The sequence below is a fragment of the Triticum aestivum genome, chromosome 3B (assembly GCF_018294505.1).
Source record: "Triticum aestivum cultivar Chinese Spring chromosome 3B, IWGSC CS RefSeq v2.1, whole genome shotgun sequence".
Classification (NCBI taxonomy): Eukaryota; Viridiplantae; Streptophyta; class Magnoliopsida; order Poales; family Poaceae; genus Triticum; species Triticum aestivum.
Window position 1 is genome coordinate 95,555,856 of NC_057801.1, and position 71,509 is coordinate 95,627,364.

The 71,509-nt window shown below is 45.5% G+C and overlaps 3 protein-coding genes and 5 non-coding genes across 10 annotated transcripts in view; 2 read left to right on the forward strand and 6 right to left on the reverse strand.

Annotated features, from left to right (window-relative positions):
- The first annotated feature begins 16,340 nt into the window (after nt 1-16,340).
- LOC123064937 (probable protein phosphatase 2C 1) lies at nt 16,341-19,173 on the forward strand. 2 transcript variants are annotated; one of them, XM_044488326.1, is made up of 12 exons: nt 16,341-16,596; nt 17,017-17,068; nt 17,178-17,257; nt 17,450-17,531; nt 17,621-17,691; nt 17,786-17,865; nt 17,956-18,053; nt 18,222-18,345; nt 18,438-18,520; nt 18,633-18,681; nt 18,774-18,841; nt 18,927-19,173. In XM_044488326.1, exons 1-12 carry the CDS (start codon nt 16,496-16,498, stop codon nt 19,005-19,007), a joined length of 969 nt encoding a protein of 322 aa, XP_044344261.1. In that variant the 5' UTR covers nt 16,341-16,495; the 3' UTR covers nt 19,008-19,173. The 2 variants fall into 2 exon arrangements, with proteins under 2 accessions (XP_044344261.1, XP_044344262.1); XM_044488327.1 differs by having other exon boundaries at nt 16,436-16,596; nt 17,424-17,531; nt 18,927-19,112.
- A 566-nt stretch (nt 19,174-19,739) lies between these two features.
- TRNAI-GAU (transfer RNA isoleucine (anticodon GAU)) lies at nt 19,740-19,813 on the reverse strand. The gene has a single exon. It is a non-coding gene; the product is annotated as a tRNA-Ile (tRNA).
- A 195-nt stretch (nt 19,814-20,008) lies between these two features.
- TRNAI-GAU (transfer RNA isoleucine (anticodon GAU)) lies at nt 20,009-20,082 on the reverse strand. The gene has a single exon. It is a non-coding gene; the product is annotated as a tRNA-Ile (tRNA).
- Nucleotides 20,083-20,278: 196 nt separating this feature from the next.
- TRNAI-GAU (transfer RNA isoleucine (anticodon GAU)) lies at nt 20,279-20,358 on the reverse strand. The gene has a single exon. It is a non-coding gene; the product is annotated as a tRNA-Ile (tRNA).
- A 107-nt stretch (nt 20,359-20,465) lies between these two features.
- On the reverse strand, nt 20,466-20,539 carry TRNAI-GAU (transfer RNA isoleucine (anticodon GAU)). The gene has a single exon. It is a non-coding gene; the product is annotated as a tRNA-Ile (tRNA).
- A 107-nt stretch (nt 20,540-20,646) lies between these two features.
- On the reverse strand, nt 20,647-20,720 carry TRNAI-GAU (transfer RNA isoleucine (anticodon GAU)). The gene has a single exon. It is a non-coding gene; the product is annotated as a tRNA-Ile (tRNA).
- A 2,093-nt stretch (nt 20,721-22,813) lies between these two features.
- On the reverse strand, nt 22,814-24,383 carry LOC123064938 (uncharacterized). Its single transcript, XM_044488328.1, has 2 exons — nt 24,037-24,383; nt 22,814-23,938 (listed from the first exon to the last, which is right to left on the reverse strand). The coding sequence occupies exons 1-2, from the start codon at nt 24,298-24,300 to the stop codon at nt 23,210-23,212; spliced, it is 993 nt and encodes a 330-aa protein (XP_044344263.1). The 5' UTR covers nt 24,301-24,383; the 3' UTR covers nt 22,814-23,209.
- A 45,546-nt stretch (nt 24,384-69,929) lies between these two features.
- The window catches only part of LOC123068847 (DEAD-box ATP-dependent RNA helicase 18), a 3,364-nt gene continuing 1,784 nt past the window's right edge, over nt 69,930-71,509 (forward strand). Inside the window, exons 1-5 of one of the 2 annotated variants that reach the window (XR_006432063.1) lie at nt 69,930-70,276; nt 70,386-70,622; nt 70,726-70,974; nt 71,127-71,206; nt 71,304-71,409. Coding sequence is in view for 1 of the 2 variants with exons in the window: in XM_044491530.1 (XP_044347465.1) it covers nt 69,986-70,276; nt 70,386-70,622; nt 70,726-70,974; nt 71,127-71,206; nt 71,304-71,409 (963 nt within the window). In the remaining variant the exon portion in view is untranslated. The remainder of the gene's footprint in view (nt 70,277-70,385; nt 70,623-70,725; nt 70,975-71,126; nt 71,207-71,303; nt 71,410-71,509) is intronic. The other variant, XM_044491530.1, reaches the window with a different exon arrangement.

The window sequence follows — 71,509 nt, forward strand, 5'->3', positions numbered from 1 at the left end:
AATGCTGCCACAGGTACATGTCTTCGAGAGAATCCCTTGGTTCTCATAGTCCGCATTCATTTGCAGAATTGTTACAGAGTCACATAAATTCTCGTGAAGCCAGTTCTTGTCTGACCAGCCGTCGGAAGCCTTTGGAAGTTCTGAAGCCATTCAGTTTAAGCTTCATGGCAACTGAAAAGTCAGCTAGAAAGGGTGGCAGATAGCGTCGTGGGAATACATCCAAAGATTTGCCACCAGATCTGCATGAACTGTACAAGACACACCCTGAAGAAACCTATGGTGAATGCAAAACTCAAATCTAATGGATTCGAAGATATTGGGCTGAGGAGTGGTACAAGTGCAGATTTGTCACGGCTGAGTATGCTGAGAAGAATGCCATCAAGCAGCCCTGGAGAGATATATTATACAAAAATCTTCAACCCCAGTCCCAGTCTGAAGCTATTGATCGAGGCTTCTACCCGTGCATGGTTCGCGGACCAAGGCCAGAGAATGCTGACCCATCTTCTCTGCTATGGTGTTGCGAAGACAATCTGTTCAAGCACAACTTCAAGTTTGCCAAAGACTCTGTTGTGAAGAACAAGAAGGCATTTGGACTTGACTTCAACCCCGGTCCATCTTCTCCTTGGGATGATGGCACCCGTGAAGCCAATGAAAACAAAATCGGCCCCTTCTACAATCTCGAAGGCCTCATCAGTCACATAGCAGTTCAAGGGGCTAATGTGGATCACTCAGTTGATGATGCAGATTCTGATGAAGCGCCAGCTCCTCCTAAGCCGCAGAAGTAGAAGAAAACTAAGGCTTCAAAACCTTCTGCTGCACCAAAAGCTTCACATGTGAAGCCATTGGCAACTGCTCCTCCTGCACCAAGTATTAATTCTGAAGATCTATCTCGAGTCTCCAAGAAGAAAGAGAAGCCCCAGAAGAAAATTGTCAAGAGCTCTGGTCAACCACTGACCCCAGCTGCCGTTCTGAGGAACGAGAATGAAGACATTGATATGTCAACAAATGATGAGTGTGGTGATGATACCCTTCAGCAGATGATTAAGAGCAAGCAAGAGGCGGAGATCTTCAACGATCTGCCCCTCTTCGATGTGAATATTCTGAACAATTTCATTGATGAGTGGTTTGACAAACCAAACCTCAGTTTTGATGATCTTCAGCTTCCAATTGGCATCAGTGTCGCCTTCCAAGGCGCCATTGCTCCTGAGCTGGCTCTGGCTCAGAAAATTGTTGAACTGAAGAACAAAATTGACTATGAGAAAGCCTAGTTCAAGAAGCACGTGGCCAAGCTCAGTGTGGCTGATGTTCAAAACTTCAAGCTAATGTTGCATGACCTCGAGGAGGCATTTCGCAAGAAACGTGAAGAAGCCAAAGGTTCGTGTGAGCGAATGAAAAACCTCACTGCCGAATGTGTTCAAGCTTACAATGAAGATGAGAAGCGCAAAGCACTTGGGCGTCCTGGCATAGACCCAAGCTAGTTGCCAAGAAGAAGAAGCATGTTGTGGCACAAGCTGAAGCATCAGGGCGGGAAGCCCCTCGCATTGTCCTCCCTGCCAGCATGACAGGCTCGAAGCCTAAGGTCCCCACAGTGGCTTCGGAACTGAAGAAAACAAGGGCAGCTGAAGCCGAAGCCAGAAAGCGCAAGTCCAAGAACACCACTGACGATGCTCCACCGACCAAGAAGAGAAAGACTAAGAAGAAAGATTGGGCTGCTCCCACAGAGCCCCTCGTTGTCGAGCCCATCTCTTTTGCTCGTCCTGCATCCGAACACCAAGAGCGTCAGTTAATAGTTCACGAGCCTGCTTCCACAGAGGCTCCTGAAGCTGAAGAAGTTCCAGCTGTTGACCACATCACAGCTGAAGACATTGGTCCCCAAGACAATGTAGATGATGATGAAGTCCTTCCTCAGATCGAGCGCCAAATGGTATCATCGCATGTTCTAACAAACAACAAACTCATCAACATTGGTCATCCTTTGACGCCAATCACTCAAGATGCTTCATGGGCTGATCACCCACAACAAGAAACTCCAAGTCGATGCTCACCAAGTACTCCCCCACCTCAAGTCACCAATCTGGTACTTGATGATGACGACTATGTGGTCCAGCCAACTCTCTCTCCAAAAGCGTCGCCCGCATTTCGCAGGCTTCGCAAAGGACCAAGGCCACAAGTCGCTTCGTCGAGCGTTCCAGAAGGAGAAAGTGCAAGACAACTCAGTTGCACAACAAGTGTTTCCTGAAGCCACTCCCACTGTGAACGTCTCTGAATCTGAAGCCAAAGTTGCTGAAGATACACCGGCTGCATCAGCCGCAGAACAACAAGAAACCCGTGAAGAAGAAGAAGAATGTGTTGCCACACCCCCTACCAACCAAGAAGATGTTCTCGAGGAGAACGTGTTTGTGCCCGACCCTCCAGCTACTCAAGTCGAGGTTGAAAATATTGAGGCGGACACCAACAACACTACTGAAGCCAATGATGTTGTCATGGGTGAAGCTAATGTGGCGCCCGCAGTAAACACGGTGTCTGAAGCCAATGATGCACTTGCAACCAATGTGCAGTCGGAAGCCCTTGTCAATGCCACTGCTCATGTACCGCCACCAAGGCCACACACCATTGAGCAAGCATTTTATCAAGGCGGGCTTGTCACTATCAGATGGCCCATTCTGGTTCCTCCGCCTGCTCCCGGACCTCAATTTGATTATCATGTGGAGCACAAGCCTCAGGTTCAGAAGCCAAAACCAAGGCTGCCAAGGTTTCCAGGTACTGCATCTGCGCCAGGATCATTCAACGCTAATGGTTTCATAGCACACAACACTTTCTTTGATAGAGCCAAGAACCCATATTCCAAGCCAAGAATATCATCTGATCGGTTCTGGAGTTATCAGTAGCGCAGTTACTATTCGTGCATACTATACAATCAGGGGCACATCTTTCTCCATATGCGTCTGGACTGCAAAGCCATTGCGGGCCTGCCTTGCTTAGAAGAAGCCCTTGACTATTTCAGAGATGCAGGTCTTCTCCAGTTTGTGACTGATAAAGAAAATTGGAATGAAGAACTTCTGCCGCAATTCTATGCAACTCTTCACATTAGCGGCTACAACAGGGATCCGAAGACATGGGTAATTGAGTGGATGACAGGCAATGTGCACCATGAAGCCAAAGCTCGATCTCATTGAGCTTACTGGCCTGCCCACTCCAGGTGAACTATATGAACCTGGTTGTCAGCTTCACCGCAATGCCTTGGAAAGCATCTTCCAGAAGCCTGAGCCCAACATAAGCCAAATGCTGAGTATGATGAAGCCACTGCCGCAAGATGTTGAATATCCCAGGGAATTCTTTGTTGAAGACCTAGAGTATCTTCCCCGCACCATCTATCACATTATCAGGCGAACTCTATGGCCCATCAAAGGACATTCTTCCTCAGCAAAGCATGAAGGCTCAATGAAGACATTGGTCTTCTATATTCCCAATGGCATCAGCTTCAATGCTCAGGATTTCTTCATTCGCCAATTTGCTGCATCTGGCTCAGATATATTTGGTATGAAATTCTATGCTCCATGGGTAATGCGTCTGATCAAGCTTCACTCTGTTGTTAACTATCAGCCCTCTGCACGCAACCATCTCATATTCTTGCCAGAGGTTGATATGTCTGTCGAAGCCATATACCCAGAGCCTGCCAAGGAGGCAATTTATCTTCACAATGTCGATCGTCAAAGTTTCTCTCAACATGTTGAAGGAGTTCATGCTGCCACTCATGTTTATCCTTTGGCTGGAAATACTCGTGCACCTCGTCGTGCCCATACTGAAGCCACTGAAAGCACTATTGCTCCAAGGCCTCGAAAGAGATCTCGTGTGCTCAATGACTGAGAGCTTCTTGTGGCCTTGCATCAGAAACATGATAAGCATCATTACTGGCTAAAGCATCAGATGCAAAGCCTCTTGGTGGATGTTAATCGCATTCAAAATCTTGCCACCAAGAATGCGTTTGTCACTCATGAAACCTGTCGGAGGTCATGGAAGAGTCTTTGCTCAGTGTTGAAGCTGATCTTCATGACAATGGATTCACATAGAGATTCAAGTTTGATATCACTCCTCCCAGGAACGTTGTCTAGCATCGAACTCCATCACTCGAAGATTCTGAGTACTCCTCCTCCGCGGCAATTGTTAATGTCAGAGTCATTGATGACGAGATGATGCTACTTCACCACCTCCAGCTTCGGCGCATATCGACACTGCACCAAGTTCGTCTGCACCACCGAACCTCATTGTCGACCCTGCTGCCTCACCTACTCCTCATGGGAACGAGTAGAGGCTCTATGTCTTCAAACCTTTTTGGTCCTTACTGACAAAAGGGGGAGAAGCATATGAGTTGATAGTCTTTAAGCGGGTCCATATGGGTGGTTGCTATACTTTTGCCAAGTGCTTACAACTCTCGCTTTTGAAACATTTGGCTCTTTGAGTAGTAACACTTAAACTTGATGGTCGTCTGCTACTTTTCTGCTATGCTGTGATGCGACGATAAATTCCACATGTGCGATGATAAATCCCGCATGAAGTCATCTTGCAAACGTCCATTTTTCATATGCATGTCATTATCCTAGTTATATTTTTTCATGCATGATGTATTGTCTTCGTAAGTTGAAGAGGATCTCCACAAGTACAACCAGCCATGTGCATTTGCATTCCAAAGCAAACCATTTATATGCACATCTTCAGGGGGAGCCTTTTGCCACCTATGATGACAATATCTTTACAATTTCACATATTTTTATCCCCGTTGAAAACTTCAACCAGTTTGTCATCAATCACCAAAAAGGGGGAGATTGTAAGTGCATCTAGTGCCACCCCTAGTTGGTTTTGGAGTATTGACAACAAACCTGGTTGAGGGACTAATGTGTTTGTGAGAATTGCAGGATAACACAGGTAGTAGTCCCTCATTGATTCGGTTTACCTACCGGAGATGACCCCTAAAAATGTGTGAAGACATTGAAGACAATGGTGGTCTGTGAAGCTATTCACAGTGAAGTCTATGACATGAGAAGACATCGCATGAAGACTATGGAGCGCGAATACTTAGTTGTTTCGTTGTTTCCTTTTCTTCTTTGTTGAGTCATAGGAACCACCGCACTGTTAAGTGGGGTCCAAGTGAACAAAGTCAGAGTGACTAAAGTGATGCTCAACCAAATCCTATGTCTTCAAGCAAAGACAATGAGCGCAAATCTTATCCAGAGTCCGATGAGTCAGCTTTACTTGTAGCCCAAGTCAAGCTGCCGCGTGTGTTTGAAATCTGACCGTTGGAACACGTGTCAGTTCCTTAGTGACCCAGGGTCATTTCGGACAAATCAGGTCGGGTTGCCTTGTGGCTATAAATAGCCCACCCCCTACACCATAAATTGGTGGCTGCTCAGAGTTAGTGCATGGCTTTTGTTGTTTGAGAGCAACCCACCTCCGAAGCATTTGAGAGAGAATCCTTGCAAGGACAAAGCCCAAACCACCCAGAGCCCAAAGAGTGTTTGGCATCACTGAAGTCTTTATGTCCGCGTGATATGAAGATTTGTTACACTTGAGCACTGTGAATCCTCTAGCCGGTTAGGCATCGCGTTCTGAGCATCCAAGAGTCATTGTGGATTACCGGTGAACAAAGTCTGTGAAGGTTTGGAAGTCTACCTTGAAGACTTACCAGAGTGATTGGGCGAGGACTAAGTGTCCTTAGCTCAAGGGGAATAAGGTGAAGACGCGGTCTTCTGAGTTAAATCTCAGCCTCCCTAACCAGACGTATAGTTGTCACAGCAACTGGAACTGTTCGAACAAATCACTGTCCTCTCCGAGCTACTGGTTCTATCTCTCACTTCCCTTTACTTACGGTTTGTCTTCGTGAAGTCATTGCCTGCTTGCATTATCTGTTTGACTTCACTGAGTGACTACTTGTTCTGATTGGCTTCATACTATCTTCCATCCTGATCCTTACTACCTAGCTGCTAATAGTCTTCGTGCTTTCACTTCATTGAATACTTGACTATGGCTTGCCTAGTATAGTCTACCTTCCGCTGCATATGAATAGGGTCATTTCTATTGTTTGTCTTCTAAACTCCCATGTTTTGAAGACTTTCATAAAAATCGCCTATTCACCCCCCACCCCACCCCCCTCTAGTCGATATCCATCTCTTTCAGTATCAAGCATCCCCAATCTTAATTCCTGCTCGTCCTCGAGTAGGTAAATGATAAAAACAGAATTTTTGATGTGGAATGCTACCTAGCATATTTCTCAATGTAATTTTTCTTTATTGTGGCATGAATGTTCAGATCCAAATGATTTAAGATAAAAGTTCATATTGGCATGAAAAAAATAATACTTCAAGCATACTAACAAAGCAATCATGTCTTCTCAAAATAACATGGCTAAAGAAAGCTATCCCTACAAAATCATATAGTCTGGCTATGCTCTATCTTTATCACACAAAGTATTTAAATCATGCACAACCCCGATGACAAGCCAAGCAATTGTTTCATACTTTGATGTTCTCAAACTTTTTCAACTTTCATGCAATACATGAGCGTGAGCCATGGACATAGCACTATATGTGGAATAGAATGGTGGTTGTGGAGAAGACAAGAAAGGACAAGATAGTCTCACATCAACTAGGCATATCAATGGGCTAAGGAGATGCCCATTAATAGATATCAATGTGAGTGAGTAGGGATTGCCATGCAACGGATGCACTAGAGCTATAAGTGTATGAAAGCTCAACAAAAGAAACTAAGTGGGTGTGCATCCAACTTGCTTGCTCACGAAGACCTAGGGAATTTTGAGGAAGGCCATCATTGGAATATACAAGCCAAGTTCTATAATGTAAAATTCCCACTAGTATATGAAAGTGACAACATAGGAGACTCTCTATCATGAAGATCATGGTGCTACTTTGAAGCACAAGTGTGAAAAAAGGATAGTAACATTGTCCCTTCTCTCTTTTTTCTCTCGTTTTTTGGCGGGCTTCTTTGGCCTCTTTTTTTTATTTGGGCTTCTTTGGCCTCTTTTATTTTTTATAAAGTCCGGAGTCTCATCCCGACTTGTGGGGGAATCATAGTCTCCATCATCCTTTCCTCACTTGGGATAATGCTCTAATAATGAAGATCATCACACTTTTATTTACTTACAACTCAAGAATTACAACTCAATACTTAGAACAAAATATGAATCTATGTGGATGCCTCCGGCGGTGTACTGGGATATGCAATGAAGCAAGAGCGACATGTATGAAAGAATTATCAAGGTGGCTTTGCCACAAATACGATGTCAACTACATGATCATGCAAAAGCAATATGACAATGGTGGAGCATGTCATAATAGACGGACAGTGGAAAGTTGCATGGCAATATATCTCGGAATGGCTTTGGAAATGCCATAATAGGTAGGTATGGTGGCTATTTTTAGGAAGGTATATGGTGGGTGTATGGTACCGGCAAAAGTTGTGCGGCACAAGAGAGGCTAGCAATGGTGGAAGGGTGAGAGTGCGTATAATCCATGGACTCAGCATTAGTCATAAAAAACTCATATACTTATTGCAAAAATCTAAAAGTTATCAAAACAAAGTACTACACGTATGCTCCTAGGGGGATAGATTGGTAGGAAAAGACCATCGCTCGTCCCCGACCGCCACTCATATGGAAGACAACCAAAAAGTAAATCATGCTCTGACTTCATCACATAACGGTTCACCATACGTGCATGCTACGGGAATCACAAACTTCAACACAAGTATTCCTCAAATTCACAACTACCCAGCTAGCATGACTCTAATATTACCATCCTCATATCTCAAAACAATCATCGAGCATCAAACTTCTCATAGTATTCAATGCACTCTATATGATAGTTTTATTATACCCAACTTGGATGCCCATCATATTAGGACTAATTTTAAAACCATATCAAATACCATGTTGTTCTAAAAGACTCTCAAAATAATATAAGTTAAGCATGAGAGATCAATAATTTCTACAGAATAAAACCACCACCGTGCTCTAAAAAGGTATAAGTGAAGCACAAGAGCAAAATTGTCTAGCTCAAAAGATATAAGTGAAGCACATAGAGTATTCTAATAAATTCCGATTCATGTGTGTCTCTCCCAAAAGGTGTGTACATCAAGGATGATTGTGGTAAACCAAAAATCAAAGACTCATATCATACAAGACGCTCCAAGCAAAATACATATCATGTGGTGAATAAAAATATAGCCTCAAGTAAAGTTATCGATGAACGAAGACGAAAGAGGGGATGCCATCCGGGGCATACCCAAGCTTAGGCTCTTGGTTGTCCTTGAATATTACCTTGGGGTGCCCTGGGCATCCCCAAGCTTAGGTTCTTGCCACTCCTTATTCCATAGTCCATCGTATCTTTACCCAAAACTTGAAAACTTCACAACACAAAACTTAACAGAAAACTCGTAAGCTCCGTTAGTATAAGAAAATAAATCACCACTTAGGTACTGTTATGAACTCATTATAAACTCATATTGGTGTAATATCTACTGTATTCCAACTTCTCTATGGTTCATGCCCTCCGATACTACTCATAGATTCATCAAAATAAGCAAACAACACATAGAAAACAGAATCTGTCAAAAACAGAACAGTCTGTAGTAATCTGTATCATTCGAATACTTCTGTAACTCCAAAAATACTACCAAATTAGGAAAACCTGAGAAATTTGTGTACCAATCCAGGTAAAAACGAATTAGATCAAAATCACGTTTATGTGAATTAGCAAAACTAATTTACTGGGCGAAAAAGTTTCTGATTTTCAGCAGGATCAACACAACTATCACTGTAAGCTATCCTAAAGGTCTTACTTGGCACTTTATGGAAAAAAAAGCTATAAAACATGATTACTACAGTAGCATAATCATGTGGACACACAAAAACAGTAAGGTTAAATATTGGGTTGTCTCCCAACAAGCGCTAAAGTTTAACGCCCCTAGCTAGGCATGATGATTTCAAATGATGCTCACATAAAAGATAAGAATTGAAACATAAAGAGAGCATCATGAAGCATATGAATAACACATTTAAGTCTAACCCACTTTCTATGCATAGGGATTTTGTGAGCAAACAACTTATGGCAACAAGAATCAACTAGCATATGAAAGCAAAACAAGCATAGCTTCAAAACTTTCAACACATAGAGAGGAAACTTGATATTATTGCAACTCCTACAAGCATATATTCCTCCCTCATAATAATTTTCAGTAGCATCATGAATTAATTCAACAATATAACTATCACATAAAGCATTATTTTCATGATCTACAAGCATAGAAAATTTGCTACTCTCCACATAAGCAAATTTCTTCTCATGAATAATAGTGGGAGCAAACTCAACGAAATAACTATCATGTGATATTTTATTCACATAATCAATCTGAGCATTAAAACCATGGCGACAAGTTTCCTGGATATCATTAATCTTTATAGCATAAATGTCACCACAATAATCATTATAGATAGGAGGCATGCTATCATCATAATATATTTTCTCATCAAAACTTGGGGGACTAAAAATATCATCTTCATCAAACATAGCATCCCCAAGCTTGTGGCTTTGCATATCATTAGCATCATGGGTATTCAAAGAATTCATACTAACAACATTGCAATCATGCTCATCATTCACATATTTTATGCCAAGCATTCTATGTAATTCTTCTTCTAGTACTTGAGCACAATTTTCCTTCCCATCATTTTCACGAAAGATATTAAAAAGATGAAGCATATGAGGCACCCTCAATTCCATTTTTTTGTAGTTTTCTTTTGTGGACTAAACTAGTGATAAAACAAGAAACTAAAAGATTCGATCGAAGATCTAAAGATATACCTTCAAGCACTCACCTCCCCGGCAACGGCGCCAGAAAAGATCTTGATGTCTACTACACAACCTTCTTCTTGTAGACGTTGTTGGGCCTCCAAGTGCAGAGGTTTGTAGGGCAGTAGCAAATTTCCCTCAAGTGGATGACCTAAGGTTTATCAATCCATGTGAGGCGTAGGATGAAGATGGTCTCTCTCAAACAACCCTGCAACCAAATAACAAAGAGTCTCTTGTGTCCCCCAACACACCCAATACAATGGTAAATTGTATAGGTGCACTAGTTCGGCAAAGGGATGGTGATACAACTGCAATAAGGATGGTAGATATGAGTATTTTTAATCTGAAAATATAAAAACAGCAAGGTAACAAGTGGTAAAAGTGAGTGTAAACGGTATTGCAATGCTAGGAAACAAGGCCTAGGGTTCATACTTTCACTAGTGCAAGTTCTCTCAACAATAATAACATAATTGGATCATATAACTATCCCTCAACATGCAACAAAGAGTCACTCTAAAGTCACTAATAGCGGAGAACAAACGAAGAGATTATTGTAGGGTATGAAACCACCTCAAAGTTATCATTTCTGATCATCTATTCAAGAGTCCGTAGTAAAATAACACGAAGCTATTCTTTCCGTTCGATCTATCATAGAGTTCATACTAGAATAACACCTTAAGACACAAATCAACCAAAACCCTAATGTCACCTAGATACTCCAATGTCACCTCAAGTATCCACGGATATGATTATACGATATGCATCACACAATCTCAGATTCATCTATTCAACCAACACAAAGTACTTCAAAGAGTGCCCAAAAGTTTCTACCGGAGAGTCAAGACAAAAACGTGTGCCAACCCCTATGCATAAGTTCACAAGGTCACTGAACCCGCAAGTTGATCACCAAAACATACATCAAGTAGATCACGTGATATCCCATTGTCACCATAGATAAGCACATGCAAGACATACATCAAGTGTTCTCAAATCCTTAAAGACTCAATCCGATAAGATTACTTCAAAGGGGAAACTCAATCCATTACAAGAGAGTAGAGGGGGAGAAACATCATAAGATCCAACTATAATAGCAAAGCTCGCGATACATCAAGATCGTGCCGAATTAAGAACGCGAGAGAGAGAGAGATCAAACACATAGCTACTGGTACATACCCTCAGCCCCGAGGGTGAACTACTCCCTCCTCACCATGGAGAGCGCCGAGATGATGAAGATGGCCACCGGTGAGGGATCCCCCCTCCGGCAGGGTGCCGGAACAGGGTCCCGATTGGTTTTTGGTGGCTACAGAGGTTTGCGGCAGCGGAACTCCCGATCTATGGTACTCCTAGATGTTTTTGCGGTATATGGATATATATAGGCGAAAGAAGTCAGTCAGGGGAGCCATGAGGGGCCCACGAGGGTGGGGGCGCGCCCAGGGGGTAGGGCGCACCCTGGACCCTCGTGGCTTCCTCGAAGCTTCCCTAACGTCTACTCCAAGTCTCCTGGATTGCGTTCGTTCCAAAAATAACTCTCCTGAAGGTTTCATTCCGTTTGGACTCCGTTTGATATTCCTTTTTTGTGAAACACTGAAATAGGCAAGAAAACAACAATTTGGGCTGGGCCTCCGGTTAATAGGTTAGTCCCAAAAATAATATAGAAGTGTATAGTAAAGCCCATTAAACATCCAAAACAGATAATATAATAGCATGGAACAATCAAAAACTGTATATACGTTGGAGACGTATCATCGACCGCGGTCTCGGGGACTACACCCAATGGGTTCACTCAGCGTGCCCGCATTGGTCTGGATCCCACTCGGCACGATCTGTCCCGACCGAGTGGAAGAACTGTAAAGAGACATTTGATAAAGACCCCCGCCGAATCAAACATTCGACGGCGGTCTCGGGAACTACACCCAGTGGGTGCACTCTGCGTGCCCCCACCGATTCAAAGATACACTCGACTCGACCTAGTCAACTCAAGCAGAAGAACTATTTAGCAAAAGTTAAAGCACCCAGTGGGTGAACAGATATAAAGTGCAAACTCATGATAGATGCACATTAAAGGTTTCAAAACACTCATCCATGGACATCTTGCGGATAATAAAGCAGCTGTTTCCAAGTACCATATCCTAACAGAGCAAAGATCAAACTGAAAGATCAGTCGGAAATCATCTCACCTTGACATTGATCTGAAGAGAAAGCTGGCATCATAGGAAGCCTTGCTAGCCTCGTGCACCACCTTCATTTGCTCCAACATAAAGCCTACTTGGAGTATAGCTTCCTTAGCAGCGCCCGCCAGGTCCTCTGGGACATGATGAGAAACAAAGAGCGGAGTTGGTGGAACAGTCGAAGCAGTCAGAGGATCTGAGGCATGGAGTTGCATGGACGGAGCAAGGACTTGAGCGGTCGACGCCGGAGGACGATCAGTCGACACAGGTTCAGCAAAAGAAACAGAAGCCCGAATTGGATCTCCGGTTTGTTGGATCACTGTTTCTGGCGCTGATGTCGACTGAGGTACCTTGCTGGCAGGCACCCTCCTGCTCAAAGTCCTACCCTTTCTTCCCGTGGCCTTCTGGGGCACGTCTTCGTCGTCATCTGGAAGTTCAATGACATCTTGTGGTGATGCACAAGACTCGACCATAAGAATTCAGTCGACCGATAGTTCAACCAAAAAAATGAGCATAAAGATTGTAGAATTATACCCGCTTTGGAAGTGGTCACGTCTTCAGTTTCCTCATTGTCTTGATCCTTGTAAATGTCCATGGAGGTCCCAGAAGTCGCAGCACTAAAAGATTCAGAGCCCACTCGATCAAACAGGAGAATGAGTCGACGACAACATAGAGGTTCCCAAACAATGCAAAAACAAAGGGAAAAAAACAAAACAGTTACGTAGAAGCGATGGGAACGTCCACCTTGATCCTGGGCAAGGCCTTCCGAGGCTTTGAGGGGGCGACCTTGGGCTGCTTGGTGGCCTTTTCAGATGGTTCCGGAGACGATGCCGAGTGCGTTTTTTGCACTTGTGTGCTTGGAGGAGCTGCCTTGCTGCGCCCACCTGCAGGGTCTTGAGACTGTTTGGATCGGCCTGAGCCAGTCGCCACTCTCATCTGTGCTCTCCGTTCCCTCCTGGACTTGATCCCCGTTTGGCATTGAGTACATCTCAGTATAAATCTGCAAGGTAGGGAGTTAAACAAGCATCAATCAGATTCAAGGATAGTTGCAAATCAGAATGAAAAGACACTCGGTAACAAAGGTCAGACCTTGTCCGTCTTGTTTTCGGCGTCGAATGGTACAACTCTTCTAGACCCCCTGGGGTTGTCTTTGTTTCCAGTGATGCCCCGCAGCCACTGTGCCACCGTCTCCTCGGCGACCTCCTCTGGGTGGACCCGGGCGGTGTCATTGGTGCCCGAGTACATCCACATTGGATGATCGCGAGCTTGGAGGGGCTGGATGCGTCGACTGAGAAACACGTCCAACAAATCCATGCCAGTAACACTGTCATGGACCAATTGAACTACCCGGTCGACTAGCATGGACACTTCTACTTTCTCTCCTGAAGTCACGGTCAATGAAGAGGGTTGGCGGACTCGATCCATGGTGAAGGGGGGAAGACCAGTCGACTGACCAGGGGTCGGAACATCTTGGCAATAGAACCAGGTCGACTGCCACCCCCTAACCGACTCGGGAAGGGTCATAGGAGGAAAAGTACTCCTGACCCTCATCTGAATCCCTAAACCCCCACACATTTGGATCACATGCGTCCTTTCGTCAGTCGGATTTGCCTTCTTCATAGTTTGGGAACGGCGGGTAAAGATGTGTTTCAATAAACCCCAATGTGGTCGACAACCCAAGAAGTTTTCACGCAGAGAGACATACGCAGCGAGATATGTGATAGTGTTGGGAGAGAAATGATGAAGTTGGGCACCAAAAAGTTCAGGAAACCCTGGAAAAAAGGATGCGGAGGCACAGTGAAACCACGGTCGACATGAGTTGCGAGGAGGACGCACTCACCCTCTTGCGGCTGAGGCTCGGTCTCGTTCCCCGGCAACCTCCAAGATCCGTCAGCAATCAAGCCCGCGGCGGCCAGATCCTCCAAATCTTCTTTCTGGATCATGGACCGAATCCAGCTCCCCTGGATCCAACCAGGCGGCAATCTAGACCTCGACGATGACCCCCGACTCGTCTTCTTGCCCTTCATCATTGCCATCGCCTTCTTCATGCGCTCCAGGGCCGCCGTCCTGTCCTTTCCCATTGCGGCGAACTACGCACGGGCAAGCGGCGGCATCAAAAGTGGAGGAGGACGTGGTGGGGAAGCAGAGGAAGAAGAAGGGGAATAAGGTGCATTGTGCAAACGCATCGGCCTCGACGCCTTTTATGGGCCCGCTTCCGAGTGGCTGACTCGTGGGCCCAAGCAGTCTTGTCAAATCCCGTAACAGTCGCACGCCTGATACGTGGCAAAAAATGTGGCGCGATAATTGAGGCGCCCCTGTCTATCCACCCCGTTTACTGCGGCGCGCTCCGTCTCGCACGCTTCCCCAAAGTTCTGAATCCCGTGAGATCTGGGAACCGCAGAGTAACCAGTCGCGCTGAAGATTTCGTACCATATCAACACTCGAAGATTGTCAGTATAGTTCACTCGACGACCTCTCAATCGATCAAGGTGACTGAAATAAAGTTGAAGTTTCAGCATGATTCCCAAACTCGGGAAAAATGCCTACGAAGCATAAGAATCAGGTCGGGATCAACTTCAACTCTCTTTTCATTCAGACCTCAATCCATTCGAGGGCTAATGACGATGCCATGGACCTAGGGTAGGGTCCTAGGCTTGACCTAGATGCCCTACCCAAGGTCACTACCCTAAATCAAGAACATTCAAAGTATAACAAAAGATACCGACTGAAGTAACCTTGGAGTGCAATCCACTCGACCAATTATCTCATTCGGATACCCCAATTCCATTCGACCAGGATGAAGTTACTCGACCATACAAGAAACCAATCGGAGTGCAGAAGACCTAGAGTCACCCAGGATGGCAACGGTCAGGCGTTCACTCCGTAGTCTTAAAGATCATTGAAGCTCTTTATAGCTGGCGTTACCAATAACGCCCTGTCTTAATGTACATTGAACCCTATAACGTGGGATGGCTGGGGTCCTGGCACACTTTATATAAGCCACCCCCTCCTCTAGCACAAGGGTTCGCACCCCCTGTAACACACACACACACACACTCATATTCCAGTCGACCGCCTCAGGGCACCGAGACATAGGGCTTTTACCTCCTCCGAGAGGGGCCTGAACTCGTAAACTCGTGTGTACAACCTCGCCGTAGCTAGGGCCTTGCCTCCTCATACGTACCCCCTACTATTACCGTCAGACTTAGTACCACGACACCCGATGTCGCCGACGCCAACCAGGCTTTGCCCGGCGGCGGCGGCGGGAGAGGTGGCAGAGGGAGTCAAGGACTTGGTGGCGCTAGGGATCCCCCCTGGTCGCCGCGCGGGGGCGACCCAGGGGAGTCGAGGAGCGACCCTAAGGCTAGGTGGATGTGATTATGATCGGATCCTTTTACAGGCTAAACCCCATGGCTTATATATAGGCCAGAGGGGTACATATGGTTACATGGTCGGTTGCAGATCTAAGGATGCGTATGGCGGTGGCCGAAGATGTCCTTGGAGTACACGTCCAGTCTTCGGCTGAGGCTGTCTTGATCACGTCGAGTGTGAGGCTTCCGGAGTCCTTCCTTATGAGAATGAGGGCCCATAAGCCCAGCCCGAGAACTATGGGCTAGCTAGGTTGGTACCCCCTAGTCCAGGACACCGTCAGTGGTAATCGGGCTTAGGAAGATAGAGGAGTTGAGTGGCTCGAGTGGATTGTTTGAGGATCTCTGGCTTGTGGTCTTTCCTTGAAGTTCAAATCAAAGTACATTTTCATGTGCCCCTTTCGGTACCAAGGTTGTCCTACGTCCAATGTGAATGTTGGATTCACCAAAAACCTATAAAGTACTCACTCTGTCCCATAAGGGGATATTTATAAGAGCTTAATGTAGATGCCATCTTGAAATGAAGGTAAGGTGGCCATTTATAAAGGACTGAGTTCAAGAGATAGACTTGATAAAATGTTGGTTCTCTCAATTGGTTTGCCTTCAATCACTAAAACCCCAATAGAGGCATCTAAGAGATTCACTTTCAACCATGTTCGGCACCCATTTTCCGCGTGTAATTCACATTTGGATTTGATTTTTTCGTCGATTGCAGACACGTGTCTTGTGGATATCTATAAAGAAAATAAAATAACTTCATCGATATTAGTGGGCCTAAGTAACAAATATAGTGTGAAAGAAATTCTTAACAAAAAACATTATATACAATTCAATACAACAAATCATACAATCCACACAGAAAAAAAACTAAGGATTTCAAACCTCAAAAATTTCTACGATCAAATACTAAGCCCTTAAATGACGCAGCCAGCCAGGGACCAAACTGAAAGAAAAGGAGTTTATTACTGGGAGCCTGCAAAACAACAGGCGACAGCCATGTTGATGTGGCCTGCTTGCCTCCACTACCACTAGCGCCTCCCCCATTTGCCGCGGGCGACGGAGGATAGCAGCGCAGCGGCACAGCAGCCAGAAGACGGCCATGGCGGCTTCCACCGCGTCCCGCCTCTCGCCCCCTTGCCTCCACGCTGCTCCCCACCACCCGCTCCGCCGCTCGCGTTTCTCCCCTCTACGCGCCGCCAAGTATATACGCCCCCCTTTGCTCCATCCTTCCTTTTTCACGAAATATTGCATTCCCAAATGTTAGGCTCCGTCCGGTTCATGGAGCCTGCAATAAGATAATTTTAGGGGCTTTCTGGTAGTACATAGGCTAGTGACTAGCGAGTAATGATTATACTGGTCCTTTTTGTCCATTCTAATTAATAAAGGAAATTCTGTTTTACTTTTTTGTGGTTTTTTTTCCTGTTTAACTTGAAGTTAGGATCATGTATTCTGTTAATTGTCGTTATTAACTCGTATTGGCAGCAAGGTGCAAAATTAAGTTGCTTGCTCTAGCTTAATGGTGGACCAATAGTTGGATCTGCTTCTAAAGTGCTAATTATGGTTCTCAAGTTACTTATCGTGCATCTGTTGGCATTTGGTCATGTGAATCTATGATTGTAGGTTGGAAGCTGTGTTATCTATTGGAACTCATGTAATCCCACACCCGAGAAAGGTTAGCCATTTATGTCAATTCAGTTGTTTGCAAATCATATACTGGGTGGTGCTTTTGCCTTTTTCCATATGTAGACCTGAAGTTCCCTACTTTTGCTCACATTATCAAGGTTGAGACCGGAGGAGAAGATGCTTTCTTTGTGGGCGGTGATGGTGGTGGAGTATTTGCCATTGCAGACGGCGTTTCAGGGTATGCCATCTTTGCTGCAATAAACTCTATTTATTTCGAGAATCGCTCCATTGAACTGCGATCAGTGCCCTTAGTCTCATCTCTTGTAGTTTGGATTGCTTTCAGCACTTTACAAGAGATATATGTTGCTTTCAGCAATTTGCATTGACACATGGCTTTTATCCAGCTAGTCATTCTCTTATCTACTGACAGATGGGCAGAAAAGAATGTCAACCCAGCTCTGTTTTCTCGAGAGCTTATGGCAAACAGCTCTACTTTTATCAAGGATGAGGAGGTATTTCTATGTTAGTACTACTGAGTAAACTATGTTCCAGTACCATGTCATGTACTACTATTGCGACAAACTAAATATCATGTCTTCAGGTCAGTCAGGATCCTCAAATTCTTCTGATGAAGGCTCATGCTGCAACTTCTTCCATCGGATCTGCTACAGTGTAAGCATGTTCTTACAGTGTTTGGAGCCTTCCAGATCACTCATTTTCCTAGTAGATGTGTCAAAATTTATACAATTATGTGTGATGGTAACAGAATCGTCGCGATGCTTGAGAAGACTGGAACCCTGAAAATTGCGAGTGTGGGCGACTGTGGTTTGAAAGTTATTCGAAAAGGTGATTATGAATGAAATTTATATTTATCTTAAGGTTATTAGAATACTTACTTCATTCCAATTTTAATATTTCTTCTTCTTCAACATATAGGGCAAGTGATGTTCTCTACATGCCCGCAAGAACATTACTTTGATTGTCCATACCAGCTAAGCTCCGAGGCAATTGGTCAAACATCTCAAGATGCATTGGTACTTAGTTGCTTTTTTTATTTCTGTTGAAGCACCCAGCAATATGACACGAGTATTGTAGTGTTGGTCATTTATTACTTCACTGCAGTGATCTATAAAGTTGAACAATATTTAAGTGTTTTTGAAGACTGGGCTTACTGATCTTGATCCCTTTTGGTTTTATGCTAGGTTTGCACTGTAAATCTTATGGAGGGTGATATGATAGTCAGTGGCTCAGATGGATTCTTCGACAATATCTTTGATCAAGAGATCCTTGCTGTCATTAAAGAGTCTCCAGGGATAAACGAAGCTGGTAAATCTCACTCTTTCAACTCGGCAACTGGAGACGTAAAACAACATGGTGCATCCTTCCAATTCCTCTGAAAACTTTCATGTTTTCCGCAGCAAAAGCTTTGGCGGAGCTTGCAAGAAAACATTCAGTGGATGTAACATTCGATTCACCCTACTCGATGGAGGCCCGGAGTAGGGTGCGAAAGAAATACATCATCCCTGTTATCCTGTCACTCTTCACAAGTTTCTTCAATTCTTTTGCTAAAAAATGTATGATATCACACATTTCATTCCGTTGCTTACATGCAGGGTTTCGATGTTCCTTGGTGGAAGAAGCTACTTGGAGCTAAGCTCGTAGGTACGTGACCATGATACCATCACACGCTGTGTCATGCTCTGTTCCATCCAGCAGAACCAGAAAGCCCATGATACCATTTTTTGTCGATGCAGGCGGTAAGATGGATGACATTACGGTCATTGTCGCGCAAGTGAAGACGGTGGTGATCCCAGATGATGAGGTAGACCTGTAGATTCATCCAGTTTCAATACGAAGTTATTTACATTTTTCACATTGGGATTGTTTATGTGGTGTGATATTTGCAGGGTAGTGGAGTTGAACTGGAGAAAGTGGGTGGTGAGCAACTCGCTGCTGCCGGAGTTGCATCCACCGAACAGAATGAATGAAAAGGAGTTGTATATATTGAATAGAAATTCATTTTCTTTTCCATTTTGGTCATGTTGTACTATACCGCAGTCCAAAGAAATTGAAGTGAAATGTACTTGTGAATACCCATGCGTGTATAATTTCTGCAGATTGGGTTTATTAATATGAGTAAAATTACACTTTGAATCTCGACTTATTGCAGGGGTGGATTAACAAGCAGCTCAGCTCGTTAAGACTCATGATCATTTAAGCCTCAGATCGTCAAGCTCATTTTCATTAACGTCCAGAATCTAACATTGACCGGTTCATTAAAGTTCACGAGCACGTTAGGGCTCCACCCCCCACCATCACAACGCCCAGTGGTAGTGGTAGGGCCTCGACGTTATGATGGCCCCGTCGGCCGCCGGCGATGTAGCCATACCGAAGGTGGAGGTGAAGGAGGAGGTGTTTGAGGAGCCCCCTATTGCGGACCTGAACCGGCCTTGGGCCGCAAAAAATTTGAGTTGCTAGGCTTCCTTGCAAACTGGTTGGGTGCCTCGATAACCCGACCCGTGGTGTGTGCTATTTTTTCTTCCGATGCAACGCACGGGCATATTTGCTAGTTGCTATGAATTTAATTTAAAAGATCCGTTAATGAGATACAAGACCTAGTAATAATTTATTTTTTATTCTCACTTAAATTACTAGAGAAAACAATGAGCGGTTAGGGAATATATGCAAAAAGAAAAGTAATCGCAATTAAAAAAACGAATTGGTCCCGATGGGGCTTGAACCCATGACCTTTGGTACATCAGACCAACACTCTAACCAACTAAGCTACAGGACCTAATTATATTTTTCTTCCGATGCAACACATGGGCATATTTGCTAGTTGCTATGAATTTAATTTAAAAGATCCGTTAATGAGATACAAGACCTAGTAATAATTTATTTTTTATTCTCACTTAAATTACTAGAGAAAACAATGAGCGGTTAGGGAATATATGCAAAAAGAAAAGTAATCGCAATTAAAAAAACGAATTGGTCCCGATGGAGCTTGAACCCATGACCTTTGGTATATCAGACCGACACTCTAACCAACTAAGCTACAGGACCTAATTATATTTTTCTTCCGATGCAACGCATGAGCATATTTGCTAGTTGCTATGAATTTAATTTAAAAGATCCGTTAATGAGATACAAGACCTAGTAATAATTTATTTTTTATTCTCACTTAAATTACTAGAGAAAACAATGAGCGGTTAGGGAATATATGCAAAAAGAAAAGTAATCGCAATTAAAAAAAACGAATTGGTCCCGATGGGGCTTGAACCCATGACCATGACCTTTGGTATATCAGACCAACACTCTAACCAACTGAGCTACAGGACCTAATTATATTTTTAATATTTGTTTTATGTTAAAATAATTGGTTATTAAAAAGCAATGACCAGTTATTGGAAATAACAAAAAAATAGCAATCGCAATTAAAAACGAATTGGTCCTGATGGGGCTTGAACCCATGACCTTTGGTATATCAGACCAACACTCTAACCAACTGAGCTACAGGACCTAATTATATTTTTAATATTTGTTTTATGTTAAAATAATTGGTTATTAAAAAGCAATGACCAGTTATTGGAAATAACAAAAAAATAGCAATCGCAATTAAAAACGAATTGGTCCTGATGGGGCTTGAACCCATGACCTTTGGTATATCAGACCAACACTCTAACCAACTGAGCTACAGGACCTTATTACTTAATTAATATATTTTGTATTTTAAAATAATTAAAATTGTAGTTACGCTTTTTGCTTACACTGCGGCCGGGTTGAATAACTGAATAACTGGGAGAGGTGCTTTGAATTCATTCAAGAAACGATTGGAGTCAACCCTGCGACAAATTCGAGGGTCCAGTGGTTCGCATTTTATTCCGAGAGTCGTGTCTCGGACACATACATCAGCGATACATAGGGACTTCTCCCTGAAAAAAATAATTATCACACAAAGATAATTACACAGTAATATATAGCCCTAATTTTGTCTTCAGCGTTCAGTGGTTTGAGAAAGTCATGATAATTTCCTGCTGCAACATACGGTAATTCATCGCTGCGGTAATCCTGTGGAGTAGGCTCATCTATCTTCAGACCCAGAGTTTATTACTACACTCATCAGTTTAATACAAATTCGGAAATCCAATTTGGTTCCCGAGAGCGTCCCTGCGTGCGAGAATAATCTTTGAAATGTCAAAAGAATACGAAGAAAAAAATTTATGTATTCATGGTCCAAATGCTACTTGGGAATTTTTAGGCAAAAAGGTTAAACTTTTTGGACTGTGCAAGAAAACAAATTGAACACTCAATGTTACCCCAAAATGTCACGTCAAATTTTTTTCACGGACGAAACACTAACTCGAACATGCTTGCGACTCTAACTCAAACATCCACACAAAAAATCAGAATTTTTTTAAAACAATTTACTAGTTTTCTGAGTTACTGTTCATACTGGAGCAAATGCTCCGGGGAGCCAAAACGCTTTCCTATACAAATTACTTGACAACTCTTTTTGTGCCACACGTCATCTGCCAACATTTCGCAAGATGGTGGTAACCCACTCACCCCCGCATTGCCCTCCTGCTTGGGCGACTCGGCGGCAACCAAGCCCAACCGCCAGGCCCGCTGCCGCAGCTCTCTCCATCCCCTCTGTCGCCGCTGGAGGAGGCCGCTGGGCTAGGCGCCTAGGCCCAGGCGGCTGACGGCGGTGGCAGAGGAGATCCTTCCACTGGCGGGGCAGGGTGGTGAGGGGCATCTTGACGAGCTAGAGTGCGTGCCTCGGATTCGGGCCTCCACGGCACGTCTAGCTTCCTCTGTGGGCCATCAATCTGATCTCGGATCATCGGCAGTGGCGTGGAGGGCCTGGTGGATAGGTCGGCGGCATGCGTGGTCTGGCCTCTAGTCAGATCTGATCTGGCCGGTGCGGCCTGCTTGCTGCACATTGGCAGAGATTTATGGCGGCACGTGCACACGATGCTTAATGGATGTTCAGCGAGTAGATCCAGGTGAAAACTTTGCTCTCGGCTAGTTGCCAACTGCCAAGGCCGGCAATGGTGGCGCTCTTCTGTGTCGTCTCCTTCTTAAAGGCATCTCTGTGGAGAAGCTCCACACCTCTATCCACTACCTCCGGGGAAAACAGTAGATCAGTCAACCGGATGACAGCGGCGCTCTAGTGTCGTTCCCCCCTTGGGGCGTCTTTTTTGGAGGTGTGCATTGGCGAGAGGGACCAGTGCATGGTTTCAGCGGTTGAGCGGCGTTTCATGTGACCATCAACAACATGGAGTCTCGTCAGCATGACGCTGCAGGGTCTCGACGATGGATGCGTGATGATGGATGCGCGCGGGGAGGTGGCGTTATCTAGCACCATGGTGGCATCGACGGCAGGCCTGGCAAGGCCGATGCATCAGTACCTGCTGTGAAGATGGATCATTGAGAGATGGTGGTGGGGACCTCTATAATGTGCGCATGTGGTGCCCACTTAGAGTGCGCCGGACCGATGTGTGCCCCGGCCCGGAGATTGCGGCTTGGTTGAGGTCTCAGGTTTTAGATGTTGGGCTTCAGTGTGAGGTCTGGGCAGGCGGCCCCAACAATACACACCCTTCATCAAGTTGATAGAAGTAGCGACGGATGTGTTAATAGACAGATTGCAAAATGAATTCAATCAATTGGATATACAAATTCATTATTCACTGCCAATGATATGAAATATCATAACGTTAATCCACTCATAACAGGAGAATTGTTTGTTGCCAAGATGGTGGTCTCAAACTTATTGATGTATTACTTTGTAAAGTCCTTGATGTATAATTAATAAAATGGGTACATGCATCACGCTGATGCAAAGGCCGAGGGTCATCCTCCTTTAACAAAAAAAAAATCTAACAACAGCTGGGACCGACATTTGGCAGTTGGATCTGCTGCTCTTGAAAGATATACTACTTCATAAAGTTATAAATAACATTTTGGGGCATTGGTTTTGTATTTTGTCATGATTTCCAAGAATGTCGTATGGTGATGAAAGTATGCAAGCCAACAAACAATTTCTCAGTGTTTCATAAAAAAAATCAGAATTTTTTGAATTGTTTTTTCCTTCTTCTCAATTATCCACTATCTCCTGGCTTCACGCAAAGGTAACTGGATTTTTTTTTTTGAGGGGTAGGTAACTGGATTTCTGATGGCCCTCTTAGCATCACTCGCTGATGCTCTGGGTCTTGCTGACGCAGACGCGCACATGGAGCTCCCTGCTCTCGTCTCGCTCATGCAGCATCCTGGGAAGCACAGAGAGAGCCTCATAGTCGTCGTATACCAGTTCAGTGGGCGCCGGGCAGCTCGCCACGACCTTCGTCTCCAGCTTCACAACGAGCCCCTTGGCCGGAGGGCCCTCCACTGCGACCGAGGAGCTGTACACCGGCCCAGCGGCGGCTTTATTCCTGACACACGCAAGGGCGACGTGGTGGTAGAGTTCGACACGGTGAATGTGCAAGAGGAATACGCCATCGTCCTCCTCCGCGACCAAGAGCTCCTCGCAAATCTCCTCCGAATCCAGCTCGTCAAAGACATACTGGTGGGCCGTGCCGTAGGTGATCTTGCGGGCGCCCCAGGCGTGCCGGCCAGACTCCTCGGTGAGGTGGCGCACGAGGTCCGCCGGCGAGCCCTCGAGAAGGCACTCCGGGCACGAGCAGGGCGCGCACGCGCAAGCGGCCGCGTGCACCGCAGCGTCACGGTAGGCCACCGAGCTCGCGCAGCCGTGCTTTCTGTACGGGCACGCCACCTTCGTGTAGCCGAACAGGGTGTCCAGGTAGGCGTTCTGGACGTAGACGGCGGACGCGGCCAAGCCTGCGCAAGGACGGCACTCGCCTCCTCCTCCGCCGCCGCCGCCGCCGCAGTCGCCGCACGCGACGGGATGCATACGTGAGCACTGCGATCGATGTCATACAGAGAGACAAAAATAAAACTTACGAGTTGTGTGGGCTGTACTGAATGCAGATTTTGGTTTCCCTTGTTTGTTCGGCTAACCTGGTAAACGGGGGGCTTCAGAGGGCCATGGCACTCGTCGCAGCGGAGGACCGTCTTGGGCACGTCGGAGTCCAGCAGCTTCACCACCTCTCCCTCCGCCCCCGCGACCGCTACAGCGCCGCCGGCTAGCACCTTCACGCCGGACGCCGCCAGCGCCGGCGCGTCTACAGCAGCTGGACTGGGCGCCGGCACCGACTTGCGGCCCGGCCGGCCCTTCAACAGCGGCGTCTTGCCGTCCACCGTGTCCTTCCTCTTGCCACCCATATCGCCAGTGGGATCTAGGATAAGAGGGTGTGTGAGAGAGGTGGTCTTACGGATTGAAGAGAAAACAGAGGCCAAAATGAAGAACACACACTGGACTGGAGTAGCTGATCACATTAGTTTATATAGCAGAAGGAAAAATGCACAAGGATTTAAAGAGACTAACCAACCACGCCGAATGACTCGCGCGTCGGTCAATCCTTCTAGGACTCGGCTCTTCGTAACTAGCGCAGCATCGAAGCTGCAACGACTATTCATCTACTCCTACCTCGGGCATGCATCATCCAACCACTCCAACCGGATGGGGTGTGCTGTTTTAATTGCATCGTGGGAAGATTTGATCCGCCCGCACCATTTTGTGCACTAACGGTTGGGGCCCATCGTGTGACGCCCCTTAGGCCTCGTTTGATACAAGCGGATCGACAGGGTTTCTAGAGGAATAACCCGGCGGGGCCCAGAAACCTCGCTAATCCTCGTCAGCCCATTTGTTTCACGGGGTTTAGCCAGCCCAATCCCTTCGATCCCCTTCGTTCCCCTCCTATCCACGCGGTTGGCGAGCCTCGAGGGCACCCGCGCGGAACTGGACGGGCGAGACGCGCGAGACAGAGCGTCGCCCAGCCGCTGGATCTTCAACACCTCGCCGCTGCCACTGAGAGGACGAGCCCCGCCGTCGCCGCTGGATCTTCAACGCCCCGTCGCCGCCAGAGCGTCGACGTCCCCCTCCGCCGGTTCTTCCCGAGGAGATTCCTCTCCTCTCCTCCACTACTTCACCTCCTCTGGAAACCCTAAGGCCATTGTTAGACAAAGTCTTATGCACTCATGTAACGTTGCCGTAATTCTAGGATCAGGAGACCACGTCGGGCCCGAGTGCCACTTGTATAGGACGTGCAGTTCTCTCTGATATAATGATGCACTGTGATCTGTAAATCAATCAAGGAAATATCTTTCCAACTTGGTATCAGTTGCTTCCAGGTTCTCCACATGGCCGGCACCGACTCCTCCCCGTCCGCCGCCGCCATGGACTCCGTCACCTCGCCGGGCTCCCTCTCCTCCACAGCGCCTTCCGCCTCCATTGCCTCGGCCTCTTCCTCTCCGCCGTTCGTCTTCGGCACGACGCCCTCCCTCTTCAGCAGCACCGCCGCCCCCGTCGGCTCGCAGTTTGCGCCCCTTTTCTCCTCCGCCCCTACAGCGCCCCCGCCCCCTGCTCCTCGCCTCTCCATCTACAACGACCACATCTCCAACCACATCAAGTTTCTCCTCAAACCCGTGGATCACAACTACCACAAGTGGAAATCCTTCTTCCTCATGGTCCTTATTCGCCACGGCGTCAAATTCCTCATCGAGCACCCTCCTCCTCCCAATGCTGATGCCGCCTACCTCGAGCTCGATGCCCACGTCGTTCTCTGGATCTACGCCACGCTTGCCGACTCCATGGTGGATCACGTCGTCGGCGCCACCAACACCTACGCGCTTTGGCACAAGATCAAGGACTTCTTCCTTGCCAACCGCGCTGCCCGGTTCATGATCCTCAACCGGCAGTATCGCAACCTCAAGCAGGGCGATCTTTCCGTGGCTGAGTACGCGCGGCGCATGAAGCTCCTCACTGACGGCCTCGCCGACATCGAGCACGCCGTCACCGAGGTGGATCTTCGCACTCAGTTCCTCCACGGCCTCGACAAGCGCCTCGACACCATCCGGGTCGTTCTCGGTGACCAGGAGCTGCCGTTCGACACCGTCCTCTCTCGGGTCATCCTGGCCGAGGAATCCCAGGCGCAGCGCGCTGCTGAGGAGAGCGCCTCGGCGTTCGCGCTCCCCGGTGGTGATCGCGATGGCGTCCACGGCGGCAGTTCCGAGGCCGGCGCTCGGGGCAGTGCTGACCGCGGCCAAGGCAGCGGCTCCTCCGATCGCGCCCAGGGCTCCCCGCATCCCCAACAACAGCCCTCTAGACGTGGCCGCGGTGATCGATCTGCCGATGGTGACCGCGGCCGTGGACGTGGCCGCGGCCGTGGTCGCGGGCGTGGCGACTCCTCTGCTCGCGGCCAGCACTCTCAGCCGGCGTTCTCCCCCTTCACAGGCTACTTCGCTCCATATGGCATGGCCTTGCCGTCGTCGCGCTCCGGCTGGGTCCCTCCCAACGCCGCTGGTGTCTTGGGCCCTCGCCCCAACGCCCATGCTCAGGCATACAACATGTACCCGCCTGCGCCGATGCCTCCCTACTACCCACCCACGCCGCCGTCGTGGGAGCATCTTGCCATGCTCAACGCCGCCTACAGCAACTCCGGCTTCCCCAACCAACCTGCCCCCGAGTGGTTCTTGGACAGTGGCGCCTCTTCGCACGTGACCGGCAACCAAGGTATCTTAACCTCGTCTAGTCATTCATTAAAGCATGTTCCTTCAAGCATACTTGTTGGCAATGGACATCATCTCCCCGTCACGGCCACTGGCTCCACCACCCTCCACCGTCACAATTTTCGCCTCACGGACATTCTTGTTTCTCCACATGTAGTTACTAGCCTTATTTCCGTACGCAAATTTACAAAAGATAACTCATGTTTCGTTGAATTTTTTCCGTGTGGTTTTCTTGTGAAGGATCTTCGCACTCGACAAGTTCTCATGATCTCCGCTAGCACCGGCGACCTCTACCCCTTCATTGGAAATAAACCAGCACGGGCGTCCGCACTCCTCACCACCACCTCGGATTTGTGGCATCGTCGTCTCGGGCACCCCGGCGCTCATACCCTTTCTACTATTTCTTGTGATTTTCTTAGTGATTGTAATAAGGCACCCCATCTCCCATGTAGCGCTTGCCAATTAGGGCGCCAACCACGCCTCCCTTTCCTTCTTCCCATAGCAAAACATTCCCCCCTTTGATTTAATTCATTGCGATTTGTGGACATCACCGGTTGTAAGTTTTTCCGGCTTTCAATACTATCTTGTTATCTTGGATGACTACACACATTACTCTTGGACATTCCCCTTGCGTCAAAAATCCGAGACCTCTACCGTACTACAGCGTTTCTTCACCTTTGTTCACAATCAATTCCATGTGATCATTAAATGTATGCAATGTGACAATGGTGGCGGATTCATCAATAACTCTCTTCGCTCCTTTTTTTCTTCGAACGGTATAGCCTATTGGTTTTCTTGCCCACACACTTCCCCTCAAAACGGCAAAGCGGAACGTCTCATTCGCACCACCAATGATATTGTGCGCACTCTCCTTCTCCAAGATAACTTAACACCTCCCTTTTGGGTGGAAGTCCTTCATACCGCTACCTACCTTCTCAACCGGCGCCCCTCACAAGCTATCACACCATATACGCCATACTATCTCCTCCACGGTGTGCAACCCGAGTACTCTCATCTTCGTGTGTTCGGTTGCCTATGTTTCCCTAACCTCTATGCCACCATGGACAACAAACTCTCCCCTCGCTCCTCTCCTTGTGTTTTCCTTGGTTACCCCCTAGAACACAAAGGGTACAGGTGCTACGACCTCAAAACTCGACGCGTTGTCGTTTCCCATCACGTCGTTTTCGACGAAACAATATTTCCATATCGCCACCACACGCCGGACCACACCACCCCTACGTCCACATCTGATCGCCATGCAGCTCCTCCCCTCCGGCCGAATCTCTCGGATCCAACGCCTTCCTCGTACGGGCCCCAACCCCCAGATTCGCCTCGCGCTCCACCCACCACCGCCTCTGACGCTGCCGCATGCCGCTCCCCCGCTGGCCACATCGATTCACCCGCACGCCCCTCCTCGTTCCGCACGCCCGGTTCCCCTGGCCCCACCCGCTCGCCTGCCTCGCGGCCCATGCCCGATTCCCCTGCCGCGCCAGATTCGCCTGCCTCGCCTGCCTCCTCTGACTCCTCCTCGGATCCATCGCCAGATCCCCTGCCAGCGGACCAGCCGACCCCACCGGATCCTCCTCGCTTTCCGCTCCATCCACTCCGCCTGTGCCACCTCTCCCTCGCCATGCAGTGCCCATTCAGCCACCCCATAACGCACACAGGATGTCCACCCGGGCCAAAACTGGTTTTCTCATGCCAAAGCGCTTATTTCTTGCCGATGCCACGTCCCACACTATATCTCCCATACCACCCACCTACAAATCAGCTCTCAAAGACCCCCATTGGCACCACGCTATGTTAGAAGAATATCATGCTTTAATGGATAACTTTACTTGGTCTTTGGTGCCTAAGCCTGCAGGTGTTAACATTGTCACGGGCAAGTGGATATTTCGTCACAAGTTCAACAATGACGGCTCCTTGGCATGTTACAAAGCTCGGTGGGTTGTTCGTGGGTTCACTCAACAAGAAGGTGTGGACTATGGTGAAACATTCAGTCCCGTGGTGAAGCCGGCTACCATTCGCGTGGTGCTCAGTCTTGCTACATCTCAGTCATGGCCAATCCACCAACTTGATGTCAAGAATGCATTCCTTCATGGCGATCTCAATGAGACAGTGTATTGCTCCCAACCAGCGGGCTTTGTGGATCCCTCCCGGCCCGACCATGTCTGTCTTCTTCGCAAGTCCTTATATGGCCTGAAGCAAGCTCCACGCACATGGTTTCTTCGGTTCCAAGCATTCCTCTTGTCATTGGGATTTCGGGCTTCCAAGAGTGATTCCTCTTTGTTCATCAAGCATCATGGCTCCTCCATTGCATATTTGTTAGTCTATGTGGATGACATCATTCTCACGGCTAACTCCCCCGCCGTTCTCTCCTCCGTCATCAACTCCCTCAAGTCGGAGTTCTCCATGACGGATCTTGGCCCTCTCCATCATTTCTTGGGCATCAATGTTACTACCAACACCTCCGGCCTTTTCCTATGCCAACAGCAATACACACTTGAGATCCTCGCGCGTGCCAAGATGCTAAACTGTAAGCCCGTCTCCACACCTATCGACACCAGCTCCAAGTCCTCCTCCCAAGACGGCCAACTCCTCTCCAATTCCACGCACTATCGCAGCCTGGCCGGCGCCCTTCAATACCTTACTCTCACCTGGCCTGACATCGCCTATGCCGTTCAACAAGTTTGCTTATTCATGCATGCCCCACGAGACACGCACATGCAACTTGTCAAACGGATCCTTCGGTACTTACAGGGCACCTCTCACTATGGTCTCCAACTATATAAGTCCTCCTCCATGGATCTTATTGCTTACACTGATGCGGATTGGGCGGGTTGTCCGGATACACGTCGGTCTACTTCTGGCTTTTGTGTGTTCCTCGGCTCCAATCTTGTCTCTTGGTCCTCCAAGAGGCAGCCCACTATCTCTCGTTCAAGTGCCGAAGCGGAGTACCGGGGTGTGGCGAACTGTGTGGCCGAATCATGCTGGTTGCGTCAACTCCTCCATGAGCTTCATCTCCCTCCCACCCGGGCCACCATTGTGTATTGTGACAACATCAGTGCCTCTTACCTTGCATGCAATCCGGTGCAACACCAACGCACAAAGCATATTGAGATCGACTTACACTTCGTCCGTGATCGCGTGGCTCTTGGCGAAGTTCGTGTTCTTCATGTTCCTTCGAGCTCTCAATTTGCTGATGTTTTCACTAAGGGGTTGTCGTCTCAAGTGTTTCAAGATTTCCGGTCCAGCCTGAACATCCTTCCCCGTGGAGTTCCGGCTGGGGGGGGGGGGTGTTAGACAAAGTCTTATGCACTCATGTAACGTTGCCGTAATTCTAGGATCAGGAGACCACGTCGGGCCCGAGTGCCACTTGTATAGGACGTGCAGTTCTCTCTGATATAATGATGCACTGTGATCTGTAAATCAATCAAGGAAATATCTTTCCAACTGCCACGGCCGGACACCTTCTTCCTCCCAAGGTTCACTGCGTTCTGTAGCAGTTCGCAGCAAGAGTTCTTGTGGCAGTTTGCTGCGTCCATCACAGGAGCACCAGTACTTTGACACCTCCTGCGTGGTTTGGTGCCAAACTGAACTCGTCTAGTCGGCGGCGGCGTTGTTGTGTCTACTTGTTGGAATCCCTACTTGCTAGCTATTGGTGTTGAGCTAGCAGATTATGTACGAGTAACCAATCCATCCTGATTGGTAGGGTGTGCTCTCGACCAATGGTTGGTAGAACCACCTCACTTTCTAATCTAAGGTTGTTGTTGTTGTTTAGGTGCGTGCATGAAAAACATCTGAATACCACCTCACTCAACTGTTGCTTTGTACCGTATGATGATGTTTCTCTTGTTATTTTCAATCTTCCACTCTCAGTCATGAATTGAGCTCAGTGGATTGTGATTTTTAGGACAGCTTGCTTGGTGCCGTACATACATAGTTTAGTTTTCATGACTGTACAGTGAGAGAGATGGTTCAGTGGATTGTGATAAGATATTGTCTATCTTGTAAAGATTGCATTTTTACATGTTTGCACTATCTTATCTGAATATGGTAATCCTTGCCTATCAAACAAGTTTTTCATATGAAGGGGAATGTGGCTGGAGGGGTTTGGAGGTTTCAAGGGGGTTTGAGGGGATTGGGTGGAAGGAAGGGATTCACCAAATCCCCTGAAACCCCCACCTCCATAAACCTCCCCAATCCACTTCTACCAAACAAGGCCTTAAGAGGAAACTGAGTGGTGCCCGGTGGAAGGTGCCCCTTCCACTTTCTTTTCTATGATATGTAGTGTTATTGCATCATAGGTATATTAAGCAGCTCCCGGATAAACCAAGGATTTCAGATATTCAAGAACAAAAAAATTAACTTCATTAAACGCTTGATGGAATGAGTGACAGATGCATCTTGGTTCTAACATCACATTGATAACGAGTACTGAAATAGTCTCCACAAAAAGAAGGGAAAAACCAATGATCGTGGATGGAGTGGCTGACCTTCACCTCGAGCTTAATGCGTCCAGTGTCCCAGATCCCGGGCCAGTTTTTGTCGTCGTGGTCACCGACGCCTGTAACCACTGTATCTTTTTGAGCCTCACCTCACAATTTCAGTGCAAAATTTATAAACAAAGAGAGGCAGTGGATCAAGAGGACGGGGAGGAAGAGAGGCATACCTGGCCGCAGCGGATCCCACACTGGTGCTCCTCCTGGATCCACCCGACGCTGCTCCCATGGCCCTGCTGCGAAGAGGCTACAAAATAAACAAGTTCAATGCTTCTATGGTGCCAGGTAGGAAACACACTTTCCACTGGCTTTTTTGGTCCTCGGTGTGGCACCTGGAGATGAAACTGATGACATATTCATAAATATAGTAAGCTAGCTGGAAACCTTAGAGATGACAGTAGATTTAACATATGCTGGTGTCCTAACATGTGTACATAACTACATATGCGTGGATCACGCGGCTCGGGTGCGGGCGGACAACCACGGCCGCTCGTGTGGCATGGTTGTGGGTGGTTAGTGGAACGAGGATGTGACTGGAGGGGTTTGAGCACTGGGGTACACCACTTGCCTGGTCCCTGGACCGGCCGACGGCGGCGGCGTCCGCAGATGTCGTTTCTTCCTTGCAGGCTCCGTCGTGATGTTCCCACCCCTTTCGTGGTGCTCTAGGCGAAAACTTGATCCCCGAATCGGATGGTGGCGGCTACGAGAAGCCATACCCTTCTTGAAGGTCTTGGAGCCCTCGCTCCAGCAGTGTCCGTCTCATCTTCCTCAGTGGAGCTCTCATGGGTGCTCTACGTCGGCTTCAAACGGTTCTTCTCTGTGCATCTCTAGTTTGCTTGGTTGCCGTAGGGGTAGTGTGGTGGTGCCCGACATCCTTTTATCTTGCCTTGGGTGCGTGTTGTGTTCGTTGGTAACGTGAGTTTGTATCGATTCACTTGTTGATCTGCTTTATCTGTAAAACAGGGCGAATAGCAGTTTTCGTCTTAATGAGCTGCTCGTGAAACTCAGTTGTCTAGTAGATCGTTAAGCTCGTGAACTTAACAAGCTAAAACAGTTGGCTCGGCTCACTGCCAAAAGAGCGTGAGGTGAAGCGAGCCGAACAAACGAGCAATCGTTAAAGCTTTTTGTCCACCTCTACTTATATCACAGTTATGGATATGCCAACGAGTTCCATTCGTGCCAACTGCAAAAACTAACGTTAGAATGTTATGTGATCAAATGGCTAGATTACCCATAATTGGTTTCTAAATTTTGCAACATAAACCATTATGGAGTAATTAACCAATACTCAATGTTTAGGCTTTATGTTTGGTGTTAAGATGAATTTACATAAATTCAAGTTTTTCAATTGGATCTTCGCCTCTTTTTTTCTTGGGTCAACCAATTTTTTTTGCTACTTTTGTGACTATTTTTAACAATATTTATAAAAAATTAGCATTTTCTCAAAAGAAAAAGTTTAGCAAAACACACACTTTAACCATGAGTTATGACCGTCCCAACATAATTACACTCCAGACCAATTTGAAGAGCATTTTGCTCGCTTGAGAAATCGACCATGTCGATGGGAAGGTTCTTGAGCCGAGGTCGATTCATCTTCAGCCTTTCGTGGTCACTAGTGCAGAATCGGGCTTTAGCGCTGGTTCGTAAGGGCCTTTAGTGCCGGTTCTACAACCGGCACTAAAGAGTGGAGACTAAAGCACCCCCCCTCCCTTTACTACCGGTTCGACACAAACCGGCGCTAAAGTGCCACCACGTGGCACGAGCCAGGCCTAGGTGCTTGTATACCATTAGTACCGGTTGGTAACACCAACCGATACTAAATGTTTGAGGGGGTTTTGATTTTATTTTTTATTTTTCATTAATTTTGTGTTTTCCATTTAATTCTTTTTTGTTTGCTGATATTTTACGATACTACAAATTATACACGTTATGCATATATATAAATAGATTTTCTCATACATAGAACCGTATATATATATATATATATATATATATATATATATATATATCATCGAATATCTCACAACCAACATCATTAATTATTAACACATACACATGTATATATATATATATATATATATATATATATATAGGGAAAATAGATTCTACCACCTAGGGGTAGTTACCTCCACTTTTTCCACCACGCGATTCTTTAAGATGTGTGCTTTTCTAAACGGGTTGACTAAGCTAGCCTAAACCCGATAGCTTGTAACAAACCCTTTGCTATTTTCATTCATTATCCTCTGGTTAGTTTTTTCGGATAATATCCTCTGATTAGTTGAACGAACAACGTGCGTATAAATTAGTTAGTCAGATGGCAGCCTAGTTAGTCACATGGCCGCGCGGCCGCCGCCAAAATGATGACCATGAGTGCTCGGCAGATTTGTCCAGCTGATCACTCACTCACCAATTAGTTTGTACATGATCGGGATTGTAGGTAATTTAGAATTAATTGTTTTCTCTGTCCATGGATCTTATGGGAACCACGGTGGATCAGAAGCATCTGACCGCACTGAATTTCCTAAATGGGGCGACGGTCTCAACGGAAATCTGCCGGTGTAAAGTTACACCGGGACACGCAGACGCAGTGATGCATCCGGATGCACCATAGCACACATGCATGCGTTGATGCAGTGGCCACGGTATGGAAACATCTTTAGCACACGCATGCTGATGCACATACGTCTTTACGCCACTCTTCAAAATGCATTCATATACAAGCTTTGGTATATGCCCGGCCGCTAATTTTCTTGCCTTGCATGCTGCAGAACCAGGTAGGACCATATCGCGCTCATGCAGTATAGAGCCAGATCCTATAGCCCGCTGTCAGGGAACCCGTCAGATTGTCCTCTGAGTGCTTGACTATAACCTACAACTGCGAAGCAAATTTGAACAAGCCGAGCTATATATGGTGTAGAACACAGCCATCGATCAATGGTTGCTAGCTCAGTGATGCATCACATATGTACAGATTGTTTCAACGAGATGTACCCCTTGCTACTTCCAAAAAAAGTATATAAACTTCATACTCTCTTCCAAAAAGAACAAGCCACCACTTTAGAGTTATGTACATAATACACACTCAATATTTTTTTTTTTGAAAGAACACACTCAATATTTTGGTTCAAATAAAAGCATACATGATCATTTCGCTGCTGAAGAAAAATAATATACCCGTTCAAAAAAGGATGCATAATTCTTACTAAAATTGTGAATATACTACAACTAATAGTACATGTATATGCTCCATGTACTTAAAGAACGAACTTTATACTACATACTAAAGACTATCTTTTTGTGAAAGCTAATTCATTTTAAAAATGTTAGTACTCTATACTCCAATTTTATGTTGATATACTTCATACTCCAATTTTAAATTAATACTCCATACTACGAACTACATACTTCAATTTATATTAATACTCCATACTCCATACTCAAATTTTATATCCATACTACATACTCCAATTTTATATCAATACTCCGTACTCCAATAAACTTCATACGCTCTTCCAAAAAGAACAAGCCACCACTTTAGAGTTATGTACATAATACACACTCAATATTTTGGTTCAAATAAAAGCATACATGATCATTTCGCTGCTGAAGAAAAATAATATACCCGTTCAAAAAAAGGATGCATAATTCTTACTAAAATTGTGAATATACTACAACTAATAGTACATGTATATGCTCCATGTACTTAAAGAACGAACTTTATACTACATACTAAAGACTATCTTTTTGTGAAAGCTAATTCATTTTAAAAATGTTAGTACTCTATACTCCAATTTTATGTTGATATACTTCATACTCCAATTTTAAATTAATACTCCATACTACGAACTACATACTTCAATTTATATTAATACTCCATACTCCATACTCAAATTTTATATCCATACTACATACTCCAATTTTATATCAATACTCCGTACTCCAATTTTATATTGGTACTCCATACTACAATTTTATTTTAGTACGCAACTACCCATAATTATATGATAATACTACATACTTTAATTCTTTGACAATGACTCCATACTCCAATAATTATATCCTCATACTACATACTCCAAGCATACATGGAGGACGCTACATGTTGCTAAAAAAGGGAAAAAAATACTCCCTCTGTAAACTACATACTACTTCGTACGTACTAATTATGTAAACCACGTTCTTGATAATATCTGTTTCAAATACATGGTACGTATATATTGTGCCTAGAAAATGTCGTTATAACTTATAAGAATATCCAGAGTTGCGTTGGACAAGCTTATCCGGTAAACTGTTTACGTACGTAGCCAAGAATCAAGGAGGTGGTTTATTGGGAAAAAAGAGAGGTGGTTAAACCAGTGCGCACTTGCCGGAATATTAAATTATAAAAACTAAATCAGGTGGTTCCTATTGGATTCTATGGCACCCGCTAACCCAATTCCTCAAACAGGCTGACTTGGTGCTACGAAGTGGACACGTGGTGGGTAAATAGCTAGGTGGTAACTACCATTGCTTGTAGATAAAATTTGTCTTATATATATATATATATATATATATATATATATATATATATATATATATATAAAATTTTTCATACATGTTGCCTTGGTGCCTTTGAAGCATGATGACAAGTGGTTCATGGTGGCGGTAGCGGGTAATAGTATTCTCCTTTGGAATCTATGACCTGGTCGAGCAAAAATCCCGCTATTTCCTCTTGAAGTGCTAGTATGTGGTCCGCTGGTAGGAGCTGCTCCCGCACCTCTCTGAACTGTTAAGAAGGAGATCAATATGCATGTGTATTAGTTGTGTGAGTAGATATCGATAATGGTGTGAATAGTATTCCGACAAACGTACACAATCCTGTCTTTGAGATCTGCTCCTTTCGGACGCCATCATGTGAATGTTCTCGCAAACATAGAATGCACACAGATCATTCATCTGCGCCTGCTTCAGAGCCTTTACGAGAATGGAATTGAATCAGATAATGATTAATCAAGCATGATAATTAATTAACGGTATTGAAACAAGAATTAAAGAGATGGTAGCTAGCTAGCTAGCTAGTACTACTTAATTACTTACCTTTGGTTCATATCAAAACAACTTTTTTGCCCATTTGTCTGGAGTCACCTTGATGAACTTTGCCCAAGTCCTGCCCGCTGGCAAAGAAAATTAATAAAGGGGTTATTAAATAGTTCATATCAGGAAATGACGAACTAAATAGGCCGAGATATAGTTAATAATGATTGAAATTACCTGTTGACTATCCCCTTCACGATGGTGTAGTCACTTTCTTCTTTAAGTAGTGAGTCCAGTACTTCAACTGTTCCTTTGTCAACTTTAATGTCTAACAAGATTCAGTAAAAACTGCATGCGCACACGTTTGCATGTCTTAATTAAGCGGGCATGTGCATAACACTAATCAACTACTGTAAACCCTACACACTTAATTATTAACATCTAGCTAGCTAGTAAGCAAAAACAGAATTTGTAGTACAAGACAGTGTGACTCACAGAAAATTGTAAGGAAGTAGTATATCTTCATTGGTATTGAGGCGCTTGAAGAACTCTAGCATTCTTTCCTCTACACTTGCTTGATAAACTGGAAGATTCCATGTGTACTCACTAATGGTATTTGGGTCAATGAATCCAATGCCATAGCGTCCAGATTTTTTCATTTCTTACATCTTCATCCTGCATATAATACCACAGAAAAGAATATAGTAAGGATAATTACATGTAATAATTGATCAAAATGATCACTACAACTAGCTTGAGACTTAAATTACAGAAAGAAATCACTTACAGACAATAGCAACTAACGATAAATTTTTTGAGTGTGTCTTGATTGTATAACTGAAATAGTTCTGAATACTCAACGGACAGAGCTTTCTCATGGAAGTAATGCTCCTCCTTGACATTCACCATGAGGGACACTCGATTGGAAATCTTGATAATGTTCATGTACCATTGATGCAATTCATACATTCTCGTTGGGAGGTTCTTAACCTTGTCTGGCTCGACCAAAGGTTGGCCCCGGACATATTTCTATTTTATTTCCTCCTCTCTAAGCGGAGGCATGGGCTCGATTTCAAGGAGTTGTCCAACAGTGATCTTGAGCATTTCAGCCTGCATTATATGCTCCTCGGTTATTACCACATCGCCCAGCTGGGGAATGTTAACGGTTTGCCCATAATAATATTGGGCGCATGTACTCTCATGTGTTGTTAACACAACAAGCGGGGGGATTGATTACGCCGCCTGTTCTCCCAGCTAGGGAACGGTTTTCCTGCATTTTTTTCCAACTGCTTGTTGGCTCGAGCTCGAGCTCGCTTCCTTCTGTAGCCGTGCTCTATGTAGCTTCCTGATTTGGCGCTTATAGTCTGAGTCAACAGGCTTGGGAGCTGGTGCTCTAACCATAAGAATGAAGTGGTCAATCTTTTCCTCAGGCACTTTCTCCCTTGGCGGCGGTGCCGGTTTCGGTCCAAAATGGGCGTCCACTTGGGCCTGCACTATGGCTGCGTTTTGCTCCTCGGTCATGTCGTAAGGCCTTTGAGGAAGAGGAGCGAGGCTTGGACCATATTTATATCGCTTGTCTTCGCCTGTACTTCCTGTACTACCTCGACTCATACCGCTACACACCATAGCTACAGCGTGTCTCTTCTGCGATTGCTGAGACGGCGGAGACGGCTGACGTGGCTGACGCTGTGCCGGACTTGAAGCAGGAGGAGTGGCCTGACGCTGTGTCAGACTTGAAACCGGAGGAGTGGCCTGACGCTGTGCCGGACTTGAACCAGGAGTCTGCTCACGCGTTCGGGGACTTGGAGGAGGTGGCGGACTTTGAGGAGGAGTCGGCTCACACGTTCGTGGACTTGGAGGAGCGGGAGTCTACTAACTTGGTGGCGGACTTCGAGGAGGAGTCGGCAGACGACGCGGTGTCGGTGCACTTCAAAAGATGATGCAAACCTTTCTCCATAGGATGATACGATGTATGGCCTCTCCCAGTGTGCGCTCGTCTTCACCTCCAGGAATGTCAAGCTGTAGCCCCGAATATGGGTCCACCACTTCATCAACCAAGACACGAGCACAACCCTCTGGAATCGGGATGCAATGGAAGGTTGCTTCGGGGGTAATTGTAAAAGCAACACCGTCCGCCACCTTCATGGATATGTTCTTCATTTTGGAGTGTAGCTCATAGTTAGTGTTCTCTATGATGTCATCCACAGGGTATGTATCCAGCAGTGTGTCGCCCGGGGCAGAACCAACGCTGCTTCTCAGCATGGATGGGACGGTGCTATCCAATGCTGGACGATCATCCGCTTGTTGCTGCCGCTGCTGAGACCCCCTTTCCTAGCTAAGTGAGTCGATCTGCTGCTGCTGCTATTGGAATTTGAGTGCCAAGTCCGCGTGCCTTGCTTCTAGGCCTTGAAGGCGTTCTGAGTCCTGCTTCCTCTGATCCTCCTCCAGCTTTCTCTGCTTCTCCGCCTCCAGCTTCCTCTTCTTCTCCTCCTCCATCTTCTTTCTTGCATGGGACCTATAGTCGTCGTTCCATTCCGAAAAACCCTCATACCAGGGAATAACGCCCTTGCCTCATGTTCTTCCCGGGTGTTCAGGATTTCGTAGGGCGCGCATAAGCTCGTCGTTCTCTCTGTTGGGTGTGAACACCCCCGTTCGAGCTTCTTCTATTGTGTCAAGTATCTTTTGTTCGGCTCCTTTTAGACTTGCCTTCTGCGAAACCAGGCCTGTCTTCGGGTCCAACGCCCCTCCCCCCCCCTCTCGTGCGCATAGAACCAAGTTTTGCACCTGGCGGGCCATATCCTAGTAACCGGAGTGACCCCTGCATCCTCCATCTCTTGCTCAGACTTATCCCACTTAGGCATTCCCACCACGTAGCCACCTGGACCCAGCCTATGGAACTGCGTCTTTTTTGCGGCATTGGCCTTGTTTTTTATCGACCGTTCCTTAGATAATCTGATTCCTTGAATTTCACGAAATCAGCCCAGTGTTCTCTTTGCTTCTCCAGTGTTCCCGTGAATTCTGGAGTCTTCCTTTCTGTAGCGAGGTAGTTGGCCCATACAGTTTTCTTGTGGGTATTGAATGCAATTGCCATCTTCTGAAGAGCAACGTCCTTGACTTTCTCCACATCTGCTTCAGTGAAATAATCTGGTAGGATGAAATGTTCCATCAGAGATTCCCAAAGGTTTTTTTTGCTCTGTCGTCGACCCAAGTAACACCTGGACGTTTAGTTTTTGGCTCTTTCCATTCTTGAATGGAGATCGGGAGTTGGTCCTTCACAAGAACTCCGCACTGACGAGTCCACTTGTTCGCAATGTTCTTAGGCATGAGGGGTTCGCCACTAGGTTTGACGGAGTCGATGTTGTACTTTACACCCTCCTTCAACTTTTTTCCCGGGCCTCGCTTTGTCCTGCTGTCTGTAGAAGCAGATTTGCTCGATCCGCAGGGCTGAAAGAAGAAAGATCGGTTCGTTAATATATCTTCAAATAAAAAAACATGTGATGATCACCAGATGCATGCTTATATAAATATACCTCGCCGGTAGTCTTTGTTATTTGAAGATCAGCATTGTCTGTGTCATCATAAACATTGTCTGTGTCATCATAATCATAATCATAGTTCATGACTTCATCAGCTCGGTCGTCGAGATCGAATATCCTTTCATCACCCTCTCCGGTATTGTTCAGATATTGGGAGCCGTCATCTGCTTCATTCAGATCATCTAGCCTGCAAGGGCTGCGCATGATGTCAAACATTTTCTCTTCTCTCTCTCTGCCGGTATTGTCCGCCATAGCTTTTACTTAACTAATACTGAAGAAATATAAAACAATTTAGTTTTCAAATTACAATGCATGGATGCAATCAATAAGGAAAAACTGAATCATATAGTACATAATATATGCATCGTCTCGATTAATATATAATCTCGAATACATCATCGTCTCGAATAATATATATAATCTCGAATACATCATCTCGAATATTATATATCGAATACATCACTGGCTAGGTACCTAATAAAGATCGAGTACTACAGAAGAATCTAGGCCACTCGCGGTTCTTGGGGCGCGGGCGGTGGACACCCAAAGAGAAGGAACCATCACAGGATCATATCTCCGGTCATCTGCCCAAAGAACCTGCCAAGTATTGGAGAACCTGACGTCTATAGCAGCCATGTAGCGATGGACGTGCTCGTCCTCCTCCCTGACACGGCGACACACCACCTCCGGCGGGGCCTGCTCCCTCTGCACCGAATGTGGCCCACGCGAACGCCACCAAAGGAGATCAGGGTCGACGACGGGACCCGAGGCCGGGTTCCTCACCAAGCGGAGTGCCCCTCTAGGTAGCACCTCCCAGTGCCAGCCCGGCGGAGCCCAGTCCCGGACATGGGTCCTCTAAAGCAGAACGTCGTCGCGAACGGGTCGACGACGAGGATGCGGCCCGGGCATATCGTCGAGAACAAATACTATATGCTCGCAAAAAGTAACATTTTTTAAATGATTGGATTGTGATAACTAAAATTCTATATGCAAATTCCAACAATTTTACATTAATCTAATTCATCTAACTAAAACTAATTCTAAAATTTCTAACATTTCTGATTATATAACTAATGTTTCTAATATTTCTATAACTAAAAAACAGAAAAATTGCTAACATTTCTATAAATATTTCTATAACTAAAAAATAGAAAAAAATTATAACATTTCTATATAACTAACATTTCTAATATTTGTATAACTAAAAAACAGAAAAATTTCTAACATTTCTATAACTAAAAAACAGAAAATTTCTATAACTAAAATTTATAACAAAAAAACTAATGTGTGTGTGTGTGCCTGTGTGTGGACATGGCGGCCGGGGCATGAGCTCACCGGCGAGGCGACGACGGGGCGGCGACGACGGGGCGACGAGACGGGGCAGCGGTGACGGGGCGACGGGACGGGGCAACGACGACGGGGCGGGGCGCGGCGACGGGGACGACGGGGACGGGGATGGCCGGGGCGGCGACGGCGACGGGGGCGGTGACGAGGGGCGGGGACAGACGGGGCGGCGACGCGTCGGGTGCGGCGACGGCATCGATCTGGGCAGGTAGCGTGTCGTCGACGGAGAGGAAGAAACAGAGGGAAACTGAATTTTTTTCAAGTGTTATATATATAGGATGGACCTTTAGTACCGGTTGGTGGCACCAACCGGTACTAAAGGTCTGTTTTGGCCAGGCCAAGCGGCGGGAAGCGCCCCCCCTTTAGTACCGAGTCGTGGCACCAACCGGTACTAAAGACCCCCTCTTTAGTACCGGTTGCAGCCACCACCCGGTACTAAAGAGGGTGCGCTGGGCTGGTGCGGTGCGGCAAGTTTAGTCCCACCTCGCTAGCCGAGGGGCGTCCGCACTGGTTTATAAGCCCCGGTGCAGTAGCTCTCTCGAGCTCCTCTCCAAAGTAGGCCTACTGGGCCTACCTATTCTCTACTGCCCTGTGGGCCTACTGGGCCTTTCCGGGCCTGCATCCTGGCCCAACAAAACGTTGTGTTTCTAGTCGTATGCAGGCCGCTCTGGCCCAGTAGGGGGGCTTTTTTATTTTCTTAATTTTTTTGCTTTATTTATTTTTGTTTTATTTATTTTTGAGTTGTTTTTTGCTGTATTTAGAGTTTTTTGTGAATATTTTTGCTTTAGGTTAGTGCCGGTAGTTTTCAAATTTGAATAGTTAAAATTTTGAATTATTTGAAATTTGTGTGAATCACTAGTTTGTGAATAACTTAACTTTGAAAATAGATTTTTTTTAGTGATTCTTTTTTCTTATGTTTAATATTAGTGTGTTTTATCATTATATTCAATTTGGTAATGCTTAGGTTACTTAAAAAATGAAATGCCTTTGTAACAGATGAGTTTTCGTCCGAAACCCTGATACTTCGAAAGAGATTGTCCATTTTGTACACGAAGTGCATCCAGTTTTTGCCGTAATCCTTTCTACTTTTTTGCACATGCTATGTGGGTGAAATTATGATACCATGCCAACTTTCAACCTTTTTTGAGTTCATTTGAAATGCTTTTCAATTTCAGGGTCATTTAGCTGAAAAAATCAGTAAATGCATGAAAGAATTTGTTTGCACATAAAATTTCTTCGCGTTTCAAATGCCAAAACACATAACTACCCTAACTATTATAGAGATTCCCTCCTGGGTGTGAAACATAGAAGAAAGTGATGATAGTGAAGCCGATCACATCCCACATCTTTGGGTGTGAAACTTTTTCTTCGCGTGTGTCCCTTTGCGTCGTAGCCATGGAAAATCTTCATCATTTAACTGGATGCTCGGGTCAATATTCACTATGAATGGAGCAATTTCATCAAACTTTTCATAATCTTCTGACAATTCTGTCTTGTCATCCACTCCCACGATGTTTCTTTTCCCTGAAATAACTATGTGGTGCTTTGGCTCGTCCTATGATCCATTCACTTCCTTATCTTTTCTTTTTCTTGGCCTGGTAGACATGTCTTTCACATAAAAAAACTGCGCCACATCATTGGCTAGGACGAATGGTTCATGTGCATACGCAAGATTGTTGAGATCCACTGTTGTCATTCCTTACTGTGGGTCTCCCGTTACCCCGCCTCGTGTCATATTGACCCATTTGCATCGAAACAAAGGGACCTTCAAACCACATCCATAGTTAAGTTCCCATATGTCCTCCATGTAACCATAATATGTTTCCTTTCCCATGTTGGTTGTTGCATCAAAGCGGACACCACTGTTTTGGTTGGTGCTCTTCTTATCTTGGGTGAGCGTGTAAAATGTATTCCCATTTATCTGGTATCCTTTGAAAGTCATTATATTCGAATATGGTAACTGGGACAGCGAGTACAGGTCATCTTCAATATCGTCATCATGCATGGCACGTTTCTGCAACCAACCGGCGAAAGTCCTCGTTTGTTCACGTGTAATCCAGTCGTCAGACTTCTCCGGGTGTTTGGAGTGTAGAAAATTCCTGTGTTCCTCCATATACGGAGCCACCAAGGCGGAATTCAGTAGAACTGTGTAGTGTGCTTCAGTGAGAGAATGCCCGTCCATACATATTATTTGATCCCCTCCTAGCGTGCCTTTTCCATCTAGTCTGCCCTTATACCGTGATTCAGGAACACCAATCGGCTTAAGGTCAGGAATAAAGTCAATACAAAACTCAATGACCTCCTCATTTTCATGGCCCTTCGAGATGCTTCCTTCTAGCCTAGCACGGTTATGAACATATTTCTTCAAGACTCCCATGAACCTCTCAAAGGGGAACATATTGTGTAGAAATACAGGACCCAAAACGTTAATCTCTTCCCAAAGGTGAACTAGGACGTGCGTCGTGATGTTGAAGAAGGATGGTGGGAACACCAACTAGAAACTGACAAGACATTGCACCAAATCATTCTGTAACCTTGGTATGATTTCTGGATCGATTACCTTCTGAGAGATTGCATTGAGGAATGCACATAGCTTCACAATGGCTAATCGAACATTTTCTGGTAGAAGCCCCCTCAATGCAACCGGAAGCAGTTGCGTCATAATCACGTGGCAGTCATGAGACTTTAGGTTCTGGAACTTTTTCTCTGCCATATTTATTATTCCCTTTATATTCGACGAGAAGTCAGACGGTACCTTCATGCTGAGCAGGCATTCAAAGAAGATTTCCTTCTTTTCTTTGGTAAGAGCGTAGCTGGCCTGACCCTGATGTATGTCGTCTTTTCCGTGCATACGTTGCTGGTCCTCCCGTGCCTTTGGTGTATCTTTTGTCTTCCCATACACGCCCAAGAAGCCAAGCAGGGTCACGCAAAGATTCTTCGTCACGTGCATCATGTCGATTGCGAAGCGGACCTCTAGGTCTTTCCAATATGGCAGGTCCCAAAATATAGATTTCTTCTTCCACATGGGTGTGCGTCCATCAGCGTCCTTCGGAACAGGTTGTCCGCCAGGACCCTTTCCAAAGATTACCTTCAAATCCTTGACCATATCATGTGCATCAGCACCAGTATGGTGGCGAGGCTTCGTCCGGTGATCCGCCTCACCTTTGAAATGCTTGCCTTTCTTTCTTACGGGATGCCTGCTCGGAAGAAATAGACGATGTCTCAGGTACACATTCTTCCTACAACTATCCAAATATATAATGTCGGTATCATCCAAACAGTGCATGCATCCGCGGTGTCCCTTATTTGTCTCTCCTGAAAGGTTACTGAGAGCAGGCCAATCATTGATGGTCACTGATACGTCTCAAACGTATCTATAATTTATGAAGCATTCATGCTATTTTATTATCTGTTTTGAATGATTATGGGCTTTATTATACACTTTTATATTACTTTTGGGACTAACCTATTAACCGGAGGCCCAGCCCGTATTGTTGTTTTATTGCCTGTTTCAGTATTTCGAAGAAAAGGAATATCAAACGGAGTCCAAATGGAATGAAACCTTCGGCAACGTTATTTTTTGGAAGATTATGATCCTGGAGACTTGGAGTTCACGTCAGAAGATCCTTGAGGAGGCCACGAGATAGGAGGGCGCCCCCTCCCTACTGGGTGCGCCCCCCTGTCTCGTGGGACCCTCGAGCACCTCCAGACCGACTTCTTTTGCCTATATATTGCCTCGTACCCTAAAAACATCGAATATCATGATAGATCGGGAGTTCCGCCGTCGCAAGCCTCTGTAGCCAACAAAAACCTCTCGGGAGCCCGTCCTGGCACCCTGCCTTAGGGGGGATCCTTCACCGGTGGCCATCTTCATCATCCCGGCGCTCTCCATGACAAGGAGGGAGTAGTTCACCCTCGGGGCTGAGGGTATGTACCAGTAGTTATGTGTTTGATCTCTCTCTCTCTCTCTCTCTCTCTCTCGTGTTCTCTCTCGTGTTCCCTCTATGGCACGATCTTGATGTATCCCAAGCTTTGCTATTGTAGTTGGATCTTATGATGTTTCTCCCCCTCTACTCTCTTGTGATGAATTGAGTTTTCCCTTTGAAGTTATCTTATCAGATTGAGTCTTTTATGAGAACACTTGATGTATGTCTTTCCGTGCTTATCTGTGGTGACAATGGGATATCTGTGCCACTTGATGTATGTTTTGGTGACCAACTTGCGGGTTCCGCCCATGAACCTATGCATAGGGGTTGGCACACGTTCTTGACTCTCCGGTAGAAACTTTGGGGCACTCTTTGAAGTACTTTGTGTTGGTTGAATATATGAATATGAGATTGTGTGATGCATATCGTATAATCATGCCCACAGATACTTGAGGTGACAATGGAGTATCTAGGTGACATTAGGGTTTTTGTTGATTTGTGTCTTAAGGTGTTATTCTAGTACGAACTCTTGAATAGATTGATCCGAAAGAATAACTTTGAGGTGGTTTCGTAACCTACCATAATCTCTTCGTTTGTTCTCCGCTATTAGTGGCTTTGGAGTGACTCTTTGTTGCATGTTGAGGGATTGTTATATGATCTATCTATGTTATTATTGTTGAGAGAACTTGCACAACTGAAAGTATGAACCCTAGGCCTTGTTTCCTATCATTGCAATACTGTTTACGCTCACTTTTATCGCTTGCTACCTTGCTGTTTTTATAATTTCAGATTACAAATACCTTTATCTACCATCTATTTTGCACTTGTATCACCATCTCTTCGTCGAACTAGTGCACCTATACAATCTACCATTGTATTGGGTGTGTTGGGGACACAAGAGACTCTTTGTTATTTGGTTGCAGGGTTGTTTGAGAGAGACCATCTTCATCCTACGCCTCCTACGGATCGATAAACCTTAGGTCACCACTTGAGGGAAATTTGCTACTGTCCTACAAACCTGTGCACTTGCAGGCCCAACAACGTCTACAAGAAGAAGGTTGTGTAGTAGACATCAAGCTCTTTTCTGGGGCCGTTGCCGGGGAGGTGAGTGCTTGAAGGTATATCTTTAGATCTTGCAATCGAATCTTTTTGTTTCTTGTTTTATCACTAGTTTAGTTTATAAAAGAAAACTACAAAAAAATGGAATTGAGTTTTTCTCATACGCTTCATCTTTTTAATATCTTTCGCGAGTTTGATGAAAAGGAAAATTGTGCTCAAGTGCTAGAAGAAGAAATCTATAGAATGGTTGATACTAAATCTTTGAATGATGAGCATGATTGCAATGTTGTTACTATGAACTCTTTGAATATCCATAGTACTAATGATGATTGCTCTAGTCATGATGAAAATATCTCTCATAAGCATGTCAACTTTTGTGGAGTGCATGTTTGCATGAACACACCAAATATAGAAGATACATATTGCAAATAGCATAAGTATTTAGAAACTAAGAGGTTGCAAGAAAGGCTAGATAAGAGTGCGGAGAATTTAAGATATCTTTCCCGTTGTGAATTTTGCAATAAACAAGATCATTTACATCTCCAATGCAAATTGTTTCATTAACGGATCGTGTCCAAAAATTGTGATGATTTGATCTCCCTTTCTCATTACAATGAACTTAGATTGCTTTTGGGTTGTGAAGAGTTGAAACGTTTAACTAAGCCTATTCTAGAATTTAATCTTAAGCATTTCCTTGATATTGATCTAGAAAAGATTTATATGTTTTGTGCGGAGAATTGCATTGAAAATCCTTATATTGCCAATTACCTAAAGAAAAAAAGGCAAATGGAAGATGATGAGAATACTAATGAAAGGGAAGAGACTTCCCAATATCCTCCTATTATTTCTTATGATGAATCAGGTAACGAGGAGGAGCTTTCTATTCAACCAATCTCATCAATAAGGAGCTCAAAGAGGAAGGTTGAACCTACACATAATGTGAAGAAGAAAAAGAAAAGAAGGAGCAACAAAGGTAGAAAGGTATCCCTCCCAAATGATGTTGCTCCTACTACTCATTGTGATGATGATAGTTGCTTTACTATTGGTGCTATCCATATTTTTAATGATGAGAGTGATTATGCTTATGATATGAAAAGACCCAAGCTTGGGGAAGTTATGTTTGATGAGTATGAAATATTTGAGAATATATTTGCTGAAATTAATGTTTGTCCCAAGCTTGGGGATGCCATGTTTAGTGAAGATGCTATTTTTAGCATCCCAAGTTTTGATATGCAAAGTTGTTATGATGATAGCATGCCTCCTACCTATGATGATTATATTGATGAAAGTGGGTTCGGAAGAGTGTCAACTTTAGGAAGTAGTGATCCCACTATTTTGGAGGATGTTGAATTTTATTGTGATGAATATGAAAGTGGATTTGGAAGAGTGTCAACTTTATTTAGTGATTCCACTATCTTGGGAGAGGTTTCAATCAATTATGATGAGAATGAAGTTGCTACTTATGATGATTATTGTGATGAAACTTATGCTATAAAAAGTAGTGATGATTATATTTACAAAACTTGTCATGATTATGATTACCCTTTTTCTGAACATTACTCTTTTAATATGGAAACAATTTTTAGTGTTCAAGTCTTTTATGATACTCTTACTATTCTGAATGAGAGGAATTTTGCTTATGTGGAGAGTGGTAAATTTTCTATGCTAGTAGATCATGAAAAGAATGATTTAGGTGCTGGTTATATTGTTGAATTCATTCATGATGCTACTGAAAATTATTATGAGGGAGGAATATATGCTTGTAGGAATTGCAATAATGTCAAGTTTCTCTTTATGTGTTGAAAATCTTGAAGCTATGCTTGTTTTACCTTCCTATGCTAGTTGATTATTGTTCCCATAAGTTGTTTGCTCATAAAATCCCTATGCATAGGAAGTGGGTTAGGCTTAAATGTGCTATTCATATGCTTCATGATGCTCCCGTTGTGTTTCAATTCTTATCTTTTATGTGAGCATCATTGCCATCATCATGCCTAGCTAGAAAGGCATTAAAGAAAAGCGCTTGTTGGGAGGCAGCCCAATATTTATCCTTACTATTTTTGTGTGTCCACATGATTATTCTACTGTAGTAATCATGTTTTATAGCTTTTGTTTCAATAAAGTGCCAAGTAGAACCTTTGGGAAGACTTGGGTGAAGTTTATGTGATCTTGCTGTAAAAAAGAGAAACTTTAGCGCTCACGAGATTAGCTGCCATTTTTTTACTGAAGAGTGCTTTTAGGTAGATTCTTTTTGCAGATGATTAATAGACAAATTCCTCAGGTCCAGCAATTTATTTCAGAATTTTTTGAGTTCCAGAAGTATACGTTTGATACAGATTACTACAGACTGTTCTGTTTTTGACAGATTCTGTTTTCATTGTGTTGTTTGCTTATTTTGATGCATCTATAGCTAGTATTAAGTGGTATGAACCATAGAGAAGTTAGAATACAGTAGATATTACACCAATATGAATTTATAATGAGTTCATTACAGTACCTAAGTGGTGGTTTTATTTTCTTATACTAACAGAGCTTACGAGTTTTGTTTTGAGTTTTGTGTGGTTGAAGTTTTCAAGTTTTGGGTAAAGATTCGATGGACTATGGAATAAGGAGTGGAAAGAGCCTAAGCTTGGGGATGCCCAAGGCACCCCAAGGTAATATTAAAGGACAACCAATAGCCTAAGCTTGGGGATGCCCCGGATGGCATCCCCTCTTTCGTCTTCGTTCATCGGTAACTTTACTTGGAGCTATATTTTTATTCGTCACATGATATGTGTTTTGCTTGGAGCGTCATTTTATCTTATTAGTATTTGCTTGCTGTTAGCTAGAATAATGTGTTTCATCTTTATTTTCAACAAAAATGTCAAGGATAGCCTTTACCATGCTTGTTTTGCTAGTATACATGTTGCTGTTTGAAAACAGAAAGTTTACCGCTGTTGCAAAAATTCCCTAGAAAAGTCAGAGAGTGGTATAACGTTGAAACATTTTTCATATTAAGCTCTGATAAATTTATTACAGTGGGAATTTTCTCTCATAATTTTTGGAGTTAGGTAAGTATTGATACTCTTGCATTCTTTACAGACTGTACTGTTTTGGCAGATTGCTGTTATGGTTGCATTGTTTGCATATGTTTGCTTGTTTAATGATTCTATTTGAGGATAGGAGTATTAAATATGCAGAGACATTTGGTATTCAATGTTGAATAATAATGTTAGTGATTTGTTACAGTAGAAGATGATATGGTTTTGCATTGGTTTATACTAACCTATCTCACGAGTTCCTTTTGAGTTTGTTGTGAATGAAGCTTTTGATAAAAAGAGAAACCATGATATGAGAGGAATTAAGGAGACACGAAAGTTCAAGCTTGGGGATGCCCAAGTCACCCCAAGATAATATTTCAAGAAGTCTCAAGCATCTACGCTTGGGGATGCCCCAGTAGGCATCCCACCTTTCTTCTTCAACAACTATCGGTTAGTATCGGTTGAACCTAAGTTTTTGCTTCTTCACATGAGTTGTGCTATCCTTGCAATGTAATTTTATTGTGTTTTGCTTGCTGCTTGAATACAATACCAAGATCTGAAATTCTTTAATGAGAGAGAGTCTTCACATAGTTACGTAATTATTTAGCTACTCATTGTTCTTCACTTATATCTTTTTGGAGTAGTTTTGTCATTTACTTGTGTGCTTCACTTATATCCTATGAGTAAATGGTTGAATGAGTTGAATGTCACAAATCTGAAATTATATATGTCTCTTTTGCTTATCCCATGGGTAGAAATGACTTCACATCTAAGAAGTAGAGGTTGTAAATTTATTGACGGTTAGCAAGCATTGTATTGGTCATTTGAACAATTCATGAAAGAATATTGAAGGAAGAGAGATTTCACATATAAATATATTATCATAGACATATTTTATAATTGTGAGCACTCATTATGTATGACATGCTAAAGAGTTGATGTTGGACAAGGAAGACAACGTAATTGGTTATGTTTTCTCACATCTCAGTTAAAGTATATTGTCATGGATCATTCAAATATGTTGAGATTGCCTTTCCCCCTCATGCTAGACAAAAATTCCTAGCACCAATTAGAGATACTACTTGTGCTTCCAAATATCCTTAAACCCAGTTTTGCCATGAGAGTCCACCATACCTACCTATGGATTGAGTAAGATCCTTCAAGTAAGTTGTCATCGGTGCAAGCAATAAAAATTGCTCTCTAAATATGCATGACTTATTAGTGTGGAGAAAATAAGCTTTGTACGAACTTGTTATGGAAGCAATAAAAGCGACGGAGTGCATAATAAAGGTCCATATACAAGGGGCAATATAAAGTGACGTTCTTTCGCATTAAGATTTTGTGTATCCAACCCTAAAAGCGCATGGCAACCTCTGCTTCCCTCTGCGAAGGGCCTATCTTTTACTTTATGCAAGAGTCAAGGTGACCTTCACCTTTCCCTTTTTCATTTTGTCCTTTGGCAAGCACTTTGTGTTAGGGTGATCCTGATATATATATATCCAATTGGATGTACGTTAGCATGAACTATTATTGTTGACATCACCCAAAGGTGAATACGTTTGGAGGCAACATTATAAGCCCCAATCTTTCTCTATGTCTGATTAAAACTTCATAACCACAAGTATTGCGTGAGTGTTAGCAATTGTAGAAGACAATATGATAGTTGAGTATATGAAGTTTGCTAAATCAAAGTTCTGACATAGACTCTTCCTGAAAACAGGATGAATTGCAATTGTTTGATGACTAAGAATGAAGTTTGCTAGTTTTCAAGAAAGTTTATGGTCTATGCTTTGACATGTGAATAGCTTGTTACTTTATCATGAAAAGTTTTATGAGATGAACTATTGTTATGACATATAATGATGCTAGAAAAGGTGATTGAAATTATCATTGATCAAACTTGTGCACCTTCTAGCTTTCACACTTCATAAATTCTTTCTTTATCATTTACCTACTCGAGGACGAGTAGGAATTAAGCTTGGGGATGCTGATACGTCTCCAACGTATCTATAATTTATGAAGCATTCATGCTATTTTATTATCTGTTTTGAATGATTATGGGCTTTATTATAAACTTTTATATTACTTTTGGGACTAACCTATTAACCGGAGGCCCAACCCATATTGTTGTTTTATTGCCTGTTTCAATATTTCAAAGAAAAGGAATATCAAACAAAGTCCAAACAGAATGAAACCTTCGACAGCGTTATTCTTGGGAAGATTATGATCTTGGAGACTTGGAGTTCACGTCAGAAGATCCTCAAGGAGGCCACAAGATAGGAGGGCACGCCCCCCCTACTGGGCGCCCCCTGTCTCGTGGGCCCCTCGAGCACCTCCCGACCGACTTCTTTCGCCTATATATTCCCTCGTACCCTAAAAACATCGAATATCAAGATAGATCGGGAGTTCCGCCGCCGCAAGCCTCTGTAGCCACCAAAAACCTCTCGGGAGCCCGTCCCGGCACCCTGCCGAAGGGGGGATCCTTCACCGGTGGCCATCTTCATCATCCCGGCACTCTCCATGACGAGGAGGGAGTAGTTCACCCTCGGGGCTGAGGGTATGTACCAGTAGCTATGTGTTTGATCTCTCCCTCTCGTGTTCTCTCTCGTGTTCCCTCTATGGCACGATCTTGATGTATCCCAAGCTTTGCTATTGTAGTTGGATCTTATGATGTTTCTCCCCCTCTACTCTCTTGTGATGAATTGAGTTTTCCCTTTGAAATTATCTTATCGGATTGAGTCTTTTATGAGAACACTTGATGTATGTATTTCCGTGCTTATCTGTGGTGACAATGGGATATCATGTGCCACTTGATGTATGTTTTGGTGACCAACTTGCGGGTTCCGCCCATGAACCTATGCATAGGGGTTGGCACACGTTCTTGACTCTCCGGTAGAAACTTTGGGGCACTCTTTGAAGTACTTTGTGTTGGTTGAATATATGAATATGAGATTGTGTGATGCATATCGTATAATCATGCCCACGGATACTTGAGGTGACAATGAAGTATCTAGGTGACATTAGGCTTTTGGTTGATTTGTGTCTTAAGGTGTTATTCTAGTACGAACTCTTGAATAGATTGATCCGAAAGAATAACTTTGAGGTGGTTTCGTATCCTACCATAATCTCTTCGTTTGTTCTCCGCTATTAGTGGCTTTGGAGCACTACTAGGAAAAGGGCTATAGATGGAATTGACACTAATGGCGCACCAGACATGTGGTGCGCCATTAGTATATACTAATGGCGCACCACACCCTGATGAGCCATTAGTGTTGAAACTACTAATGGCGCACCCTGCTCACGGTGCGCCATTAGTACCGATTTTTTTTAACTAGTGCGCCTGTCCAAACATACTAATGGCGCATCCTCTGGTGGTGCGCCATTACTAGTTGTAACTAGTAATGGCGCACCGGCGGGAAGGTGCGCCACTAATGTTATTTTTTTATTATTGTTTTTATTCCTTTTTTTGCAAAAGTACTAATGGCGCACCATCTGGGGGTGTGCCATGAGTAACCTGGATTACTAATGGCGCATTTGTTGTTGGTGCGCCATTAGTAAGTGGGCAGCAACAAGATATTTTGGACAGCCTCTCCTCCCACACTCACTTTCTCCCCACTTCATTCTCTCCACCGCCTCCTCCTTGTCTCGGGTGCCTCCTCTTTTTCACCTCATTTCCACCATAGATTCATTCAAATTAAGTGGTTAAGTTACCTTGTTTTGCTAGGTAAGTAAGGGGGGAAGCTATATTTATGTTGTTCTCCCTACAACAATGTGCACATGCACTTTTTATGGCCTAGCTAGATCTATGTATGTTCGTGGTGTTGCATATGTTTGTGGTGTTGCATATGTGTTTGTGTTTGGAGGTGTACCGGTATTTGAAATGCGATAGTTGCCAATATTTTGCCGGAATGTTGATTCATTTCCGTTTCGGCGAGAATTTTGGCATTAAGCATTCTTTTTGGTCCTATTTTTAGGGAAAGTCATGCCAAATTTTTTTCTTGGTTCTAAAATATCGTTTTGCTCTACCCCGCAGGCGACCATGGTCCGCACGATGACCGAAGGCATCGTGAATAGGTTTTTGAGCTTCGCGAAGGCCGAGATGCTTCAAAAGAACGAGACGGAGATAAGATGTCCGTGTCGAAGATGCAAGCTGAATAGCCTTATTGCGGACCCGGATTCCGGGCAGGTGCGGGACCACCTGCTCTTGCGTGGTTTCATGGATGGCTATCGGTGGCAAGGTGATGAAGATGACTACGAAGTCGTCCATGGGGGCCGGGCAAGAAATGAGGAAGGGCAACAAGACAACCACAGCGGCTCGGGGGGGCAAGAAGACGAAGAATCCCCAGGAGATGATCACGACGGTGATGCTGTACACAGTCATCATGTAGAAGATGCAGGACATGATGATGATGCCGGCGGAGCAGACGACGCTGGACCATCGATGGGCTGGGTGCAAGACCCTCATATTCAAGAGCTGCTTCTCAAGCAGACGGATAACGCAAGAGCTGCCGCCCGAGAGAAAGCCAAGATGGATCAACTTGAGTTAGACGCGGTTACTCCATTGTATGAAGGATGCAGGCCCGAGGATACCCGCCTGAAAGTAACGCTCATGGCTCTGGAGATGAAGGTAAAACACAAAATGGCCGACGCATGCTTCGACGAGAACATGTCATTCTGGCACGAACGTCTTCCCAAGGGGAACAAGTGCCCGATTAGTTTGGAGGAGGCAAAGAAAATCGTGTGTCCTCTGGATTTACCGCACGTGAAATACCATGTGTGCATGAACAATTGCATCATTTATCGGGATGAGCACGCGGAGTCTACCATATGTCCGGTGTGCGGTGTCACTCGATACAAGAAGAGGAAGAAAGCTCCTCGAAAAGTGGTGTGGTACTTTCCGATCACTCCTCGTCTGCAGCGGTATTTCGCGGACCCTAAGGTAGCAAAGCTCCTGCGTTGGCACGCGGATAGGGAGGAGAAGAAGCGAGAAGATGACGCAAATGATCCGGAGATAGATAAAAAAGACAAGATGCTGAGTCACCCTAAGGATGCGAGCCAGTGGCAAGCGTTGAACTTCGAATACCCAAAATTTGGGAACGATCCAAGGAACATCATGCTGGGCGCGAGCACCGATGGAGTCAATCCATTTGGCAGCCAGAGAAGCACACATAGCACCTGGCCTGTGTTCGTGTGGATGTACAACCTTCCCCCTGGTTGTGCATGAAGAGGAAGTACATTCACATGAGTATGCTAATTGAAGGGCCGAAACAACCAGGGAACGACATCAATCTGTATCTGGGGCTGCTGAAAGAGGAGATTGACACGCTGTGGAAAACGCCAGCCAATACGTGGGACGCCGCAGAGAAAGAATATTTCCCTATGAGAGCCGCACTGCTCACGACGGTGCACGACTATCTAGGTTACGGATATCTTGCGGGGCAGGTAGTCCACGGATTTTCTGGATGCGTAAGGTGCATGGATGACACAATGTATCGCCAGCTAGATAGAGATCCCGGGTCTTCGAAAACCGTGTTCATGGGACATCGAAGGTGGCTTCGCGACGATGACCCGTGGAGGAAACGCAAGGATCTGTTCGATGGTGAAACCGAACCCCGAAAACGCCCGTGTACGAGGAGCGGCGAGGAAATAGACAAGCTGTTGAAAAATTGGAAAGACTGCCCACTGCCGGGAAAGAAGCAAAAGGCGCCAGAGCTGCTGCTGAAGGTATGGAAAACAAGGTCTGTTTTCTGGGACTTGCCGTACTGGAAGATCCACCGTGTGCCTCACAGCCTTGATGTCATGCATATCACGAAGAACGTGTGCGAGAGTCTGCTTGGTACCCTGCTCAACATGCCAGAGAGGAGCAAAGATGGGCCGAAAGCAAGGGCAGACTTGAAATCAATGGGCATCAGGCAGGAGCTTCACGCTATATATGATGATGATGATGATGATGATGATGATGATGATGATGATGAGGCGAAGCAGGACACAGAAAGTCGTCGCAAAGGCAAAAAGGCCAAGAAGACCGGAAATGACTACCCTCCCGCGTGCTTCACTCTAAGTCAGGAGGAGATCGAGCAGTTTTTCACCTGCCTCCTAGGAGTAAAACTTCCTTACGGTTACGCGGGGAAGATAAGCAGATACCTAGACCCAGCGAAGCAGAAGTTCAGCGGGATGAAGTCTCACGACTGTCACATGCTGATGACGCAGATACTTCCAGTTACAATCCGTGGGATCATGGACACGCACGTCCGTGAAACGCTATTTGGCCTATGCAACTTCTTCGATGTCATCTCTCGGAAGTCGATTGGCGTGAGGCAACTCAGAAGGCTACAGGAAGAGATCGTGGTGATACTATGCGAGCTTGAGATGTACTTCCCGCCCGCATTCTTCGACGTTATGGTGCATCTGCTGGTCCATATAGTGGAGGATATCATCCAACTCGGGCCGACGTTCCTGCACAGCATGATGCCATTCGAAAGGATGAATGGTGTCATCAAAGGATACGTTCGCAACATGTCACGTCCAGAGGGAAGCATAGCCAGGGGCTTTCTGACCGAAGAGTGCATCTCCTACTGCACGAATTATCTAGGCATCAAGAACCCCGTTGGTCTGCCCGTCAACAGGCACCTCGGCAGGCTCGCTGGATGGGGTCACCGTGAGGGTCGCCGCGAAATGCATGTCGACTTCGAGGGTCGACTCGCCGACTTTGAAAGAGCAAACCTAGTCGCGCTACAACACATAGACGTGGTTGATCCTTGGGTGGTAGAGCACAAAACCTTTATTAAGAAGACGTACAATGACCAAGGCCAACAGAGGACGGACGGAGATATACTCAAAGAGCACAACTCATGTTTCACGCGTTGGTTCAAGCAGAAGCTTCTGTCGTACCCTTTGCATGAGGATTCTTCTGCGGAAGAACAACTCATATTCGCCTTGTCACAGGGCGCCGAGCACAACCTGATGACCTATGAGGCGTACGATATCAACGGCTACACATTCTACACCGAGGCCAAGGACATGAAGAGCGATGGTTATCAGAACTCCGGGGTAACGATGGAATCCTACACCGGTAACGACAAGGACAGATACTACGGAAGGATCGAGGAGATCTGGGAGCTGAGCTACGCTGGAGAGAAGGTCCCGATGTTCCGTGTCAGATGGGCCAAGAACGTCATAAAAGAAGACCGATATTTCACCACCATGGTTATACCCGAAGCCAAATCCAAGACCGCGGGCGCAAACGTCACCGCGAAAAATGAGCCATGGGTACTGGCTTCCCAAGTGGACCAATGCTTCTTCATTACCGACCCGCCAAAGCCCAGTCGTGTTGTCGTGAGGAGAGGCAAAAGGAAGATCATCGGAATGGATGGAGTAGCCAATGAGCAAGACTTCGACAAGTACGGCGACCCGAGGATCGAACATGACGACGATGATGAAGTAGCAGCATACACCACAAGAAGAAGCAGGACCACCCTACCTAAAGGACGTCTGTTCCACAGAAGAACTCCATTTGCGAAAAAGAAGGGCAAGAAGATTGTTAACAGATAGCTAGCTAAGATCGATTGTATTTAAATCACAGCCTTCATTTCTCGATTGTATTTCATGGGCACTTTTTGAACTATCATGAATATTTTTAAATTTCATGGACACTCGATCTCGATCCCCCTCCATCTCGATCGCTATCCCACCTCGCCAGATCCGGTCCCCCTCGCCGCCGAGCACCCCCCGCACCCTCGATTCCCCTACTCAACCGCCGCCGCCGACCCCCCGCACCCCTCCCCTACTCAACCGCCGCCACCGACCCCCCGCACCCTCCCCCGCTCCACCGGCATTACTGTTTGATGATATTTTTTAAAAAAAATATTACTGTCTTATAAAAAAAATTATTGTCTTATAAAAAAAATTACTGTCTTATAAAAAAATATTACTATCTTATAAAAAAAATTACTGTTATGATTTAAACAAGTTTGAACATATTTAAAAACAAATAAGTATGAAACAGCATTTTAAAATGCATAAAAATTTTTTTGTGGAGCCTAGGAATCGAACCCAGGACCTCTTGGTGTGAGAACTGGCACCTGACCAGTCGAGCTAGTAGAGGGGAGTTGATGTGGATGAGGTCACGTGGGTGATAACCTGTTGGCTCGAGCGGAAATAAAAAAATACTAATGGCGCACCAGGCCGTGGTGCGCCATTAGCATGTATATACTTATGGCGCACCGTGGGGTGGTGCGCCATTAGTATTGTGCCCCCCTACTTCGGCCGAGCCCTCGCCCTCGATCCCCTTCCCCTCTCCTCTCCCTCGCCCGAGCCCTCGCCCTCGATCCCCTTCCCCTCTCCTCTCCCGACGCCGCCGCCCCGCCGCCCCGCCGCCCTCGACGCCGGCCAGATCCGCCGCCACCTCTGCTCGAGCTGCTCCCATCGACCACGCCGCTGCTCGCGTGCTTCTTCTCTCCCGCGACCCCGCGACCCCGACATCGTCCCCGCGACCACCGTCGTCCCCGCGACCACCGGCCCTCCTCCGCCGCGACGACCAGGCGCCGCCGTCCGCGGACCACCTCGAGCTCTATCCCCGTCCACGTGAAGATCCCCTCCACTCCGCGGGCAGGGGCTCTTCTCCTGCCGCTGCAGCTACAAGAAGAGAGGAGCACCGGCCAGCCACCACCGACGGACGCCTCCATCCCCCCTTCCTCCTTTGCCCGCCCGAGTCCTCCCCTTCGACGCCAAGCAAGCAGAGCGGCTCCTCCTCTCCCTCGACGCCAAGCCAGGTGAGCTGCCCCCTCCCCCCTCGGCTGCTTGCTTCTATCCATCCTAACCCTAGCCCCTTCTCCATTGCAGTAGCCCGCCACACTCCTCTCGAGGAGGAGAGGAGAGGAGAAACCCGCGCAGCGCCGTCATTTCCCCCACGGCCTCGGCACCGTCTCCTCCCCTCCAAGATCCATTGAATCCAAGCTGCTGCTAAGGTGAGCTTTTGCATCTGAATTCTCCTCCTCTCCTCCCCTCGGCACCTATGTACTCATTTTGCATCTGAATTTATTTGGATCCATTGCACCTTTGTGTTACAAATTATGAAACTGATGCAATTTGTCAAATTATCAAAACAGAATTTTGATCTCACACTCTCAAAAACTAGTTCAAAGTAATTCAAACTACTCAATTTATGTGCAGATAGGCAAACGGCTTCAGTTTGACACCAAATTAGCACGGCGTTCAGTTTAATTTGTCACACAAAATTTCATGGATTTTTTTCCTGAAAAACATGTGAAAATAACTTTCTCAACAATCTGCTCCCATTGACTTGCCCCCTCCAGAAACTAACTGTCAATGAGAAAAACAGAATTAGGAATTTCTGATAGGTTGTATGCTTTGTAAAAATAATCGGCAATATTCTCTATCTCTTCTAGATGTCCTACTGCTAACACAATAGATGCTACTGCTTTCTCTATCTCTTTTTACAATCGGTGTAATCTTTGGTTAGTACTGATGGTATGGTAGTATGATTTTCATGGTGGGTGTGGAACCACCTATATATATATTTACTATGAATGCTTAAGAGCACAGCTGAAATGAGTGAACCAAACGATACTACTTCCATTGGAGCGAGCTAATCCTTACTTATCAAAATTACTTCGCATTGAACGTAATTCGTTTATGAGATTTTCTTTGTTGATTTGCAGCGATCCTCTGTTTGATCAAAATTTACTCAGTTCTGTTTTGTCAGGCTGATATTGACTATACTGTTTAGTTTATACATGATGGACAGTACTACTTGTCTATTTACAATGAGACAGGGGGCCCGTGGTATCATTATGGGGTTGTGCTGCTGTATTATGCCTATAAAAACACTTGTTCGGTCAATTAAACAGGGCATTGAAAATTGACAGGGCATTTTTGTTTTCTGTTGAACCTAAGCAATTTCATACGCTTGACAAAGTTGATGCTTTATTCCTGATGTATAATTTGTTTGTCACATGCTACTGTTGATCCCAAGTTTGATGCATAACAATTGTTGTATGAGTTCTCCAAATGAACAGGAGTACTCCTCTGTTTTGATATGAAATCACCATGATAGGTCCACATGCTACTGTTGTCAACATGATAAATAGTTTCAGTTAGTTACCTCTAAAACTATTCTTAATTAACTGATGATTTGCTACAACCAGTGCATGCATGCCTTTTTTCTTCTTCATTTTTAGTAAAGTGCTCTATTCTGGGTCATGGACTTTGTGCCATGGACCAGTGCATGCATGCTGCTGCTGCTGTACTACTTGTCAAGTGATGCTGCTGCTGCTATCTGCGAGTTGTTGCTGCTAGTTGTGATTTTGTCAAGTGATGCTGCTGCTACTTGTGATCTTCTAAAATAACCCCTTTCTCCTGAAACGTTGATTAATTTCCGTTTCGGTTGAGAAATGGGGCACTCCTAGGTCAAGAAAATTAGCAAAGGTCATGCCCAATTTTCTTGACCTAGAAGGTGCCCGATTCTCAACCGAAATAAAAATTAATTTGCTTTAGTGGTTGGATTAGTTTAGTATTTTATTCACACACTCAGACACCCTTGCTTGCCATGTGTGATAGAGAGATAGTGAGAGGAGACAATAAGCTATCTGCAGCTTAATTTGCATTGCATACTAGCTAGATAGCTTTTGTTTTTCAGGACCAATCGAACAATACATACATATACCTGTAGGCACCAGCTTAATTTCCAAGGCAGGACAATTACTTGCTTCATTATATTCATCCATCCATCCATTTTGCATCATGTACAGAACCAAAAATAATCGGAGTTTCTGTCTGGCTTCAGAAGTCATAACACATGCATTTGGGTAACCCTAAATGTCAAAATTGCACAAGTCTAGACCCCTTTATGCCATATACTTTCTATTTTTCTTCATCGGAGTTCGACTGCGCATTAACCCAACGTGTGCATGACTCGATGGTCCAGGAAGGAAATCGTTTCCTTTCATCAGCTAGAAAAACTGCCAACGTTTCAAAACTGCAACTTGATGAAGATTGGAGTATATCTTAATAAGTTTACCCTGTTGGGGCACATCACATACACACATTTGCTCAAGTCCACTCTGGCCCATGTAGAGCTGAAACCCAGTTTAGTTCCTTGTATCACTTGTCGCTGAAAACCGTTTGATTGTTTTCACGGAAATGATTTACAAGTTCAGCAAGTGATGAGGTGTGAGAATAACATATTCATTAGGGTAGGCGTCTCCTGCCCTATGCTGAATGTGGTGCAATTTTCGACGCAGATTCATAATTTGCAGCTTAGCTTATCTCTTGGCCCTCCAATTAAAATATAGGGGTTGACCTTCACCACGGCCGAAGCTTCTCTGCATCTATATATAATGGACATTCCCTAGCTTCTGAACAATCAACACAAAGCAGCAGGCCTGAGTGTCTCCAATAGTCATCCTTGTGTTTGTGTAGGTTTTCTTTCCTTGGTCCATTGAGCCTTCATTCATGGTTATGAATGATATGCAATGATCAGCCTTCTAGCGTTTATCCTCTCCGCGTGTTTGAACACCCTGTGGTGTAGTAAAAAGTAATTACAGATACACTCACCCACATAAGTATTCAACACAATGAAAAAAAAGTGCAAATTAAGGAAAGGCAATACCATTTCAGACGCTTGTCTTCTAAAAAGAAGAGTGAACTTTCTAGACACACCCCTCAAGAATTAGGTTACCCTGAGAACGTGGACTTGGACCTTAGCAACAACACACTAACAGGTTCTATCCCAAAACACCTAGGCAATATCACAAACATCTCTCAATTGTTCCTTGACAATAACCAACTTTTTGGCGACATTCCTCGAGAATTAGGTTATTTGGTCAACTTAGAGATCTTGTTCCTTGACAATAACCAACTTTTTGACCAAACTTTGTTTCTATTTAGAGAGAAACATGGCCCACAACGATGAGGCCGGGGGTTCGGGCGGCAAGGCATTCTGGGAGCTGTCCCAGGAGATGGAGGAACAACCTCACTTGTATGAGGCCGCCGCCTTCCCCACCGATCCTGAGACCACGGATGGTGCCGCCGAGGATGACCACACTGATGCCACCACTGATGGTGCCGCCGAGGATGCCACCACTGATGATGGCGGCGCACGCACAGATGGCAGCCAACCGAAGAGGCAACGGAAGGACCGGCGCCCGATCGTGCTCCGCACCCTCAAGGAGGAAGTTACTGAAGTGGACTCCAACGGGAATCCAACGGCGCCCGAACGAATAGTCAAGGGGTACTCGCTTCAGCTCGGGTGCATTGTCCGGAGCACCGTCTCGATTAACACCGAGAACCTGAGGCATCCTGACCGAGGGAATTTGCGCAACCTCCTCTTCACGAAGCTGCACGAACGATACAAGTTCCCCGCTGAATTTGAAAACACAAGCCTCAAAGGGAATAAAGTGAACAATGATGCCCTCACGAAGATGAGCAAGGCCCTGTCTACCTGGAAAAGCAATGTGAAGAGAATGATCGAGAAAGGTGAGAGTTATCAGAAGATCAAGGAGAAAAATCCTTCGATCACCGAAGATGACTACAACAACTTCAAGATCAATTGCTCGAGCACCGCAAGCTCCCAATCAAGTGAGTGGGGGAAACAAATGCGGGAGCTGAACATAGGGGAACACACACTCGGTCCCGGCGGTTACAGAGTGGCGGAGCCTATATGGGACAAGGAGGACGCGGACCGTGCCGAGCAAGGCCTACCGCCCCGCTTCGAGAAATACAGCGGTAACAAGCAGACTAGGAACTATGTCAGGGCCCGGTACAAGGAGGACCCGATAACAAAGGAGCTTACCACGTATCCGAAGACCAGGGCGCTTGAGCTTGTTCTGGTAAGGAATACACCCCCGCGTAATTAGCTCCATATGGTTGCATTCTAATTAATGAAGCCAAATTTCTAAATGGTTCACATTCCTTCCGCAGGCGACTGAAAGCAGTAGCGCGGAGTCGACTAAGAGCAACCCTTGGGACACCACTCTAAATAGGGGGTTGAATGTAATGAAGAACAAGGATAAGCTCAGTAAGCCGACGTCAGCTGGTCGTGTGGCCGGCAAAGGCTTGTCGACAAAATGGGGGTCATACTATACCGCTGGTGTGCGGAAGGAGAAAAAGACCAGCTCGGAAAGCCAGGCGCGAGAGGTTCAAGAACTCAAGGCACAGGTGGCGCGGATTCCGGAGATTGTCCAAGAGCAAGTGGAACAACGACTCGGAGCGACGATCACCGCCCTTGTGCCTACCTTGATCTCGGGGTTGAGTGCGTGGATTGCGGGCGGCCAACAGGGGCCGCCCCCGATTCCTAGCTTCACGGCCAGCAACTCGCATGATGCGATGGCGGGGCCATTGGTGCCTCCGGCGGAGGCGGCATTGGTGTCTCCGACGCCGGCACGGGAGCTTAATGCACCCGGGTGTACGCCGGCCGGCACCTCTTCAGCAAGCGGCCCCTCCGTCAACTGCATGCCCGCCGTTGGCGGTGCCTCGACATTAGCCGAGCTCGACGCCATCATCACGGTAACTAATTAAGCCTCTCTCGGCCGAGGACTTCATCTCCTTGCCTTTGACTGGGCATCCCTGACGCCCTACATGTTTTCGCAGGGCGCCGCCGACGTTCCGTGCACTCTCCTCCACTTCGTGAACAACGAGTTGGTCGATGTCGCCAAGGGCAAAATCGTTCAACCGGGCAACCCCTTGTTCCACGGTACCCAGATGCCACCCAACTTGTTTAGGGTTCAACTGGTTCGGGTGCTGCCAGGCTGCGACGACTTGTTACCTCCGATTTGACCCGTCGGGGCCGACGATGAAGACGTGATGACCCTCAGCGCCTGCCTGAGCTGGCCCCTGCTTTGGCCGAAGAGCCAGATTCGTTTGGGGGCGGGGAACACCACCCCAAAGACAACATCGCCAGTCGTGCCGGCGCCAAGTCGGCCCCATGGCAAGACCGCCGTAACGGTGCCGGACATCCCTATGCCACTGGATCCAAACATGCATATGGCACAGGATCAGAACGACGACGACGACGACGATGATACATTTGGCAATGTTGATCAGTACTTTGCCGAGCATGGGTACGATGGTGACTTCATGGGGCCTCCTTCTCAAGAACCAAACCCAACAAAAGACGTGTGCGATCTAGCTCGTACCGCGGAGAAGCCAAGTTGCAACAGGCGCCGTCTGGCGTTCAGCTCTCAGGAGACGCCTCCAGCTGCCAACTTCACCGAGCCTCAGATAGACGAGGTGAGAAATATTATCAGCCCCAACACACTCAAGAAGGCGGTCTGTGAGCAGAACTCGGTCCCATTACAGGAGAAGAAGAAGGAACGCAAAAGAAAGACTAAGAAGGGTGCGAGCCAGCCGGCACCGAGTACGATCCGTGCTCAGGACGGGCCACCTTCACCGCAGGATATCTCGAGGAGGGTGCATGTGGCGGGTAGGGCGATGCTACCGACAAATATGCTCAATGCTGCAACCGGTGCTATGCGGAGTCTGCATGACAGTGTTCTTGCTTTGGAGAAGCGGCGTCTCAGAGAGAAGGATGTGGCATACCCGGTTTTCGCGGCCAAGGTGCCAGAGGGCAAGGGCTTTGTGGATAACTCCATCGGGCGTACGATCGTCCTGCGTTTTGATGACATCCACGCTATGTTGAACCTTCATCCGCTGCACTACACCTTCGTTTGGCTATTTTCGCTGAGTATGGAGATGCGGATCATTCGCGACAATACCCCGGACATCGTGATAGTCGACCCCTTCTACATGCGTGCCAAGATCTTGGGCAGCGCTAGGGACCGGCAAGTCGCGAGTTCTTACCTCGAAGGCGTCATTCAGGCAAACCAAGATAAGGATAACTTCCTCGTGCCTTACTTTCCCGAGTAAGTCCTCCCCTCAACCGGCCCGTAACATATGAATTCTTACATTTCGATCGTTTTTCTTTTAACATTCCGTGTTTTCTGCAGTGACACACGTTGCACGCTCATCCTCCTAAGCCCCAAATATTCTATGGCCACGTATTTCGACCCGGACCGTCAGTCGAACGTAGACTACACAAATGTCAAGAAGGTTCTTGATGATGTTCTCCCCGGCTACGCCCAATCTGGAGGCACCTTCACCAGGCCTATTCGTAAGTACGGCAAGCACGTGTTCTCCCACAATACGACGTTCTGCTGCGTCAAGCAGCCGCCTGGCGGTCAGAAGGGTGCCTACTACGCCATCCATCACATGCGGGCGATCGTACGGGACCATCATCAACTTCTTCTCCCGAGTAAACTCAAAGATTGGGCCGCGAGCGTGTCGGCAATCCAGGACGCGGACCTCCGACAAGAATTCTTTCGCATCCAGTCGGAGTTTGCGGAAATCATCCATCAAGATGTCCTTCGTACCTCGGGGCAGTTCTACCTCAGAAATCAACTGTCCAACAGTGACATCGACACAATGCTACAAATGCAGGATGGCAACGCCCGTTCTTTCATGACTCCCACGATAGACGGCGGCTTCATCCACGCTCCGGTCCCTTGAGTCGAGTTGTCTAGTTCTGAAACATCGATTGGCTCATGTTGTAATTAAACTTTAATGAACTTGTAGTATGTCTCTTTGGTTTCGAGAGTTGTTCAACTTAGATGTAATCGATGCTATTAATGTCTTGCTTTTCTCTTCCGATCGTTCTGTTGCGTACTTATATATTGCTTATGTATTGTCTGTGAATTGGTACTAACGTTTCGTTTGGCTAGTGCATAGCGATGCCGACGTATGTCGTGTACAAGGGTAAGGTTCCCGGAGTCTACGATGACTGGGAGGAGTGTTGGAGATAGGTTCACCGATTCAGCGGTAACAGTTACAAAGGGTACACCACTAGGGCCGAGGCCGAATCTAGATACGTCCGCTATCTAGCGGGAGAGGGGAGGGAGCGTTGGAGGAACCGGATGAAGACGAGTTTCATCGTGATGATGCTCATCGTGATGACCGCAGCTCTCTTCTATGTGATGGTAGTTTAGATGATCGATATCGACTTGTAATGTGAAGACAGACTCGCTACTCGCGGTCTCGAGACTTGTAATATAATGTTCTATCTTTGTTCGGTGTTTTCAATTCGGAGACTAATATGATGAATTGTATTCGGAGACTAATATGATGAATTGTATTCAAAGACTATACATTTGATGAATCTGTTGTTGATGTGTGCTGTCTATATTTTGTCAAACTATACATTTTGTAACCTGTGCAAAAAACAGAAAATAAAAAATTAAAAAAAACCTAATATTCATACTAATGGCGCATCACATGACAGTGCGCCATTAGTATGCCAGTGCATACTAATGGCGCATCACTAGGCAGTGCGCCATTAGTATGCCGCGGTTACTAATGGCGCATCCAGAGGTGGTGCGCCATTAGTATGCCAAAGCACCTGGGTATACATGGCCCCTGGGAGGCATACTAATGGCGCACCCTGGCATATACTAATGGCGCACCCGAGGTGCGCCATTAGTATACCAGATACTAATGGCGCACCAGGTGGTGCGCCATTAGTAAAAATTACTAATGGCGTGCTATCAATGGCGCACCACAGATGCGCCATTAATAGCCATAATAGGTGCGCCATTAGTAGGGGTTTTTCTAGTAGTGGAGTGAATCTTTGTTGCATGTTGAGGGATTGTTATATGATCTATCTATGTTATTATTGTTGAGAGAACTTGCACTAGTGAAAGTATGAACCCTAGGCCTTGTTTCCTATCATTGCAATACCGTTTACGCTCATTTTTATTGCTTGCTACCTTGCTGTTTTTATAATTTCAGATTACAAATACCTTTATCTACCATCTATTTTGCACTTGTATCACCATCTCTTCGCCGAACTAGTGCACCTATACAATCTACCATTGTATTGGGTGTGTTGGGAACATAAGAGACTCTTTGTTATTTGGTTGCAGGGTTGTTTGAGAGAGACCATCTTCATCCTACGCCTCCTACGGATTGATAAACCTTAGGTCATCCACTTGAGGGAAATTTGCTACTGTCCTACAAACCTGTGCACTTGCAGGTCCAACAACGTCTACAAGAAGAAGGTTGTGTAGTAGACATCAGTCATGAACAGCAACACCTTTAGGTCAAATTCTTCCTGTCCGTGCTCATCCCACGCACGTACACCTTTTCCATTCCACAACTGTAATAGTTCTTCAACTAATGGCCTTAGGTACACATCAATGTCGTTGCTGGGTTGCTTAGGGCCTTGGATGAGCACTGGCATCATAATAAACTTCCGTTTCATGCACAAACAAGGAGGAAGGTTATACAAACATAGAGTCACAGGCCAGGTGCTATGGTTGCTGCTCTGCTCCCCAAAATGATTAATGCCATCTGCGCTTAGACCAAACCATACGTTCCTTGGGTCACCTACAAACTCCTCCATGTACTTTCTCTCGATTTTTCTCCACTGCGAACCGTCAGTGGGCATTCTCAACTTTCCATCTTTCTTACGGTCTTCTCCATGCCACCGCATCGCCTTCGCATGCTCTTTGTTTTTGAACAAACGTTTCAACCGTGGTATTATAAGAGCACACCACATCACCTTGGCAGGAATCTTCTTCCTGGGGCGCTCGCCACATCACCAGGGTCATCGCGACTGATCTTATAATGCAATGCACCGCATACCGGGCAAGCGTTCAAATCCTCGTACTCACCGTGATAGAGGATGCAGTCATTAGGGCATGCATGTATCTTCTGCACCTCTAACCCTAGAGGGCAGACAACCTTCTTTGCTTCATACGTACTCTCGGGCAATTCGTTGTCCTTTGGAAGCATATTCTTTATCATTACCAGCAACTTTCCAAATCCCTTGTCAGATACACCATTCTCTGCCTTCCATTGCAACAATTCTAGTGTGGTGCCCAACTTTTTTTTGTCAGCTTCACAATTCGGGTACAACAATGTCTTGTGATCCTCTAACATGCGCTGTAACTTTTTCTTCTCCAAATCACTTGCGCAGTTTCTCTTTGCATCGGCAATGGCCCAACCTAGATCATCAGCGGGCTCATCTGATGCCTCTTCTTCAGCTTCTTCCCACATTGTCGGCTCAGCTTCTTCCCCCATGGTTGTATCATCGTATTCAGGGAACCCATGGCCAGGATAGTTGTCATCGTCCTCTTCTTCTTCATTTTCTTCCATCATAACCCCTCTTTCTCCGTGCTTGGTCCAAACATTATAGTGGGGCATGAAACCGGACTCAAATAGGTGGACGTGAATGGTTCTTGACGTTGAGTAATTGTGACCATTCTCACAGCCAGCACATGAACAAGGCATAAAACCATACGCCCGCTTGTTTGCCTTTGCGGCAAGCAGAAAAGTATGCACGCCATTAATGAACTCGGGAGAGCATCGGTCATCATACATCCATTGTCGGCTCATCTTTATTACACAACACCGAATAGACCAAATTAATACAAGTTCATACATGAAGTTCATACATAAAGTTCATATACAACACTTAATTAAATACAATATACAAATAACTCTCTAGCTAAAGAATTTAAATGCAACAACAAATGCGATCAAGATCGTAACTAAGGTAACAATTGATCCAACAGCATAATGATACCAAGCCACACTATCAATGGCATATTTTCTAATCTTTCTAATCTTCAAGCGCATTTTCTCCATCTTGATCTTATGATCATCGACGACATCGGCAACATGCAACTCCAATTCCATCTTCTCCCCCTCAATTCTTTTCAATTTTTCTTTCAAATACTCGTTTTCTCTTTCAACTAAATTTAACCTCTCGATAATAGGGTCGGTTAGAATTTCCGGTTCACATACCTTCTAGATAAAAATAACTATGTCAACTTGATGGGCATAATTTATGATAAACACGAAATGCAACAACTAGTTTTAAAAGAGAATATACCACATCTGAATCATAACAAGGACGAGGGCCGACGGGACAGATATCAAAACCATGGCACTATGTCTAACAAACAACGTACGGGTAAGATAATTATACGAGTAACTACATATCCAAATCACACAAACATCAATTTGGTAATGTAAAACATTCATGAACAAGAGCCTCACCACAAGGGGGTGCCGGCGACGGGACGGTGCCGGCGATCGACGGTGGTTACGACGGAGATTTAGAAGGCACTAAGTAAACCACACCTATATATGCAAATTAAGTGTTATTTTTGACCTCAAATTGCATATAAATCAAATACTAGCACATATAATTCCTCCCAAATTACTAAACTCACAAATTAATCACTATACAAAGCATTGCAAGAGCTAATCTAGCAATGAGAGATGAAAGGACAAAGTTGCTAACCTTTGTGATCATTTGAATGGATGGGGGCCTTCAAATCTTGACAAATTTTGGGCAAAATGTGTGATGAGCTCGAGAAAGAGATGGAAAGAACAGAGGAGGAGAGAGGAAAGGGGAAGAACAGAGCGAACTCGGGTGGACGAAGGGTTTATGTACGACGACCTTTAGTACCGGTTCGTGCCACGAACCGGTACTAAAGGTGCTCGAGGGGCCCCAGACTGACAACATCCTGCCACCACTCTCTTTAGTACCGGTTCGTGGCACGAACCGGTGCTAAAGGTTCGCTACGAACCGGTACTAATGAGAGCGGCTGGCTAGCCGTTGGAACAGGCACTAATGGACACATTAGTGCCGGCTCAAAATCAAACCGGCACTAATGTGCTTCACATTTGATCCTTTTTCTACTAGCGGGTGGATAGTATCACAGGCTAGCATGAGGTGCTAAATGTGTAGTGTCATACGAGTTGTATCTCTTTTTTTTAGAAAACGAGTTGTATCACAGAGCTATGCGAGGGCCAACCTGGGTAGTGGGCCACCCAAGGTTTGAGCAAAAAAAAATTAACAGATAGGTCAAACCACACCCCCCCTGACCGGCACACATCACTGGAACACGTAGAAGCCCAACGAAGCTCACAACACACAACCACATGAAACTCAGCTACGTTTGTCTCAAAAAAAATGAAACTCGGCTACGTTGCCTAAAAAAAAATGAAACTCAGCTACGCGCAAAAAAGCTAAATCTCGCTAACAGCAAGGCATCCATCGGTCTCACCTACAGGGATCGATGAAGTGTGCTGACTGAATAAGTGTGATACCGAGCCTTTTTGGGAAGCTTAGACTAGCCACAATGAGAGTAACTTCAGTACTAACATCAAGTCCAACTAAACAAATTTGCTTATGTGGCAATGAGTTAGTGAGGAGAGAGGTAGTTTGAGTAACTTAGCTAGTTACTGTAACATCACATGTCTCAATGCACTACGAGTCTATAACCTAATAAATAAAGCTTTGTATGACATCACACTTATATTACTACCCATTACGAAGATAGTAATATAGTCTAGGGATATGTGTATGTTACTAGCGTATGTTACTATGCACTATGGCTAGTCTTACAAGACAGTTTCGTGGAACCTTCCACCTGGTTTTCAGAAGGTTCCACATGTTCTTTTAATACACATTGAACATAATACACAAGTCAAACATTTTTAAATACATGTTAAATTTTTTTGTAAAATGCACATTGAACACTTTTATATACACGGTGGATATTTTAAAACACACGCTGACATTTTTTTCAAATCACATGAAGAAAATTTATATTTCATGAACATATTTTGGAAATGAACAGACATTTTTTAAATATTACGAAGCCTTTTCTGAATGATACAATTTTTTTTGAAAATTACGTGGACAATTTTACATTTCATGGACATTTTTAAAACATGTGAGAAAAAAACTAAGGTCATGAACATTGTTTTCCAGATGGTATGAGCAATTTTTGCAAAGGCGCGTCTTGGTTTAGATTACGTATATGCGAAAGCCGCCAACATGACCTAAACTTTTTTGCCAGCTAAACCCTCGAACCGTCGCCCGACTCGTCCCCGACCGCCGCAACGCAGCGCTCCCCATGGCCTCCTCCTCCTCCCCCTCGCCGGCGACGGCCGCGGCCAGGAAGCGCGCGCTGACGGAGCAGCGGTTCTCGGAGCTCACCCCGGCCCTGTCCCTGGAGGTGGTCGAGGCCCTGGACCGCGGCGGCTTCCGGCGGTGCACACCGGTGCAGGCGGCGACCATCCCGCTGCTGCTGACGCACAAGGACGTGGCCGTCGACGCCGCCACCGGCTCCGGCAAGACCCTGGCCTTCGTCGTCCCCGTCGTCGAGATGCTCCGCCGCCTCCCCTCGCCTCCCAAGCCCCACCAGGTCACCTCTCTGCACCGTGCCCTCTTCTCTGTTACTGTTCTTTAGTTTTGCTTACAGAATCCCGTCTAGCACTTCAGTTCTGATTAACAGATGAAACGGATTTCTGTAGGTCCTTGCCATCATCATCTCTCCGACGAGAGAATTGTCATCCCAGATATACAATGTGGCGCAGCCCTTCTTCGCCACGCTCAAGGGCGTGTCCTCCATTCTACTGGTTGGTGGGTTGGACATTAAGGTGGAGCTCGAGAAAGTGGAGAAAGAGGGCGCAAACATACTGGTGGGCACTCCCGGGAAGCTGTTCGACATAATGGAGCGCCTGGACACTCTTGAGTACAAGCATCTCGAGGTTGCTTTGGGGAAGAATGGAACTGTGTCTGATTGGTTTCTCCTTTGGCCCAGGCGTGAAAATATGTTGATGTTATTTTGGTTTTTGTGTGCGTTGGATGCAGATTCTGATCTTGGATGAGGCTGACAGGCTCTTGGATATGGGCTTTCAGAAGCAGGTTACCTCAATTATTTCAAAGTTGCCAAAGCTGAGGAGAACTGGCCTTTTCTCGGCTACCCAGACAGAGGCTGTCGAGGAGCTTGCAAAAGCAGGGTTGAGGAATCCTGTGAGGGTCCAAGTTAAGACAGAGGCGAAGGATGCTGCTCAGCAAGATCTTGGTCCATCCAAGACGCCGCTGGGGCTCCGGTTGGAGGTATGGCGAGATGCTTTTGTATAGCAGTTCGCCTTTTATTGATAGCTGCCGCTGTCAATTTAGCTGATTACAGTAGACCTCTGATAGTTTATTGTTTGTCATGATTTTGTCAATATTGGCTGCATATGAAAATCAATCTTGTTTCTGTGCAGTATATGATATGTGAACCAGCAAAGAAGTCATCACAGCTTGTTGATTTCCTTGTGCAAAACACTGGAAAGAAAATCATGGTGTAAGCACATGATGCGTGCAAATTTCAACATATCTGTTTCATTATTTTGCATTTTGCATCGTGCTAATTTCTGCACCTTGGTCTTCCTTGAATGCAGCTACTTTGCAACATGTGCTTGTGTAGATTATTGGTCTGTTGTTCTTCCAATGCTGAACTTACTTAAAGGTTCTCCAGTGATAGCTTACCATGGGAAGATGAAACAGGTTATAGCACAATATGTGTTTTGTTGTACTATTAATTGGACATATGGTGGCTTTATACTGACATACTTTCGTAGTATTTATCTGTATTGATTGCCACCAT

Excerpts from the sequence above, each read along its gene's own strand:
- LOC123064938 (XM_044488328.1), bottom strand. The coding sequence starts at position 24,300 with ATGGGTGGCAAGAGGAAGGACACGGTGGACGGCAAGACGCCGCTGTTG. Across the intron at positions 23,939-24,036 it reads TGAAGCCCCCCGTTTACCAG|TGCTCACGTATGCATCCCGT; the intron begins GTTAGCCGAACA and ends CATCGATCGCAG.
- LOC123064937 (XM_044488326.1), top strand. The coding sequence starts at position 16,496 with ATGGCGGCTTCCACCGCGTCCCGCCTCTCGCCCCCTTGCCTCCACGCT. Across the intron at positions 17,258-17,449 it reads ATTGCAGACGGCGTTTCAGG|ATGGGCAGAAAAGAATGTCA; the intron begins GTATGCCATCTT and ends ATCTACTGACAG. Across the intron at positions 17,692-17,785 it reads TCCATCGGATCTGCTACAGT|AATCGTCGCGATGCTTGAGA; the intron begins GTAAGCATGTTC and ends TGATGGTAACAG.